This window comes from Gobio gobio, assembly GCF_949357685.1.
Source record: "Gobio gobio genome assembly, chromosome: 3".
In the NCBI taxonomy this organism is placed as follows: Eukaryota; Metazoa; Chordata; class Actinopteri; order Cypriniformes; family Gobionidae; genus Gobio; species Gobio gobio.
Genome location: NC_137099.1, coordinates 42,908,043 through 42,980,131, shown reverse-complemented (window position 1 = coordinate 42,980,131; position 72,089 = coordinate 42,908,043). Strand labels below are relative to the sequence as shown.

Below are 72,089 nucleotides of genomic sequence, written 5' to 3'. Positions count from 1 at the left end.
GTCCTTTTCTTTGAAAGTTAGCTCTCTTCTTCTTTTGTTGTAACTTCTGAGTTGTCTTAACTGGGCTTTCTTACAGGATTCTTTTGCTCTTGATTTCAAGTGACTTAAGTGTTTTACCAGGTCATATGCAGGTTCGATGGGACTGACATCAGAACTTTGTAGTAGCTTATCCATGGGTCCATGTAACTTTCTTCCTAGATGGAGTTCAGCTGGCGACATTCCAATGGATTCTTGGACAGCGGAATTAATAGCAAACCTCAACTCTGGTAAGTATTGGTCCCATCTTTTGTGGTTATCGTCGACGTATGCTGAAATCATCTGCTTGAGAGTTCGGTTCACACGTTCGGTCATGTTGGTTTGAGGGTGATAAGCAGTAGTCATCTTCTGTGTTACACTCCATTTTTCACACATCTCTTTAAAGACGGCTGACATAAATTGAGTGCCACGATCAGATAAAAGGAAATCAGGTACGCCCCATCTGGTCAAAACTTCTTTTCGAAGAAGGTCTGCAACAGTTTGTGCTGTGGCGTTTCGCATAGGAAACATCTCAACCCATCTGGAGTAGTAATCCACGAAGACAAGGAGATATTCGTGCTGGTGAGTACTTCGAGGTAAGGGTCCCATAATGTCAACTCCGATCATGTGATTTGAATGTGTGGTTGTGACTTGTTGGATTTTTCCGGCGGGTTTTCTGTTCTCATGTTTGATGGTTTGACATTTTACACAATTCTTGACATGCTTTTTTACGTCTGTCCACATTCCGGGCCAGTAAGCAACATGGTGAATTCTCTTGTATGTCTTGTAGATTCCCATGTGACCACTTAGTGGATGCGAATGATAGTACTGGAGAACAACCTGAACCAAGCTTCGAGGGACGTACACTCGGTAATGGGTCTGGCTGTCAGAGAGGTGAGTGATGTGATACACTTTGTCTTCTACTACTTCATACTTGTCTTTCAGGGCGTAATCAGTCTCGGCCATTGACTGAAAAATTTGCGTGATCTCAGGATCCTTGTGCTGCTCTTCCCAGAGGACATCAAGAGAAATGGGCAGTGCAAGATCCTCTTGGTGAGTAGTGACCATGCAACATTCTGGTTTGACATGCATACGAGATAAAGCATCTGGAGCAACATTGAGTTTGCCTTTTCGATATTCGATCACAAAATCAAATTTTTGTAGGCGGAGAGCCCAACGAATCAGACGACTTGTGGTCCTAGTGGAATTCATCACCCACTGCAATGCTGAATGGTCAGTAACAATGGTGAACAATTTTGATTCAAGATAGTGTTGCCATCTCTCTAATGCCCAAACCACGGCAAGGCATTCCTTTTCAGTGGTGGAATAATGAGTTTCAGCCTTGTTCAATGCTCTACTAGCATAAGCGATGACTACTTCTTGACTCAATTCTTTTCTTTGAGTTAGTACAGCTCCTAGACCAGTACCACTGGCATCTGTGTAGACAACAAATGGATATTTGAGATCTGGATGACCCAGGATAGGTGGAGATATAAGACAAGCTTTTAACTGATCGAAAGCTTGCTGGCACTGAAGTGTCCATTCAAATTTCCGTCCTTTTTTCTTCAGAGCATTGATAGGTTCTGCAAGTTGGGAAAAATGAGGTACAAAGCGATGATACCACCCTGCTAGCCCAAGGAAACGTTGAACTTCTTTCAGATTCTTTGGTACCGGGTAGGTTCTGATAGCTTCAACTTTGCTGGGGTCTGCTGAGATACCTTTGAGACTAACCACATGTCCAAGAAAGGTCAATTCCTGAAGACAGAATTTACTCTTCTTCAGATTGATGGTCAAGCCTGCAGACTGTAATCGAGAAAGGACAATTTGGAGGTCATTGAAATGCTGTGTCAAGGAAGGTGAGTATATAATGATGTCGTCAATGTACACGAAACATATGGTTCCTCTTAATTCTCCTAAAACAGTTTCCATTAGCCTCTGGAATGTTGCTGGGGCGTTTTTTAATCCAAAAGGCATGACGTTGAACTCATATAGCCCAGAGGAAGTAACGAAAGCGGTCTTTGACTTACTTGCTGGATCCATCTTGACTTGCCAGTAGCCACTATTTAAATCTATGGTGGAGAATATGGCTGCACCTGAGAGAGATTCAAGAATTTCAGTTATGTTTGGTAACGGATAGGCATCTCTTTCTGTGATGGCATTCACTTTTCTGTAGTCTACACAAAATCTGGTGCTTCCATCTTTTTTGGGGACCAGCACGACAGGTGATGCCCAAGCAGAGTGTGACGGTTCTACAATACCCTTTTCTAACATTTCCTTTACCTGTTCTCTCACAATTTCCTGTTTTTCTGGAGTTACTCTGTATGCTCGTTGTTTAATAGGTACAGGATGGGTGGTGTAAAGAACATGTTGAAGAACAGTAGTCATTCCAAGCTGGTTGGTACAGACATTGGGATTAGATGATAAAAGGTGAAGTAGGTTCTCTTTCTCTTCTGATGATAAGTGTGCCTTGGATACCGCATCAGATATGAGGACTTGATCATCCATATCATCAGGTTGTACAGATGGGAACAAAGGTGGAGGATTAGAACTAAGTAAGGCAAATGTCTGATGTGAACTTCTGTTGTGCTGTCTTTTTGTCAGTTTCTTGGGTTTCCCAACAGGAACACTAGCTTGTCCAGGTTGAAAAAGATACTCTTCATCAGGAGTCAACTTGAATGAGTATTTTCGGTCAGCTACATTGATCTGTAGGCCACTGGAAAAAATAAAGTCTAAGCCTAAGACTAGAGAATATGCCAAGGCTCTAGAAGTAAGAATAACGGCCTGCATTGGGAAAACTTTGTTGTGGAGACTGATCGGTACATTTGTCCAACCTATGGGTACTTCTGCTTCACCATTTGCCAAGTAGAGTGGACCAAGGGTCCATGGATGAAGACTTTCACAAGGTTTAAGCTCCCTCCATAAATCCTCATGGAGAAGAGTGTAGCTTGCTCCTGTATCTACTATAGCCTTTCCTTTCCAAGCTTCAACATCAATGGGGACAACTAACTGTTGTGGCAAGGAAATCCATTGATTAAAGGAAGTGGGAGTAGAAGTGTCGAACTTAGTGGATGTCTGTGAGGGAACTGTTATGGACATGGCACTGTTAGAAGGTACGACAGGAGGTCCTGACTTTTGTGGTTGGGAGTAACGCTTGTTTCCAGATGGGTGCTGACTGGAAGAATGCATAGGCTGAAGGGTGGAATAGAGTGGACAGTTTCCAGGCGGATGTTGTCCCTTGCATCTCCAACACTGAACTGGAGGGTTTTCAGCAGGTCGATTTGAGGTAGGTCTTTGTGGGGTAGAGTGAGTTAAGCGTCCTTCGTAATGTATCTGTTGTGCATGATCTCTTTCCAGCTGAATGCCCAACTTCACTAACTCATCTACTGTGTTTACCCGACTACGTAGTTGACTTGCGAGGTAAGGTTTAATGTTCTTGAGAATCATTTTTACCAGCTCACTCTCTATTAGAGTAGGCTTCCAACGTTTACATAAGGCTCTATAAGTGAAAGCAAAATCCCTGATGGATTCTTTTTCTCCCTGTATTTTTGTTCTGACTCGCTCGGCTAGCTCATCTTCATAGTCTTCTGAAAGAAAAGCTGAGAGGAAAGCAGCTTCGAATTCACTCCATGATGTGATAGAAGTTCGGGCAACCTCCCACCAATCACGAGCAGTACCATAAAGAACTGTGCGAAATGTGGCCAAAATATCAACATCAGTTAAAGGATGTAAGGAAAAAAAATCTTGACAACGTGTTAAGTATAACAATGGGTCAGTGTCATCCAATGGTCTGCCAAATGTTGGAAATGTTAACTTCAAATGGTCACTTTTAACAACAGGGGTCTGGTGCACTACGTTTGGAATCACTGATAGGGGAAGTGAAGATGGAGGAATGGTTGTACATTGAGTGGCACTGTCAATTCTCTGATCGACTAATGATGATAATTGGAAGTACCTACTCATTTCCAGTTGCATTTCTTTGAAGTGAGTACTCAGGGCTTTCAGGTGAGTGTTGCAGTCTTTAATCTCTTTGGAGAGCTGTTGACATTCTTTCTGTGAGCGGTCTTGTGTCCCTTGAATGTCCTTCTGTAGCTCAAATTGGGCTTGTTCAATCATAAAACGAATTTCTGAAATTAAAGTACCTTCAATTTTCTGAAGTTCTCCCGTCATCATAGTATTCATGGCTTTAGTCAATTGGTCTGTGCTTTCTCCCTCATCACGTTTGTATGAAGTTATTGTGTTCAGTAGATGCTGATGGTGGGACTCCATTTTTGCATTCAGGGTTATCAACTGAGCATCATGCAAGGAAGTGGTTTTTGTAACTTCCAGGGTAAGGTCTGTCACAATTTTATCCTGCCGTTTCAAGCAATCAAACAAATAATCCCAATTACCTTGTGCATGTGCAGTGAGCTGATAAATTTCTCTTCCAGGTGTGGGAAGATATCCAGGTAGCCCATGTTGTGACACGAAGGAAGGTGGTGTGGTTTCAGAAGATGTGCAGATTTGCATAGGGTCTGGATGGAACGGAGCAGTGACACCTGGAGGCATGGTGGCAAAGTGCACCTGAGCCCTTGGTTGGGGACTGCTGAACTGAGTGGGGTTAGCTTGGAAAGTGGGAACATGAGGTGGTAATCGTGGTTGTGGTGGCCATATTGGGGTTGCTATGTCGGGAGGGTCAATGACTACAGAAGCTGAGGGTGAACTAGGGGTAGTGGCCATTTTGGGGTGTATGTCAAAGTCAATAAATGACATGAATTGTAAGGCAAAAAATGAAAATCAGTGAATGTCTGGTATGTATGGTCAATGTGAAAAAAAAACAGAGCACAAAAACAATGAAACATCCATTACAACATCAACAAACATTAACAGAAAATCATTAATTCAAAAAAAAAGAATTGCGTTTCAAGATTCCCGTTCAGTTTCAAAATCTTTCAAGCAATCAGGGTCTCAAGTATTTCAAAATTCAAACTTCAAGTTTCAAATCTCAAAAAACGTCCCTGTTCGGGCGCCACTCATGTAACGGTGGCACACCCGCTGACAAAATTATTTGTCTTTTTTTTTTTTTTTTTTTGTTCGGGCGCCAGACAGTAAAAAACTGTCAAATTTAAATAGTTCCCAGATAGCTCTAAAAGCCACCAGTTACATATGAACAGAGAAAACAAAAACATCTACACAGGTAGGAAACCAGATAACTGCTCAAATTAATTTAATGAATGAAACTAAATGAAATGAAAAACAGAACAAGTTTGCATAGGTAAAAGAAACAACACAAAAAAAACAACTTTAAATAATAAAAAAAACCCTCTCAATTTCAAGTTGAAAAAGTTTGTTTTTCACAGTTCACAATGTTACACGACTATAGGGCTATTCCCATCGGAATAGAAAGCTCCAGTGTCGTCAGCGGAAACTGTGGACGTCTTTCCTTAGACCCAGTACAAACAGCACCTTTTTTAACAAGAAAACAAAACAATAAAATCAATAAATCAAACGTCATATCGATACACATACATATAACTTCAAAACTGATGTATATGAAAAGAAAAAAGGTTTTCAAACGTGAGAATGGATGCGTATGTTAATGTGTGTGCGTATGTATGAATGGTATAAATTTGTGCGTGAGAATGTGTGTGCGTATGCGATATCTAAAGGGTGTGAGAATGGAGAGCACAGGTGTGACAGAGTGTGGATGGCAAACGGGAAAATCACTGACCAGTTTGGTGCATATCACGGGTGCAACGTTGAGTGTTTTAAAACGAGAATGAGGAAGCGTTTTTGACGGGAACTCTCTCTCAATCCGCCATTGTGCCAGCACGCCTCGTCTCAGAACTGGAGCGCAAACGAAGGCAACAGACAGGATCCGCCATTCATTCAACTTCCTCACGTCATCACATCAAATCTGCCTCAGGAACAGCGTGCCAGATACTCAAGATCCTCCCTTTTTATATGCGGCTTCACCTCAATTACCACACCTTCTTATGACGTTCACATAATAATAAATAAAAATAAATAAATAAACAGTTTTCCAGCTGCTCTGCTACAATTTGTTGATACATTTTTTGTGATATACATGTATGTTTAGATGCAATGTATGCAGTAAATCATGGTAATTCTGTAAAATGTACTGTTCAATAGGCTTTTTTTTTTGTTTTAATGAAAACTTACACGTTTTGAGTTTTACACAAATGAAGATGTGTAGGAGGAGTGCCTGTAGAGGATAGCATTATACATTTTTTTTATCTCCCCCTAGTGGTCAGGAGGACACACTCTTGTTCGATCACTGCTGCTGTTATTTAAAAAAGACTGATTCCTCTCATGAGTGATGTTAGAGGACATTTACCTTCACGTTTGATCTAGTTACGTTTTTTGTGTTGTTCAAGGTATGGAATTGTATTTAAAAAAGCAAAAGAGCATCTTGCACAAAGTGTTTCCTGATGCCACTGACATTTACCCATGACAGTTAAATGACACACCCCAACACACGTCAACAAAAAAATCTGCTTTCTGTTTTATATTCAGTCTGAAATGTTTTGCATTACTTTATGCAGAATCTCAGACAGTCTGTAATGCCGAAGTGCAGGTTACACCTCAGAAATACGTTCACTGAATTTCCTCATGCTTGTGAACGTACATCTGCTTATGAGATGAGCATATGAAGTATCTGCATGCTGAGTACTGTACAAAAGAGTGATCTGTACATATCAATGCATGACAATAGGCGGAAGCTGTCTAGCGCATTAAAACTTCCCTTCATACCTGCATCAGAAGTGAAGTTGTATCAAGGTGTTTTGTCTCATTCGGATCTGAATTCAGATGAGATATGGATGCAATAAGTGCTCTTGCTTTAAGCAGAAAGTTATATTTCTTATAGTTTGGTGAGTGAAATGTTAAAATTAAAGAACTTGTTAGGTTCTTGAAAAGTACATTTTCTAATACTAATCTGTGAAGTATAGTAAAATTCAGAAAGCTGATAATGAAATATCTAATTGATTTATAATTGTCCATGCACAAAACTGATCGTGTGTAATATATACAGCACAGACATTCAGAACTTGCCTTCTTTGTGTCAGTGATGAAGTGATGTTATAGCGGATGGGGCTTGAATGGATTTGTTACTGTATAAAGATTTGTTTCTTTCTAAGAGAGAACCTCTTTCTCTGAAAACAAAGCACTTATCACTATGATTACTGTTATTAGTTCTTGGGAACAGCAGCTTTAATAAATGTCAATGAGTTGTTATTTATGAAAATGTCATGAAATAAAAAACTTTGAATGTAGAAACTGTAATTTTTTTACATTAACCCATAAGAACCCAGACCAATTTATCCTTATAGGAAAATTATGGGGCATATAAAACAGGCTTAATGGCCCACTTGTAACATGTTTCTGCAGTTGTTTTTGAAATACAACCCCTCCTTGTGAAACATCTGTAATGTTACATATATGTGACATTGGGTGTTTATGATACAATTTTTATGTTACATTGGGCATTTATTTCTCAGTTTAAAAACTGATCTGAAATGTTGACAGAAATGTTTATAGCTACAGAGCTGAATCATAAAACTGACAAGCATTGTGAAGAACCGAGTGGACAATGCTCTTCATAACCCACAGAAGAGCTGTTGTGTTTATAGGAACTGCATATTATCCCATTCCCACTCTCTCGCTATAGTGTCAGCAAAATGATCAGATGGGAACAAGACTGACAGTAATATTTTGAACAGTAAAATTTTTTTAATATGATAGACACACTTCTGTACATCTTCAAATGTTACAAAACAAACTAGAATATATCAGCCTCGATAAAAGTCAAGTCTGAAAAGCCAAAGTAATAGGCAATACCACTGTTAAAATAGAACTTTTAATGTCTTGCCATTTACATTGCTCTCCTTAAGTGAACAATGCGATGGTATAATGTATTTACACAATAATCTTTCAATGCATTCTTTTATTTTTGAATTTTCTTGTGTGAATCTTTCTAATTTATCAACTAACAACTAAAAAGCATGCGGACAAGTGGCAGAATGAAATAAGCAGAATTTCCTTCTCTACCTCTTCGCTTGTGGAAAAGATCAGGAGTGTCAGTAACTGAAATTTTCCTTCCATTATTGATCCCCTATTGAGTCTTGTGTTCTAATCTGCTAGTAAGTATATAATTGCACAGTGTGTATTAACATATAATTGTGAAATTCTAAATAATAATAAATAAAAAAATAGTCAAATTCTTGTCTGATTGAGCATAAATTATTGAATTACTATTATTATTAAAATGCTGAATCCTGACTGCGTACTCTTAAAGTCTTGCTGTGATAACAGAAATGATACTGTAGGGCCATTCATGCAAGGCAGTACTTTTTCATGGTTCAATAATTTCTGAATTTTATTATTAAATTCACAGATTTTAAAGATATAACATAATATTTGTAAAGTGTTGTGAAGAAAACTAAACATGGGGTGGATTTTAAATAATAAAATAATAACTGCTTTTTAATAGACGCTATGCACTAACTTCCAAAACAAAATTTTATATACAAAATAATAAAAAAAAAAAAAAATAAAAAAATATATATATATATATATATATACATATATCAACAGTTTGATCTTCGACTGACCAATCAGCAGAAAGGGGCGTATAATTTTCCGTCCACGTCTAGAAATCGACTATTCAAGCCGTTTATGCATTCATGCATTTTCTACCTCTGAACGAAAAACGAAAGCTGAATTCAAGCTGAATTCTTGTTTTTCATTTTGTTTAAAAAATGACACATGCTTCAGAGCTTTGGTTTCACTGTTAACATCACTACAGGCCAGGCCAGGCCCACTTTGTTTTGCATTTTGTTTTGCATTGTTTGGATGTATGTTAATTAAATAAGCTGCCCTTGGGTTCTGAAAGCTTGCCTGCAGTCGACTATTGTCACAATATATTTATATACAAAATTCACAAATAACTTATAGTCTTAATAACTTATAGATTAAACTTGACTTTTTATATATTTACAAAGGTTTTTTTTTTTCAAAGGTGTACAGTTCTGGCTATTGATATTTCAAAACAATTGTCTTTACATGGGTTTTGGTTGAAAATGTAAATGAAAGTTAATTTCAAACTAAAGATCCCTAATTACGTAATTGGACTAGATGTTGCAATCCCAAATGATTCAGTCTGATGCTTGCCTTGAGTGGGTTTTGAGGCATAATCTAAGTTGGAGGGTTTCATTGGTGACCACTTATTGCTGTTTTTTCCTATACGACACATCTTCAGTTGTGCACTTTGGCTTCTTTGGGTGTTTCGGCCATTTACCACATGACACCCTCCGCCGAGGCAGGCCGACCACAGGTTGATCAGAGCTGGGTGTGTGTCGTAAGGGGACCAATAGTCATTCGATTCCCCATGCTATCTCCTTTCTCAACCACAGTCAGTCACTGCTTCTTTCAGGAAATGTGCCAAGTTCTTTGATGGTCTTCCTCTGGGCCTGCTCTCTAATGCCCATTTCATTTAGAAGCCTTGTAGTAGTATTAAATAAAGCACCTGCAGCCTACCTCCACTGGATACACTTTCACGCTCCTGCCCCTTTCCTCTCCTTCAGCTACCAAGGTTGCATAGCGCAGTTTTTTCCTTCATCGATGGCATCTTCCCAGCAGACCATTAGCTCAACAGTGAGAACACGATGGCAGGAGATGGACCACAGCACTAGGCTGGGCACAGGGTGGTCACAGCGGTCGCGAGATTGTGAGTCTCTGGTCTAAGTCGGCTCACATATACAGCTCTGGAAAAAAATAAGAGACCACATTGATTTCTCAATGTTAAGTGGTCTCTTCATTTTTTCCAGAGCTATATGTGAATTTTGGTAAATATTAATATAAAAGGCCATAAAAAATGCTGGAATGAATCCTGAAATAATTATTTTCTTATAGGTTGAATTTCTAATGTTGTCTTCTGTGTTTAAAAGATCTTTTGGATAATGTAAATCAATTTAACATTGGACTTTTCTCTCTCGGTCGTATGCAAAATCATTCTAGAAAATTTTCATAAACAAAGACGAGAACTCGTCCTAGAAAAATTTGATTCAATGCAATGAATTGTTGGTCCTAAATGGCATTCTCTCATATTTAGCTTTTGAAAGCTTTTGAAGATTCATTCTGAATCAGTTCATCCTTAGCAGACACCTCCCTCATAGGCTGCATCCGAGATCGCATACTTCCCTACTATATAGTAGCCGAAAAACAGTATATTGCAAAAGTAGTATGTCCAAACACTAGCTCCTTTTAACTGAGAATTTTCTCCATCTCACAATAATTGTGAATACAGATGTAATAATATCCTTGTCCTTTAACAGTACAGAGAAATCTGAAGAGCAGTGATGAAATAAGAATACGTTTGATGAGGAAACTGATGGTGTCCTTGTCTAAAACTTGGAGGTCGGAGAAGGTTGGGTGGATGGCTGGGTTGAATTTGGAATTGGTTGTGATTTCAGAAACTCTGAGGAACCTGAAAAACATAAACATAAACATAGCATCCAGAGTTCTTGCTGTATCAGGGGGCAAATGACCGGAACGGAGAAAGGTCAGGCATTTAGCTAAAAGATCAATGGTTAAGGTTTGGTTTTTTGAATTCCTTTGATTAGGAGTGTAGTCTGAGGGTTTGTTATAGCGGGACATAGATGACCGTAATTTAAAGAGAAATTGAATGCCGGTAAGATAAACTTTGATGGTAGGCCTACTGAATTGGATGGACTTAACATGGTTGAGATAGAAGACATTGAAAGGATGGAAATGTTGGGAAAAGGCTGGTTATGATTAATGGAATTGTTTAAAAGCTCTCCATGCTGTCCAGTAGGATTGTAATGTTCTGGGTGAGACACTGTGGAATATTGAATCCAGAGATAAGCTGTGGAGATGTTTTAGTGTGTGTGAGTTACAGGAATAAAAAGTCTGAATTGGGTAAAAAACCCAATAGGATTTTTCCAATAGGCTTTTGGATTATTGCACAAAAACAAGCTCAATAAAAGTTTGATATTTACACGTTTTGTCCATCAAGATAATTGTCACAGATGAACACAACTTTTATGAATTTTGAAGCTGAAAATGCAGAAATAAAAAACTAAAGGCTATGAACGAATTACCACGGTCCCACAAATTCAACATCAATATCACTAAGCTTCCGACAACTCTTTCAGTTTTTATCTAAAAACGTTTTCCCAGAAAGTTTGAGTTTATAAGTGAATAGTTTATAATATAGTCTATAATAAAAGTTTATAAGTGCACAATTGTAACCATAATGAGGCTGTAAATGAGGCTGTATAATTACTTTGTAAAATTGATCATTTTTGTAATTTGATGCAAACATAATACAAAGTATAGTGTTACAAATGTACCAACATTTTTTCAAAAATGAAAATACAAAAAACTTTGCAGGATTTGATAAATGTTAATTTTTTTTTACATCTTTGATACTGAAAAGATACTTTCTGCCTACTCTTTTACTGTGAATTCGGACACATAAAGTAAGTCTTAACTTTGAATTTTGTCACGCGGGGCACAACGTAACATGGGTTAGTTGTAGCCTAACACACATGGTTTAAAACTTTCCACACATGCCAGGATGACGAAATTTAGTGTATTTACTAGTTGCCATATCAAGATTATTTAGAGAAAAAATTGCGCCAGAATTTTATCACTGAAAATTTAAATTAAAGTAGTATAGTACATTTGTTACTTAAGTTTATTTTTTGTCTCTTTTTTGTGTTTATTTAAAATTAGACAAATCTGATATTATTTTAATCTTATATCTGTTATTTAACAGTTGAGATCGTTCTTTAATGCTGATTGTGGCAAGGCGGGCGTGGTTTCGCGAGGTCTGTAGCGGGAGAGAGAGGGCGGAGCCGAGCGGTCGGTAAGTAGGTCAAGTGCAAATGACGAACACCTGTCTCTGATTGCAGTAATTGGCGTGGAGAGACCGTATATAAGCCGCTGCCGGGAGAGAGATGGGAGAGAGAGTTGGACTGGGACTTGACGCACGCTGCTGGCTGTGAGAGAGAGCAGTTTGAACCTGAGTGATCAACGTGAAGTCAAGAGTGAATATTTATGAGTTTGATGCGCCCTCGTGCGCCGTTTATGTTTGTATCTGAGAAGCTGTTGCTTAATGAAGTCGCAAGTCCCAGTCACGCCGACCCCGCCTTCTTCCTTCCTGCCCAACACAACAACGAACTGAGTTACACTGGTACCGAAACCCGGGAAGGAAGAAGTTGCCGCCGCCATGCAAACTCCGCCAAGATCGCCACTTGCGGACATCGTTCAATCGCTCGCCGGTCTTCACCAGGAGCACCACCAAGACCTGCTGGCCGTGAGGGAGGAGCAGCAGAAACGCTTCGAGGTTCTCCTTCGCGCCCAGCATGAAGACCGCGAGCTGTTCCGGAGCTGGATGGCGGTTGGCGGTTGAGTCCCCACTACAGACTCAACCGCCACTGTGCCTCTCAGCAAAATGGGTCCTCACGATGACCCAGAGGCGTTCATCGACCTTTTTGAGAGGTCCGCCGAGGTCCGGGGATGGCCCCAGACGGACAGGTCAATGCGGCTTTTGCCGCTGTTGTCCGGAGAGGCGCAGATAGCCGCACACCAACTGCCAGTCCAGAACCTCCTGGTCTACAAGGACCTGAAGAATGCCATCCTTCAGCGGGTCGGCCGGACCCCCGAACAACATCGCCAACGCTTCTGGACCCTGGCACTCGACGAGTCCGGCCGGCCCTTTGCGTTCGCGCAACAGCTCCGGGACTCCTGCCGCAAGTGGCTGATGGCCGACGGAGGCGTCGAGGGAGTCATCGACCGTGTGGTGCTGGAACAATTCGTTGCGCGGCTCCCAAGGAAGGCCGCGCAGTGGGTCCAATGCCACCGCCCGACGTCGCTGACCCAGGCCATCCAGTTGGCGGAGGACCAGATGGTGGCGTGCCACGGGGTCGGCGAGCCCCTTCCTTCGGCTTCTCTCTCTCTCTCTCTCTTCTCCTCCCCCGTTTGTTTTCTCCAAACCTGTCCCTCTTCCCAGGTCTCGCAGCGGGCTCCTGCCCAGGCCAGCACCGAGATGGAGGACAGGGCTGCCCGCAGAGGTTCCGGCAGCCCCCAGACTCGCACCTAGGGGAGGGGGAGTGACCAGTGACCCGTTCCCCTCCTCATCCGCACCGGCGCTCTCTCCGCGCCAATTCGGGGACCCGCTGCCAGCCACTAGAGTGGCGGGGAAGTCTGGGCCGGCTTGTTAGCGTTGTGGGGACCCCGGGCATTTTATCGATCGTGTCCGGTGATGGAGGTGGGGACATTGATCCGGGTCCCCGACGCGCCACAAGCTGCCCCCGATCAAGCTGGCCTGTACCAGATACCCGTGAGTATCAAGGGGGGTACTTATCAAGCTTTGGTGGATTCAGGTTGTAACCAGACCTCCATCCATCAAAGTTTGATTCAACCTAGGGCATTGGTTAATGGCCGCATGGTAAAGGTACGGTGTGTGCACGGGGAAGTGGTGAACTATCCGTTGTTGCCCGTGGATATTCAATTTCGGGGTAAAACGCATAGTGTTGAGGTTGCAGTTAACCCGCACCTCAGGCATCCTCTAATTATGGGTACTAATTGGCCAGCATTTAATAAACTATTGGGGTACTTGTGTGCAAATGCCTCTTGGGGAAAATGTGTAAAAAGGAAAGAGACGCTTGCTCAGTTGGGAGAGGTGGATTCGGGACCTCTGGGTGCTCTTCCGGGGGAACAGAGCGGTCTGGAGGTACCCACTCTCACAGACCGCGATGACTTTCCCCTGGAGCAGTCCCAGGATGAATCGCTTAAACACGCATTTAATCAGGTCCGTTCTATCGACGGCCACCTCCTCCACCCTGACCAGCCGCTCTCTTATCCGTATTTTTCTGTTATAAAAGTTGGGTTGTATCGGGTGACCCAAGACGCCCAGACAAAACAAGATACAACCCAGTTGTTAGTGCCTAAAAGCCGCCGGGAAATGCTTTTCCAGGCGGCTCATGCGAATCCAATGGCCGGGCATTTAGGACAAACGGCTACACTTAACCGTCTAATGGCCCGGTTCTTCTGGCCGGGCATTCACGAGAATGTACGCAGGTGGTGTGCGTCTTGTCGTGAATGTCAGTTGGTGAATCCACCGGCCACCCCAAAAGCACCATTGTGCCCCCTTCCGCTGATGCAGGTCCCCTTCGAGCGAATTGGCATGGACCTCATCGGGCCATTAGAACGGTCAGCACGTGGGCATCGCTTTGCATTGGTTCTGGTGGACTATGCAACGCGATACCCGGAGGCAGTTCCGCTCCGTACTATTTCGGCGAAAAGTGTGGCGAGCGCACTGTTTTCGTTAATCTCCCGGGTGGGAATCCCGAAAGAGATTCTCACCGATCAGGGCACGGCGTTCATGTCACGGACGATTCGCGAACTTTATGAATTATTGGGCATTAAGTCGGTTCGCACCAGCGTCTATCACCCACAAACAGATGGTCTGGTGGAACGATTTAATCGCACGTTGAAATCCATGATTCGTAAGTTCGTTCACGAGGACGCCAAAAATTGGGATAAGTGGCTGGAGCCTCTGTTGTTCGCTGTTCGCGAGGTCCCGCAAGCCTCCACGGGGTTTTCCCCCTTCGAGCTTCTCTATGGGCGCCAGCCTCGGGGGGTGCTGGATGTCCTTAGGGAGGCTTGGGAGGACGGACCTTCCGCGAGCAAAAATGAAATTCAGTATGTCCTGGACCTGAGAACAAACTCCACACTTTGGGGCGGCTGTCAATGGAGAATTTGTTACAGGCTCAGGACAAACAACGACAGCTCTACAACAGGGGCACTAGACTTCGTCAATTTTCACCGGGAGATAAAGTCCTTGTATTACTCCCTACTTCTGGTTCTAAGTTACTCGCAAAGTGGCAAGGGCCCTTTGAGGTCACACGGCGAGTTGGCGAGCTCAACTATGAGGTCGTGCGGTCAGATAGGGACGGGGCACGTCAAATTTACCACCTCAACCTCCTTAAAAAATGGTCTGAGGCGGAGTCAGTGATGCTAGCGACGGTAGTGAGTGGAGAGGAGGATCTCGGGCCGGAGGCGGTCCAAAAGCCTCAATCTATCGCTCTGGCCTCGGGGGGAGACCACCTCTCACCCTCGCAGCTCACTGACGTAAAACGTTTACAAGCAGAGTTTGCTGACGTGTTCTCGCCCCTACCTGGCCGGACCGACCTCATTCAACACCACGTTGACACGGAGCCGGGCGTGGTTGTTCGCAGCCGGCCTTATCGCTTGCCTGAACACAAGAAAAAAGTAGTTCAGGCGGAATTAGAAGCGATGCTAGACATGGGGGTAATAGAAGAGTCCAACAGTGACTGGGCGAGCCGGATTGTTTTAGTCCCTAAACCTGACGGCTCGGTCCGCTTCTGTGTGGACTACCGTAAGGTAAACGCGGTGTCAAAGTTCGATGCTTATCCAATGCCAAGGGTTGACGAATTGCTTGATCGGCTAGGGAGTGCTCGCTTTTACTCGACACTGGACTTAACAAAGGGATATTGGCAGATCCCCTTGTCTCCCATGTCCAAAGAAAAAACAGCTTTCACCACACGTTCGGATTACACCAATTTATCACCCTTCCTTTCGGCTTGTTCGGGGCTCCTGCGACCTTCCAGCGTCTGATGGACAGAATTCTCCGGCCGCATGCTGCATATGCCGCTGCCTATCTAGATGATATCATCATCTACAGTGCGGACTGGCAGCGTCATATGCAGCACTTGCGAGCTGTCCTGAAGTCGCTGAGAAGGGCGGGGCTCACGGCCAACCCAAAGAAGTGTGCGATTGGGTGGGTGGAAGTAAGATATCTGGGCTTCCACTTGGGTCATGGGCAGGTGCGTCCCCAAATTGATAAGACCGCAGCTGTTGCGACCTGTCCGAGGCCCAAGACCAAAAAGGAGGTTAGACAGTTCCTGGGGCTAGCGGGATATTACAGGAGGTTTGTGCCTAATTATTCGGACCTCGCTAGCCCGCTGACTGATCTAACTAAAAAGGAAGTACCAGATACAGTTCAGTGGACGGAGCGGTGCCAGCAGGCTTTTACCCAGATAAAGGCTGCTCTGTGTGGTGGACCGCTCCTGCAGGCTCCTAACTTTTCTCTCCCTTTTTCCCCACAGACTGACGGATGGCTCCCCGGCCTGAGACGGGCGGTGGGGGTATGTGGCAAGGCGGGCGTGGTTTCGCGAGGTCTGTAGCGGGAGAGAGAGGGCGGAGCCGAGCGGTCGGTAAGTAGGTCAAGTGCAAATGACGAACCCCTTTCTCTGATTGCAGTAATTGGTGTGGAGAGACCGTATATAAGCCGCTGCCGGGAGAGAGATGGGAGAGAGAGTTGGACTGGGACTTGACGCACGCTGCTGGCTGTGAGAGAGAGCAGTTTGAACCTGAGTGATCAACGTGAAGTCAAGAGTGAATATTTATGAGTTTGATGCGCCCTCGTGCGCCGTTTGTTTGTATCTGAGAAGCTGTTGCTTAATAAAGTTGCAAGTCCCAGTCACGCTGACCCCGCCTTCTTCCTTCCTGCTCAACACAACAACGAACCGAGTTACACTGTTCTAACCAGCCGAAGACATGAGCCGGGTTTAAATCCCAGTTGTGCAGATGGGGTGCGTTGTAACCCTGCGTTACAATGAGCCCCTATTAGAACTATGCTATATTATATTCTATATGCTATTTTAATCTATACTTTTATGAATTCTTCTGAGAAACCATGAGAAAAGGGTGAATAATGACTGAGAGTCAATGTTCAGAAATGATTCATTATTATTATGTTTTTAACTGTGCTGTATAACTGTATTTAGCAATGTGTTTGTTTTCAAACTCAAAAATGTGTATATTTTTAATGATTAAAAAATGCCATTATTTTATTTTCAAAAGTTAATAATTGTATTTTATTGACAAAATATTTTAGTTAGTCTTGTATATTTTTTCTATTATATCAGATAACATTTTAAGGTGTCATTTGTTCATGTTACAATGTACCCCACGGGGCATGTTGTCACATTTCACTTCCATTCTTTCGGGGTAAATCAAGAAAAAAGTATACACTGTATTAATGAAACAAAACCACATAATTGTACTAGACGTGTGAAATTAATGTGGGAAAAAATAAATACTCTGAACCCCAAGAGGATTAGGTTTAGGTTGTGCCCTGCTCTCCTCTATAGTAGGAAGTATGTGATTACAGATAGACAGTGTGTCATTAATGTTTTTCAAACAACAAAAGATGTTAAATTAATGTATATATATATACAGTATATATTAAATAAACCTACTGTACCTGAAAAACTTTTTAATTTGCATATCTATCATATTTGTCCTATTGTTTGTAATTTGCTTCTTTGTTCTTTTTTTAAATAACAAAAATAAAAAACTAGCCTATATGGTATCATCATTAAGTTTTTGGTCATATTACCAAATATGATAATATATGATAATATTAAATTAATATTTAATATATTAATACAATAATATATTTATTGCCTAAATAACCTAGTGGTTTTTGCATGCTTTTGCATGTGTGTTCAATTTTTGCATGTGTGTTGGATTTTTCCATATTCTAAAATGACCCTAAACTGAAAGGCAACCTATGTCCTGTGTAGCGTATTAGGGTTACATATATATTTAAATTAAAAATTAGCTCAATAGGGAATTGTGGGTATTAATATTTAGGGATTTATGATTAATCATAACGGGTTATAATCTAATCACCAATCTCCAAAAATCACCCAAAATGGGAATACCTCACCTCGGTATTTATGCAATATATAATATAAATATGGTTAACAACAATTTATTGTAATTAACTACAGATATATCTATATTAAATAATCACAGAATAACCTCAAGGGAGTTGATTCAAAATTCCTCTCCGTTCCGTTTAAAGGACGAGCGGAGATTCCTTATCCACTCACCAGGTCTATTCTTCCTACCCAATTTTCGGGAAGTTTATCCCTCTGGCCACAAAGGACAAACTTTCCGAGTTATGGTATTAATTAAAGCATTCAACGATGCTTATAAGAGCTCGTAGCTTAGATCTGACATTAAAGGGACTCGTGTTCCGTGAGCAAACAATGACAATCAAAACGTGAATATCATGGTTTTAATAAAGATTACTACGATTACAGATGACTACATAAGAATACATGTATTTACAGAATAGTGGAAAGTAAAGAGGAGGATGAGGGGAAGGGAAAGGAAAGGAAGGAGGGTAAGATCGTGTCCGATCCGACACCTTCCCAGACAAAACCATTGGAGCCAGCAAGAAATATCACCTTAAACAGGGGTACAATCTTTAAAACGCATCTAAATTTCGGTAGAATTGATACTTGCATGGTTTCTTGGTGTTGTGTAAAGCAAGATGCGTGCGTTGGCGTTTCTCAGAGAGTTTGCGCGCTGAAGCGTTCTCTCCGTTTGGTTCTTCCAGAGCTTCGTTGGTCCGCGGGACTTTTAAAGGTGTCGTCTTGGAAGGGAAGTTCATCTCGTCCAGCTAAGTGCGTCCGCTGACTGCGTCGCGGAGCGCGTCGATCTTCAAAGGAAACATCAGCTTGGCTGGACCGCGCCGGCTCGCAGGTCGAAACCCGCGAGCCGCGCTGATGAGATGGGAGGAAAAAGGGAATTTGTCTCGTCGGGGTCCTTGTAAGATGACTGCGCCCCAATGTGTAGGTGTTTCTGTCCTTTAACGTCCATTAACTACGCCCACTTTCCCTGCGGCCACCAATCGTTGGTGTGAATTTCAGGCGGGAGAGAGTTTCTTTGTTCGGACTTTATTACTCAATGGAATGTTGTTGCTGGGAGCCAGAATTAGTAAAGTTTCACTCCAAAGACCTAACCATACTAGTGGTACATCTCATAATCATATACTTTGTACCATTGACTGAGACAGAGAAAGAGGAGCATTTAGACATCAGACATGCCTGGGTTTACAGACATGAAGGCAGTGCATCTTTTATACAGAGCAATTTGGAGCGTTTAAGATCGCTCTTGCATCACACAAGCATAAGAAATATAGGGAGCATGCATACACTTAAGAAATCATCATATATGTAATTTCTGGGCTAGTTTAATTAAAGGCTAAATAGAGGGGAATGCTTATGTGTGTGTGTGTGTTTGTGTTAGAGTCACCCCCCCCCCCCCCCCCCCCCCCCCCCCCCATGGCCCCTCCAGACTGAAGGATGTGAGGGAACTGTTCTGGCTGATTAAGATCTGATTGAAGTTCAGAAAGGGCCATCAAGTCTCTCCTGGTCACATTCGAACTGGTCGTTAAACAGTCGGAGGCGCAATTTGTCCCAGCCTTTCTGGAGCCAGTGGGGCAGAAATTTAATTTATATACAGAGCTGTTTGGAGGAAAGCATCTCTGATCACTTTGATCCTAGTTGAGAGACACCCCAGACGCTACAGTCCCCCTTTGTCATGTGACGAGGTCCGGGTGATCTCGTCGGATGACAGTTGTCATTTCGGTCGGATGGCAGGTGGATCTTGGAGGTCGAGCGGCAGGTGGATCATGATGGTCGGGTGGCAGGTGGATCATGGTAGTCGAGTGGCAGGTGGATCTCTACTTGTTCTCAGCCTTTGGTTCCTCAGGCTGAGAGTCCATCTCGATGAGAGTTGGCATTGTCTCTGTCTTGGTACCTCCCTTCCGTGGGTTTCGTTTGAATCCTAGGGGGAGAGAGGCCTTGTTCCTGGTCATGGACTCTCGCATCTCGTGGACTCTCTTGAATAGGATGAAAGCCAGGCCCAGTGTTAGCGTGTAGCCCAGTGCCGTAGAGAGGCAGAGAGCTGTGTCAGCAGCGGTCCAGGCTTGGGCCACGGGAGAGTTGGTCAAGATGGGCAGCCGGGACAGTGTTTGGAGGGCCGTGTCGATGGGAGTGATGTCAATCAGCTGGGGCCCCCTTTCCTCAATCTTCAGTTCCAGTTCTGGATCTAGGGTGAAGTTATAATTCTTGAAGAAGGATGGGATTTCCAGCTCTGACCAATACTCTTCACTAGGGAGGTGGTACAACGCCAAATCATCGAGGTGGAGGATGGCACCCTTTGGTACGTGAATCCACACACTCTGGTCGTTTGTGTCCCCTGGAGTGATGGTCACTCCACGGCAGATAAGGCAGGCAGTAGCCAAGTTCAGGTCTCTGACCTTGTGCAACAGGTGTCGAGGCAGCAGGTGCCATGACGGTGCGTCACCTGTCATCCTGAAGTCCGTCTGTGTGGCGCAGGTTTCTGCTTGTGGTCTCAGGAAATGGTAAGGGGTCTGTGTGGCCTGAAGAGGGTTTCAGACTGACCTAGTGCTGGTGACAGGAGGGAAGCAGGTAGTTGTTAGCCTCTCAGTCACGAGAAGTCAGAAGGATCGGAGTTCTGCTCTGCTTCTTGTGGCAGTGCTGTTGTGAGCTTGCCTGAGCTGTGTGTGGCAAGGAGTTGGAAGCTTGTCCTTTGCAGTCCTCATCTGGTGAGTCCTGTTCAGGGGCTATTTTGCTGGTGTCAGCAGCTCCTGTGACCCTGAGATAGTAGTGTCCAGCTGTCCCTGTGCAGCCTCCGCTTGACACCTGCGTGAAGGGTTTGGCAGAGGGCGTTGTTGTCGATGGCTGTGGGACATCCTGTGGTGTGCGCAGGGTGGACGCGCTGTCTTCCGTGGCTCCGCCCAGTGGCTTGTCTGGTACTTGGCGTTTGCCATAGTGACAGTTCTGCATGTGTTTAATCTGTCCAGCTGCTCTCATGGTTCAACAGCTGTCTGAGCCACTTCAGGTGTAGTTTGTCAATGTGCTGGTGAGCAGTGTAAGTTCTGACAAAACTAGAGTCTCTTGTTTGATGCAGCAGGGTCGTCTGACACCCAGTCACAAGTTCAAAAGTAGACACATGAGTTGATTCATGCGGGGTGGCTCTGATGGTCATGAGCACCAATGGACGTTTCACATCCCAGTCTTTCTGGTTGGCAGAAACATACTTTCTCAGCATGCTGGCCCCAGCTCAATTGGTTCGTTCAACTTGGTGTCGTTGGGTGCTCAAAGACATTCTACTCACTTGGAGAACTGGCATACAACTGTGAGGAAGTACTTGTGGTCCCTCGTCGATCTGGGAAGGGATCCCGCCCAGTCTATTTGGAGGTATGACCACGGGACTGTGACTCTTCTGCGTTGCAGGGGCTCTGGGGTTTGGGTTTGCCGGTTAGAATTGTCAGCACCTGACACTTCTCTGACATACTCTGACAAGACTTGCTGCATGCCAGGCCAATATTCCGCTTGCTTCTGTGTCTTGTGGCTCTGGTATCGTGGTGCCCGGCACATGGTGCGTTGTGGGCATACATTTAGCATTACCCCCCTTTTGACACTGTGGCATCACAAGCTTTAGCTCTGTGAAGGCGTCAGAGGCATACCACAGAATGTTTGTTTTCTCACGCAGCATGTGTTTGCTGTCATGCTGTCGTTTGAGGCCTGTGGTAGCAGTGAAGCCAGACGTTGTGACAGGGTGGTTGGAGGGGTCTGAGAGGTGGTTACTCATATCTTGTATGGCAGTGTCAGAGGCTTGCATGTCAGCTGTGTCAATGATGGAAATTGTAGAGCCAGCGTAAGCGGCTGTGATGTTGGAATCGTCGCAGGAATAGTCAGTATGCTGCGGGTTATCGCAGCGCCATCACGGGTGGTTGCGTGGGTGGGAGGTGACCATAGATTGCCGTGAAGTGTGCCAGTCTTGGCCAGGGAATCAGTTTGGTCATTCAAGTCTTTGTCAAGGCCGGGTTGCCTTGAGTGTCTTGTTACCTTTTCCCGGTGGACAGTCATGTCGTGTGTTCTTGTGATGTCATCACACGCTTCGAACAGGTGTTGGGCATGCTTCATTTCGGAAGATGTTAAACTCGGCTGGTGAGTTGGCATAGCCGATTGGGCACCTTGTGAAAGTACGCTGTCGGTTGCAGAAGGTGAAAGACAGCTGGTGCTGCAGTATCCTGTTCGTTGATTAAAGTACAGACTCTTAGGATGGTCTGGCCTGGCAGGAGGTTTTCAGGCTTGGCAGGAACCACAGGGGGCTGTGATGTCAGTGGGGCTCACACTACCTCATTGGTAAAGTCCACATGAGCCTTGAGGCGAATCAAGGGGTCTGCTTCTATGTAGACGTTATGCAGTGGATCTTGAAGGACCAGGATGTGGTGTGTGAGGCACTGATCGTTCCATTTCAAGTTCAAAGTGCAGGTGCCCTTGACAGTTACCATGGTTGTTAGGCAGGAGTCCAACGGGCAGTGGGTGCACTTGCTTGCTGATGGAAGGTTGGATGTGTCTTTCATGAGGGTTTTGAACAGTGCTAGACTGATGGCTGAGTTGTCTGCCCATAGTGAGAGTATGATGTCTGTAGTTGTTACATCATTCAGCTGGAGGTCGGTCATGACCTTGGGGCAGTGAAAGTCAGAGTCTATGGTGAGTTGAAAAGTGCAGAGTAGCGAGCTTGAACTTTGCTCTGGTGCTGAGACAGTGTTCTCGCGGCGGGTTGCAAGATTTCTCGTGACCTCTGTGACCTGACAGTCTGGCTCAGGTGATCTGGGTGGCTGGAGAGGCAGAGGTTCTCGTACTTGAGCCCAAATCTTTAGCTGTTTGAAGTCTAGTAGGGGCTCAAAACGATCTAGCAGATCTTTGCCGACGAGAAAGGGGTATGTGTCCATTGGTTAGATGTACACTGGGTGTACCAGACTCATTAGGCCCATCGTTAGCTGGATCGGAGCTATCTGTTCAAGTTGGATCTCATTTTGGCTGTATGACTGCACATTCAACTCACATTTTGGGATTTCAGAGTTCGATTGTTCAGGAAGTGCAGCTGTCAGCTAAGGGAGTTGAGCGACGCTGTCACTTGGTGATGAAGTCTCTGGATCTTTGGACTGTGGTTTGTGCGGTGCTTGGTTCCGTCGGAGAGCAGTCAGGAAGGACGTTGGGTGCCGGTCTTGGTCACAGTCGTAAGCTGTCTGGCCTGTCCTTCTTGTCTCCCTTGCGAGAAGTTCTTTCAGAATCCTCAGGATCTCTGCTGACTCAGATGAAGCTGCACCGTCTGGCTCTGGTGAGTGCTCAGACTTGGGTTCGTTTGGGGCGAGCCGTTCCGCCGTTGGCTGTTTGGGCTAGGGGTGCTGCCATTTCTGGGCTGTCGGCTGGCATCTCACGGGGATCCACCTTTGGGTGGTTAGACAGACGTGGCTTGTCTCAGAGTCTTTCAGAGTGCTCGGACAGGTGCTTAAGACGGGCACCGTGCCAGTTGCGCTGCTCTCTGCTGGCTTGGAACGGTCTCGACGGTTACAAAGTCTGTCACTGCGTTGTTGCAGGGCGCCCCCTGGAGCCAGCTCTGAACGGTGATCAGAGACAGGGTAAACCATTGGATTTCTCGCAGTCTTTTCAGAAACAGTCTTTTTGGTCGGCAGTCCCGTAGCTGTTGGTAGTCCAGCTTTACGGTCTCATGTTGTAAGTGAAAGTTCATACCCTGCAGGGTTTGGGGTGAAAGTTGGGATGTTTCTGGCCAGCTTGTAGAGTTCTTGGGAAGCCATGATGTGCCTGAGCATGATTCTCTGGATTGGCTCCCACCCCCTTTGCTGCTGGTGGGGGCTCGTGGCTGCTGGCTGGTGACAACTTGGGCAGTGGGCTTTCACCCCCCTTTTGAGCTTGGAACTCTTGGCTGGGGGTTTCTTGTCCCACTTGTCAGGGGAAACTGTGTGGTGCGTGTTTCCCCTTGCTGTTCACTATGCGATGTACATGTGAACTTCAGTTCTCTGTGAACAGTTTCAAGTTCTTTGTCTTGAATAGTCTTTTTTTTTTTTTTTTTTTTTGAACCAAATCTTGGACCTTGGCATGGGCGTTTGCAAGTGGGTTTCACAAGCTTTGGCCTTGCTGTTTCTTTCTTTCAGTTCAATCTTTGCTCTTGTTAGGAGAGCTTCACCTCGTTGGAGTTTTTCTTTTGGTTCCTCTTCGGATTCTTTCTCCAACTGCTCTCTGTGCTTGTCTCTACACGAAGTTCTGCCGGGGCATTTTGGAGTCTCTCAACTTCCTCCCGAAGTCCGTCCTTCCGTCCGCGTCGGTCCTGGGTCTCGAGGAGTAGCTGATCTAATCGACTCTGCGCGTGGTCCTGGTTCCAACGGGCCTCCTCGGCATGGAGCTTCAACGCTGCCGTTCTTGGCTCAGGGGCTGCAGGTCACCGTGGCTTTAGGCAGGAACGCAGTCGTCCTGGTGCTCGATCAGGTCTCGACGTGATCCCAGTGGCGGTGGGGCTGGATGAACGGGACACACCGCTTACTGTGGGCAAGAGAGAGACAACACAAAAGAGGCCAATGCAAGTCCGTATAGGGTGTAGTGCTTATAGCCATATGTGACTATTTAATTGTGTGTGCAATTTTGGACTAACTGGTGCAGACAGTTAGGGGAATCTAGGCCGTGCACCTGTTGTCTTGGCCGTGAGCGGCCAGGTGGGGCCGATTTGTGTGGGTGAGTGCCGGATTTAAATAACAATTTTGACAGTGCGGTAGCCTAGTGGGTCATTACTGACACTGGCTGCTGATCGTCAATCTATTATTCAGCTTTCCTTGATGGCTCTCATAGGTTCTGTCTTTAGGTGAACTGGAAGAAACTAAACAACAGAATAGTAGAGTAGAAAAGAAAAGAAAAGGGCGAAATATCCAAGACTACTAAGAATGCACGAAATAAAACAGAATGAGAACATGAGAAGAGATAGATATGGGAAGGCTCTAAGCTTAATACCAATGCTAGGGTTTATGACAGGGCCAACGAGTGAGGGGGCGCTGTTGAGCTATAAAGCCTAGGGGAAAGGTATGGCTTACAAAAAAAAAGAAAGGTGTGGCCAAACACTTAAGTGACCGGGAATATGTATATTCTAGGGCTTGCAATAAGTGAATGGGCTTATTTAACTTACTATGCCTGGGGTGAATTGGGGTCGCTTCAGGTGAGAACCGATGGTGAGGTCAATCTCGCCGGCGGTCCCTGGACACTCGACCGCGGTGTTCCCAGATCCTCGTCCCTTGGTACCACGGTGCACCCACTCAAACAGCGTGTGACTTTTAGCATGACTGGGCAGCACTCAGGTAAGTTTGGTCAACGGCCAGACTGAAGGGTTGAAATTGGGTTTCCTCTGAAATCCCTTTGGAGTCCAAACGGAGGATCAGAGTAATTAACCAAGATGCCCTTGAGCGGTTCAGTTGGACTCGTTGACTTCTCCCTGGAGTGCCCGAAATGCTTAGTCTGCTGCGTGCCGCCGCCAATGGTACGGAGACAGGTGTCTGCGATTCACACACAACCGGTGTCAGTTACGCAGGCCAGGTGACTCCACTCACCGGAACCCAGCCAGAAGACAACCGGAAATTCACCACAAGCACTAGGGGAGGTACTACCTGTAAATATATAAACGGCTAACAAGGAAAACGTGACATCACCTTAGATTAAACTTGTTTGAACCAAATTCAAATAATTCTGTAAAGTGAGTGAGGTAAAAGACTATTCAATAAATAGTACTAAAACATAAAATGATGATAATGTTGGTAATTATCAGAACAACCTTGAAAAAGGGAGAAATAGAATTAATTAAATTAATCTATTCAGAAATGGAGCCAAAGGAGAAGAGAGAGAGGAGAGCCAACTTATGAGAGTGCCCAACAGGGGGCGTGCTACTGATAAGTGGCTGCCGCAGGCTGAAAAGAGAAGGCTTAATTTAAATTCAGGTTCAAACTTGCTTAAACCAAAATTTAAATAAGTGCAGGGTATCAGACTGGTATGAAATGGAAGAAACCAATTGATAAACAAAGAACAATAAAAAGGAAAGAAAAGAACAGACTAGCAAAAATAACTCAAATTGAAACAATGAGAAAGAACAACACAGTCTCACTCCCACTCGTCACATATTGACGCTTGGTCAGGACCCCTCGTCGTCACTTTTTTACGTCCAGGGTACCCCTTGAAAGGCATTTTTCGACGTTAAGGGTAATGCAGTGATTCCAATGAGACACCTTTGGCGTCATACACAGACGTGTTGGGCATGTGAATGTTATCACGATGTAACTATTTATTGGGTTATACTTTTTCCATTATGACATGTTGGAGTATGATTCTCAATTTAATCAGCCAGCATTATTTTATTTACATTTATTGATTTGTATTTACGCTATTCAGACACGTTTGAAAGTAGCCCAACCCCGCCCCTTAACCTACCCATTTGCGTTATATGATATAAAACACAGAATATAACAGACAACATGCACACTTTATTGAAAAATGTCAAGTATTCCAACTGTTCCGAGGCCAAACGATTGATTTATGTGAAGAAAAGACCCAAAAGCGATCTGCGTTTCCATCCGCCCCGCGGCGTCATAGTGAAGACGAACTGGGAACTCCATTGCTTTCAATGGGAAACCTTTGCCGGTATTCTATCGGTATGAAATCTCGCTGAAGAAGTCTCATTCAGAATACATCGCGATGTTTGGCATCAGTGCACCTGGGCCACATGTTGGTGAGTACACTCAAAAAAATGATTCTTTAAACTTACTTAATTTAATTAAGGACAGTGGTTCCACACAAGCAAATTGCTTTTTATTAACATTAATGGAATTTTTATAATCTATGTAAACTCCTTGTGTTGGGACAACACGACTGAATGGGGAAGAATCTATGTGAAATAGTAATGTTGAACTAAATCAGTGGAATTGCTTCCCTATAAATAAAATCGGTTAAGTTAAATGAACATGCACACTCAAAAAAATAACTCATTGGACAAACTCAGTTTACCTGAGGGGAGGTTTTCCATCCAATAAATATGTGTAACCCCCAACTCATAAAAAACTAATTCATACAATGAAATGTAATTGAGTTGGTTCAACTCAATTTTATCTAATAGTTTAATTGATATTTATATATGTATAACATTACTTTTTTTTCTTGTCAAACTTAAATTTTAAAAAATAATTGGAAAACCAATTATAAGCAATTTAATTCATCATCATATACATTGTATATAATGAATATATAAGAAAAGAGGTTTGACATTAGCATAGATCACTGGCGCCACTCTTCAGCATAACGGTAACCACAAAATTAAAAAAACATTACAGAAACCTCTCTAAATGTCCAACATAACTGAACATTAAACACTAACATTACTAACAACATCATTCCCTTTACAGAAAAACATATAAAATAACACTTTAATCGCTAAATTTACTCTCCTAATGGAGTCCCTTGCAAAGCATGCTGGGAACTGCCCAGTTAGTTATGTCAACACAAATATTTAATGTAGTTTTAACACAACTGAATTAAGTACACTTCAGTTTTAAATATATTAGGTTGATTGAACACAATTAAATTAAGTTGTGACAAAATTAGATATGTTTAAGTAAAGTGAACATAATTTAAATGTGTCACATCTATGAAGGGCTTGAATCATTTTTTTGAGTGTAGCCATGAATGTTTGATATAAAGTATTTTCTGTCGTTATTGATCAGATTATGTTCAGTCACTGCATTATATCTTTCATTTCCACTCAGGCTTCGCTTTTCTTTGCTTTCTAAATCAACACACCTTGCTAATAGGGCGATTAAACACTGTCACGTGACGTGCTATAGACCTTTTAAACAGTTATTCATATTTAATAATAACAACTAGTGTAGTTCCAACGTGGCATTTGTAGTAGAAGCACAATAAAAACAACCTTAGTTGTAATGTGATGTTTGTTGTAAATAGACAGGAACCACAACACTTACCATGCTTTTAATGCCTTTTAATGTAAAATCCAAATATTGTGATGTAAATAGTACTTTGTCCTGTATATAATGTATCTGTTATATATTATGACTTTTTCTCTTTTTTTTTTTTAACCTGAAACGACCAAAAGGGCCTTTCGGACTCCGTCAGCCCATTCTTGTTCATGGAAAAGTAATGGAGAAGACCGAAAGCAGCAACAGCAAATATTTGCAATGGTAAGTATGTGTTGGTTTGAACTCTTTATCAAGCATTTGTTGTTTCTTAAACATATTCTTACAAACCCCATGGCTCAATCAGTGAGAACATGTTCTCAAAGTCTTAATAATTCACAAGATTTAACAAGCTGTCAAATTCATATGATACTCGTACATATTTGTACAAATACTCATACATAATCCTGCAGATTTTACTCCGACTCCTGCCATTGGCTACAGCCTCAATTCCTGTACATATTTATCATGATTTTTGTAAATCAGTTGCGCCCCTTCTTGGAAAGCAGTCCCAGAAAGAAAAGTTTATATTAGGTCCAATGTATTCTTTAAAATGATTACAAATTGGGCCATTGGGGAGGTCTCTTCACACCTCATGACCTACCTCTGTTTGCAAGAGTGGAAATGCTCACATAACATCAGATATTCAATTATTTTGTCATCAGTTGCACTGCTGATAACGTCCCGTTTGCATGTAAATAATTTACGTGATCAAAAGATCAAGTAAATAATCAACATTTTTAAACAAATTCATATGTGCTACTAAAAATATACTTTTAATAATGGAAATGCACACCTATCAGTGAACTTGTTACATAAATGTATTTAACATTTAATTATGCAACACTTTTTACAGAAGGAAATCCTACAGTTATGTAAAGGGACAACATCATCATCATCATGTCCTGTCCTGTCCTGGGCACACTGGGCAACATGTGTCCTCCAACATATTCGATCTGTGGCCACGTTCTTCACATCTTCTCATGGAACACCTGCATTCTTCAGGTCTTCACGAAACATCTGTCTCATGTCTTCCCTGTCTCCTGCGTCTTCCTGGTGGTGTCCACTTCATAACTGTTTTGGGGTGTTGTTGTTTGGGCATGCGTAGGATATGTCCAGTGAGGTGCACCCTTTGCTATGTCACAGTTTCTCAAAGTCTTCACGTGGAGTACCACTCCTCCTCATGATCTCTTCGATATATGCAGAATCAATATTCATAAACTGTACTTGATGTCTGCTTATGCCTTTATCAAAAAAGCATCAGTGCTCATCAGGAGTTTTAGTAAAGGACATATTTATTGCCATCGACTTCATGATGCTATATTCCAATGTATATATCTGCATTTGTATATTTGCATATATATGCATTTGTATAACAGTGTTTGTTTGAACAAATGAAGATAGTGAGAGTGAACACCTTTTGAAATCAATATGTATTCATTAAACCTTTTATTACAGTGGTATAGTATTCACTATAGTTAATGTCCACCATAACTAAATATATGGTCTCATTATATCACTACCTTGCTAATGGAAATGTAACATGAATGTATTTTATTAAAGCATTTTCTTACTGAAAATGGTTAACATTTATAATAATCATTAACTATTTGAATTGGCCTTTCATTTAGTTACAATAGAAGGGAACAATAATCACAAGGATATAGTTTATATAGTTTTAAAGTTGAGAATGTAAAATGTTCTTAATGTTTTTGCCTATTTATTTCTTAAAGGCAAGAAACCAATATATTTTCAGATAAAGTTGAACCTCATTTCTTTTATTTGTACCGCAGCATGGTTATTTTATACTGTTGTGCAGTAGTTTGGCCGCTACATTTGTATTTAAACTGTTTGACATTAAATATTGGAATATGCTTACAAAATTGTGTGCATTCATTATGCTTTTGTTACATTTATTTTAATTCCAAGAGTTCAGATGGTGAACAGTGGCATAAAGAAGTGATCTAATATATATACACACACACACACACACACACACACACACACACACACACACACACACACACACACACACACACACACACACACACACACACACACACACACACACACACACACACACACCACACACCACACACACACACACCACACACACACACACACACACACACACACAAACACACACACACACACACACACACACACACACACACACACATATATATATATATATATATATATATATATATATATATATATATATATATATATATATATATATATATATATATATATATAGAGAGAGAGAGAGAGAGAGAGAGAGAGAGAGAGAGAGAGAGAGAGAGAGAGAAAGTTTTCTCTTTCATATATATCTATGCATCAGTTTAACCACACAAAGGAGATTTTTGTTTTAAAATGTGAGTTGTATTAATTAATTAGAAGAAATAAATATTTAGCAGCCTAAATATTAAATATTTAAGGATATCCCTTCAGTTGGAACCGGATGAGATCTGTCATCATTTTCCATAAATGGACAAGTAAGTGTGACGCCTCTGTTCTGCTGCCTTGTCATTGGCTAGGACTTTATCGCAGAACTCGCTGTGATTGGACTATCTTTTAACCGATATAAAACGGCGTTTCATGTTACAAAGTATGTTTTGGTGTTTTTGTTACGTTAGTAATACGTTAAGTTAACTATAAAGTGTCGCTATGTTGTGAGAAATTACTCCTTTACCGAGATCCCAACCCTAACCCTAAGCATTTCTGCACACTTCAATGAACTACAGCGCCATGCAGGGACGGACTGGGGCTAAAAAACAGCCCTGGACTTTCTCCCAAATAGGCCCATCATCCGGCCGTTCGCCCCTAGCCGTGCGCAACAGAAACTAGCAAGGATGTACTATGCCATAATACTTTCAGACTATCAGACAAGGTATTCACAACAAGTGACATCTCAAAACCTATGGCTAGGCCCTATTAATTTTGTCTGTGACGCTTTCACAAACAACCACCAGGTCTTTGCCAATTCCACAATAATAAACAGAGAGATTTTGGTTAGATGACAGTTGTAGGTTACAGTTTGACAAAAGCACAATGTTTTGTTTTATTGCGAGTGTACACAAATATAAGCAAACACTTTGCAGTTTGAATGATGTCCTGTATGAACAAAATGACAAAATGAAGCATGTATTGTTTTTATGTTTCCACTGTTCGATCGCGGCATCGCGTCCGGGCCTCTCTCTCACACTCTCTCACACACACACACACACACACACACACACACACACACACACACACACACACACACACACACACACACACACACACACACACACACACACACATCACGTCTCTCTCTAACAGTAGTTCAGCATTGCATTCATTTTCGCGCAAGTTTTATTTATTTTTATATTGTGTATTCTCCGTGTAAATTCATGCACCGAGCCGTGACACCCGTATCAATTCGGTTAAAACGATTAGGTTTTTTTGCACATAGCAGCATATAAGTGATCGTATTAGTGCCCCTGCTGTTGGCTGTTCATATTTCGTTATTAGACTTTTTTTTTTTTTTTTTTTGCCGACGGCCGGGTGACGGCCCTCGGTTGGACGGCCGTTCAGGACTTTTCCAGAACGCACAGATTGTCAATCCGTCCCTGGCGCCATGTTTCCCATTGCATTGATACACTGACAAAGGTATATGGGTAATGTAGTTTAAAACGTTTAATAATGAGACAATAAATGTTAAGTAGATGACATCTTTAATGGACAACTGGATATCTAATTATGTTCATTGTGTAAACCTTTATGACATATATGAGGGGCAGGCTGAAATTTGATATTTTACTGTGAGCACTTTTAGAAAACCTTTATGCCAGCTCTCCATATCTGTCTGAAAACTGTGCCCAACATTATTTAGTAAACATAGCATAAGCAGTTGTCCTGCCAATTTTCCCTGTGATACGCTAACCAGACTTTGAGTAACAGCCATTTGAAATGTGCTTTTTTTTGCTCTTCCAGGGGCCTCCATTGGGTCCCTGAGGGCGGAAGGGCAGTACAACATACACAGATCTATTTTCCTCATCATGGACAACAAACTTTGAGTCACATTTAAATATCAGAGTATTTTCTCTTTTCTATTCTAACATCATGCTTGTATTAGGTTTTGATGGGTATTGTGAGACCATCTGATGAAATACAGAAATATTTGTAAGAAATGTAATATAATTATTAATATTTATTTTATTTTATGGATAAACACCCATAAATATCATGGATGAACCCACAACTTGCCATTATCCAGTTTCCAGTGTAAACAAAAACTATTTAGATTTACACTTCACTATTATTATTAAATATAGGACAATGCACCATTAAGTAAAATAACAAAAGAGACATTGCCAAAATTGTATGTATTTTCACGTACCTGACATCGGTAATGTGCATGCTTTAATTTTTATTGCAGTAGTAGATGTACCTGATTTATCAACATGGATCATCGTCAGTTAAGCTTGAAGTGTTTGAAATCCTTCCCTTTATTTCACTGAAAAGTGGCATATTGTCACAGCATGCAAATGCAACTTTTTGGTGCATTGTTGTACCAAATATAATATAACCAGATGAAAAATGTTTATGTTTCAAGTAAAATAATATTGTTAATTACTTAGATAACCTAAATCAACTCATAAAATGTGTATTTACTTTAAAAACGCCACACACAATATTCACCATACTTTATCACTCAACTCTTTATTGGAGGATACAGTATACAGTTGATAAAGTAGCACAAAGAAAAATTAGATTCAAGATAAATAAAAATGGGTCTTCAAAAATACATTAAGATCATATTAATCCATTCACAGCTGCTGAAGCCACACAAATGAGTGCCACAAAATCCAATACAGTCAACTATGATACAGAAAACGTCTCGGTTACGTATGTAACCCTCGTTCCCTGAAGGAGGGAACGGAGACGTACGTCGGAACTGACCGACGAATTGGGATCCGTTTCAGAGACCAATCTACTTCGAGTGTATTAAAAACGAGCCAATGGACATTGGCATGCGGTGCACGCATTCCACGCGCCGCCCCGCATTGCGGGTATAAATACGGAAGTGGAAGTACCGCATATTGTTTTCAACTGAGGAGCCGAGAAGAGTGGCTCGGGCCTTCAGCTGAAGCACAGCACCTGGCGACGGGACGTACGTCTCCGTTCCCTCCTTCAGGGAACGAGGGTTACATACGTAACCGAGACGTTCCCTTTCAGTCGGTCACGTTCGACGTACGTCGGAACTGACCGACGAATTGGGATCCCTACCAAAACGCCAGGGATGCTGGCCCTTCCAGCGCCCTGCCTGAGCTCGCTGGACCACTCCTAAGTTGGAGTGGGAGTCAGGGCTCCCGGCAGGGAAGGACAGTCACTGCTGTTCCTGCAAGACCCACTCAGCGTGACTATAGGATAACGCTGGGAAAGCGTGCCCGTCTCGGGAGATGGCACGCTGCGGAGCCACATCCTTCAATGGAAGGAGAGGTGGAAATACGCATCAGGACTAACCTAACCTAGGGTAGTGCAACTATGGAAAATCTCTGGGGTGGACCCAACCTGATCCCAGGGGGGGAAGAACACATCCCAGAGATGACAGAGCGGGCTCTGTCGAGGGAAAGACACGGGGCTAACCGAGCAGGGTAGCAGATACCGTGGAGAATACACATATGGGGTAGCCGTGAGGGGACCGCAACATATGGAACCCAGCCTACACACACGTTCCACAAGCATACGGGTGCAGGCCTGGCGCCAGACGGCCGCAACGTCTGGCACTGCAGGGGTGACGGAGGAGCTCGACAGGGTTAGCCGTTTCCGGGGAACACAACTGGAGAAGATAGACGCACGTATCCGGCCCAGAGGGCGGGAGTGGCGTTGCAAGCCGACACTTAGAACGGGCACTTAGCGCTACTGGCCACTGGGGGCGAGGATGCGGGAAGATACCGGCTCTACACGGAGGCTATAGAATCTAGCGAACGTGTTAGGTGTCGCCCAGCCCGCAGCTCTACAAATGTCTGTCAGCGAGGCACCTTGAGCCAGCGGCCAGGATGAAGCAACACTCCTTGTTGAGTGTGCTCGCACCCCGAACGGGCAAGGTACGTCTTGGGACTGGTAAGCCAAGACAATGGCATCCACTATCCAGTGGGCCAACCTCTGCTTGGAGACAGCCTTTCCCTTCTGCTGACCTCCGTAACAGACGAAGAGCTGCTGTGAGGATCTGAAGCTTTGAGTCCGGTCAACGTAAGCGCGAAGAGCGCGGACGGGACATAAAGCTAGGGCTGGGTCTGCCTCCTCCGAAGGCAGCGCTTGCAGGTTCACTACCTGGTCCCGGAAGGGAGTGGTAGGAACCTTGGGCACATATCCAGGCCGGGGTCTCAGGACAACGTGAGAGTTGGCCGGCCCGAATTCTAGGCACGATTCGTCGACCGAGAGTGCATGCAGGTCCCCTACCCTCTTGAAGCCAATGCAATCAGGAGAACTGTCTTCATGGACAGGATTTTTATCTCAACAGACTGCAAAGGCTCAAATGGGGGACCCTGAAGTGCTCTGAGCACCAGGGCTAAGTCCCAAGAGGGTATCGAGGTAGAACGAGGAGGATTTAGTCTCCTCGCACCTCTGAGGAACCTGACGATTAAGTCGTGCTTACCTAAGGATTTACCGTCTACTGCATCATGATACGCCGCTATTGCTGCGACGTACACTTTGAGGGTGGAGGGAGACAGCCTTCGATCCAACCCATCCTGCAGGAAGGAAAGCACAACGTTAATCGAACACTTTCGGGGGTCTTCCCGGCGGGAAGAGCACCACTCGACGAACAGGTTCCACTTCAGAGAGTAGAGGCGCCTCGTAGAGGGGGCTCTAGCTGAAGCGATGGTGTCTACCACTGCTTGTGGTAGGCCACCTAGAACCTCCGCGTCCCGTCCAGGGACCAGACATGGAGATTCCAGAGGTCTGGATGCGGGTGCCATAGAGTGCCCCGCCCCTGAGAAAGCAGGTCCTTCCTCAGGGGGATCGGCCAGGGAGGGGCTGTCGCGAGGAGTGTGAGTTCTGAGAACCAGGTCCGGTTGGGCCAGTAGGGCGCAACTAACAAGACCTGCTCCTCGTCCTCCCTGACCTTGCACAGTGTCTGTGCGAGAAGGCTCACTGGGGGGGAACGCATACTTGCGTAGGTCCCGGGGCCAGCTGTGCGCCAGTGCATCTATGCCTAAGGTACCTCCGGTCAGGGAGTAGTACCACTGGCAATGGGTCGAGTCCGGAGAAGCGAACAGGTCTACCTGTGCAACTCCGAAGTGGTCCCATATCAGCTGGACGCTCCGGGGGTGGAGTCGCCATTCGCCCGGAGGTGTCGACTGACGAGAGAGCTCGTCGGCTGTCTGGTTCAGCGCACCTGGGATGTGAATGGCACGAAGTGACCTCACAAACTTCTGACTCCACAGGAGGAGATGGCGGGCGAGCCGGAGCATGCAACGGGAGCGTAGACCACCCTGACGGTTGATGTACGCAACGGCCGCAGTGCTGTCCGAACGGACCAGTACGTGCTTGCCCCGAAGCGGTTTCTTGAACCGGGCCAGGGCAAGACGTACCGCCAGTAACTCTAGGCAATTGATATGCCAACGCAGTTGGGGCCCCGTCCACAGACCCGAAACTGCGTGCCCGTTGTACGTGGCCCCCCAGCCCGTGGATGAGGCATCCGTGAAGGCCACAGCATGCCTCGACACCTGTTCTAGGGACACTCCGGCCCGGAGAAACGAGGGGTCTGACCACGGACTGAAGGTTTGGCGACAGTAAGGAGTAACTAGGACCCGGTACTGACCGCTCTGCCACGCCCATCTCGGGACTCGGTCGTGCAACCAGCGTTGAAGCGGTCTCATATGAAGCAATCCGAGCGGCGTTACCGCGGCTGCAGATGCCATATGCCCCAGGAGCCTCTGAAATAATTTCAGTGGGACCGCTGTCCTGCCTTTGAACGTATTCAAGCAGTTCAACACTGACCGGACGCGCTCCGGAGTGAGGCGCGCCGTCCGGCTGACCGAATCCAGCTCCATACCGAGACAAGAGATCCTCTGCGTGGGACAGAGTTTGCTCTTCTCTCGGTTGACCCGAAGTCCCAACAGGCTGAGGTGACTGAGCACCATGTCCCTGTGTTCGCACAACTGCTCCCGAGACTGGGCGAGAATAAGCCAGTCGTCAAGATAGTTGAGTAAGCGAACGCCGCGTTCTCTGAGCGGAACAATGGCTGCCTCTACGCCTTTCGTGGAGACGCGAGGCGACAGGGACAGCCCGAAGGGCTTCAGGTCGATCGCTGCGAACCAATCTTGGGGACGGATGCACTGAAAATTGCGTTTCTGCATTAACATCTTGAACGGGAGCTTGTGCAGGGCCCGATTCAAAATGTGCAGGTCCAAGATTGGCCTTAACCCACCCCCTTTCTTGGGTACAATGAAGTAGGGGCTGTAGAACCCCGACCTCATATCGGCAGGAGGAACCGGCTCGACCGCGCCCTTCGCCAGCAGGACATCGATCTCAGACCGCAAGACATGGGCATCGCTGCTCCGCACGGAGGTGAAGAGGATGCCCCTGTACTTGGGAGGCCGGCGTGCGAATTGAATCGCATAGCCGAGTCTGATGGTACGGATGAGCCAGCGAGACGGCCTGGGGAGACCTAGCCAGGCCCCCAGAGACCGAACTAGCGGGATCAACGGCACCACAGACGTACCCGGGGTGAGGCAGCGAGGTGGAGTATTCAGACCCGACTCGGGAGGCCCGGAGGCGGCCCGGAGTGTTGCCTGAATACTCCAGGTGGGGCAGAGAGTGGGTGAGAAGGCCCGGGGGCGTCCTCGGTGCCCAATCTGCTGCCCCCTGGCGAGGGGTGAGAGGGGAGGAAAGGAGTGGCAAGGCCCGGGGGCGTCGCACACTGCCAACCTGTCCCTCTCTGGGCTCAGGGAGGGAAGAACTGCTCTGAGAATGTGGGTACCGCTGGACTCCGGGGAGCCAGCGGCAGGACCGAAACCAAAAAAAAATATTCTCCCCCCCGGTCCTCCTCCGGGGGAGGGAGGGGTGCGGACACCGTCTCCCCGAGCAATTCCTCTCTCGCTGGGCTGCCCGTTTCAGGGTCGCTTGCCCTTGTGCTTGCTAGCAGGCTCGCGGGACCCTGGACGGGTTGGGCACCTCCCTTGCGCCCGGCCACCTGCTGCCTGGGTGGAGGCGGACGCAGGGTGGCGCCCTCGGCGACAAGCAGATGGAGGTGCTGCGGCCGACGACTGGGTGTAGGCAGCAGCTGGTCGTCGGGGCAGATTTTTTTATTTTATTTTTATTATTATTATTATTATTATTTTTTTTTTTTTTTAGCCACCTCTGTCTGCTTCTGGGCCACCAAGAACTGCTGGGCGAAGTTCTCGTTGGCGTCGCCGAAGAGGCCAGCCTGACAGATAGGGGCAATGAGGAACCGAACTTCGTCGGGCTCACGCATATCTGCCAGGTTTAGCCCCAGCTTCCTGGACCACTGGTGTGGACATCGCCTGACCCAGGGAGCGTGCAGTGACTTTCGTCACTCCGGAGAGCGAGGTCCATCACCGCACGCAGTTCCTGCATAACCCCTGGGTCGGGACTACCCTCATGCATGCAGGACAGAGGGCAGTGAGAGAGGGAAAAACTTATACAGGTTATGGCCCTTTTGGTGTTCCATATTTTGACACCAAATAGTTCCATGCTGTTAAATTTTTCCAATGCACATCCGGGCAGCCACCCCGGAAAGCATTGCTGTCAACTCTGAATCTGATTCAGCATGAGCACACACCATTATAGTGGGAAACTCAGCATTATCATTTCCAGCGCATAACAGCCCTCTCTCCGATGCAGCAATTGACATCTGTCCTCCGCCAGAGCGCCAAATGAAACGCTAGATCCCCTTTTTTTTTTTTTTTTTTTTTGTCTTTTTTTTTTTTTTTAAAGGACCAGCAATCCCATCTGTAAGCTACCAGCAGGCATGTGAGACAATGAGCGTGGCCGTCAGACTTGACGGCACACGGCGCGCTGAACAATCCAGCCCATATGAAAGAGCAAGGTGAACAACGCGCCGACGTGGTCATGTTCTCGTGAGAGAACATGAACCACCCACAAACAAAGTCTCAGCACGCTCGTGATGCGATAGAGGAGTGGGGGCCCGAAGAGATGTACTCGGCGGGGAAGCCCCACTGTAATCCTCAGGTCACCAGCGCTTATTAGCCAAAGTAATCCTTTTCTGGAGCCCCAGAAAAGAAACTAGATCGGGGAATAAGTGAAGGGACTCAACCCCGTTTGAGGTTTCATAGTCTCGACCGCGCATCAGAGCGCCGAGTGACGCGCTGGGTTGCCGTGACAACCCCCGCTATCAGCCGGCGCGAGACGGCACACGGCGCGCTGAACGCTCAAGCCCTTACGAGAAAGGTGAGACGAACAAAGCGCCGACGTGACCATGCTCTCCTGAGAGAGCATGGATCACCCACGAACGCAATCACACATGTTTATATGTGAGAGAGATCGTGGCCGTCAAATGAGGACAGGAAACAACCGCATCCAGAAACACACGGTTTGAATGACATCTTGAAAAAGACGCAGGGTCAAACCGTGTTGCTCTTTTAGTGACAGAGAGAAGAGAAAACCGCTCCGAACGTGCCGAGGCACACAGGGGAATAGCCGCGGCTTACAGCGGTTTAAAGGTGCAAGCCCGCTGTAAGCACTCAGAGGGAAACGCCCAGCGAACCAACAGTTTCACTTCTGGTCGCGACCACCGCTGTACAGCACCGTCACACCGACACAGGAACAGGTAAGCTGATCTTCTCTCGTAATGTCTTGAAACTCGTTCGTAGAACACACTCTTCGCAGGAAGCATGAAAGCTCGGCTCCGAAGTTGAAAGCAATATGCGGTACTTCCACTTCCGTATTTATACCCGCAATGCGGGGCGGCGCGTGGAATGCGTGCACCGCATGCCAATGTCCATTGGCTCGTTTTTAATACACTCGAAGTAGATTGGTCTCTGAAACGGATCCCAATTCGTCGGTCAGTTCCGACGTACGTCGAACGTGACCGACTGAAAGGGAACAGATTTGATATTGTGTTGAAAAATAATGATTCATTATCACAGCTAGACTGGTTTCTTGTTCTTCCCTCTATCATGTTCATGTTCTATCCTGTTCTTCTTCTTCTAAACAGTTTGCCCACTTGTACCCTATAGTGCAGTGGTTCCCAACCACGTTCCTGGAGGACCCCCAACAGTGCACATTTTGCATGTCTCCTCAATCAAACACACCTGATTCAGGTTATCAGCTCATTAGTAGCTACTCCAAGACCTGATGTGGGTGTGTCAGACAAAGGACACATCCAAAATGTGCACTGTTGGGGGTCCTCCAGGAACGTGGTTGGGAACCACTGATATAGTGTATAATTGATAAACAGATGATGTGGTCACTGATGTGGTGTAGCCTTTTCTCAACCAGAGGAAGAAGTTGTAACATCCCATTGTCAGGCATTCTCCAGTCCTGGTCTAAAAGTAAAAGAAAAAACACAATTCAAATTAAATTTAATGTAGTCAGGTTAGCATATGTTCTGCATGATTTAAGCAGTGGTTGGCTACTCTGGGCCTCAGCATCCATTGTCCTGCAGATTTAGCTCCAACCTCAAACCCACCTGCCTATAATTATCTATAAGTAAACCTGAAGACTTTAGTTACAAATTCCAGGCATGCTCGATTAGTCTTGGAGGTAAACTCTCCATTTCAAAAGGCCCAGAGTTGCCCATTCCTAATTTAAATTTACAAAGCCGCAGTCAGTACATTATATAATATACACATTGGAGCATTATGTATATAATATTGCAGCACATAATATTAGCCAAGTACTGACAAAAAATATTTTACCCATATCAACAGCAACCTTTTAAACAGCAGATCTTTAAAAATATATTTTAGAAAGGCATGGTCTCTTTTTTAGCCTTTGCCAGTGATGCTAGATTTCTTTTAAGACAACATACTGTTCTGTCACTTGTTTCAAGAGCAATACATCAATACAAGACATACCAATGGACTTGCGCACTTTTCTGCCGTCTTTGGGCAGAAGATGGCCATGTTCCTTCCTCACCCTAAACAAAGGACTTATTCGATTAGCTTGCTTCGATATAAGGGTCTGGTCTTTTTTCTCTGCTGTAAAACAAGAAAGTCTCACTTACTCTATTTGCAATTACTATTGTTTTTGAAACATATAAATTAAGACAGTTACAATAAAATGAATTTACATACGATTCAGGGGAGCATTTCATGAGTAAATACTGATATACTAAAAATATTATTTACCTGATTACGGCAAGATTCACTACAACTAAGTAGTAGCTCTTGTGAGGGTTGGCTCATAAAAGTAATCTGCAAGTAATCCTGCAAAACAGAAAGAAAGGAAATTTCATTACATTGCATGCAAGTTGTGATTTCATACATAACTGTTTCTTTCTTTAAAAAGTGTTGCATAATTAAATGTTAAATACATTTATGAAACAAGTTCACTGATAGGTGTGCATTTCCATTATTAAAAGTATATTTTTAGTAGCACATATGAATTTGTTTAAAAATGTTGATTATTTACTTGATCTTTTGATCACGTAAATTATTTACATGCAAACGGGACGTTATCAGCAGTGCAACTGATGAAAAAATAATAGAATATCTGATGTTATGTGAGCATTTCCACTCTTGCAAACAGAGGTAGGTCATGAGGTGAGGTCCCAATGGCCCAATTTGTAATCATTTTAAAGAATACATTGGACCTAATATAAACTTTTCTTTCTGGGACTGCTTTCCAAGAAGGGGCGCAACTGATTTACAAAAATCATGATAAATATGTACAGGAATTGAGGCTGTAGCCAATGGCAGGAGTCGGAGTAAAAGCTGCAGGATTATGTACGAGTATTTGTACAAATATGTACGAGTATCATATGAATTTGACAGCTTGTTAAATCTTGTGAATTATTAAGAATATGTTCTCACTGATTGAGCCATGGGGTTTGTAAGAATATGTTTAAGAAACAACAAATGCTTGATAAAGAGTTCAAACAAACACATACCATTGCAAATATTTGCTGTTGCTGCTTTCGGTCTTCTCCATTACTTTTCCATGAACAAGAATGGGCTGACGGAGTCCGAAAGGCCCTTTTGGTCTTTTCAGGTTCAAAAAAAAAAAAAAGAGAAAAAGTCATAATATATAACACATACATTATATACAGTACAAGGTACTATTTACATCACAATATTTGGATTTTACATTAAAAGGCATTAAAAGCATGGTAAGTGTTGTGGTTACTGTCTATTTACAAAAAAAATCACATTAAAACTACCAATACTGTGGTAAAAGCATGGTAAGTGTTGTGGTAACTGTCTATTTACAACAAACATCACATTACAACTAAGGTTGTTTTTATTGTGCTTCTACTACAAATGCCACGTTGGAACTACACTAGTTGTTATTATTAAATATGAATAACTGTTTAAAAGGTCTATAGCACGTCACGTGACAGTGTTTAATCGCCCTATTAGCAAGGTGTGTTGATTTAGAAAGCAAAGAAAAGCGAAGCCTGAGTGGAAATGAAAGATATAATGCAGTGACTGAACATAATCTGATCAATAACGACAGAAAATACTTTATATCAAACATTCATGGCTACTCACCAACATGTGGCCCAGGTGCACTGATGCCAAACATCGCGATGTATTCTGAATGAGACTTCTTCAGCGAGATTTCATACCGATAGAATACCGGCAAAGGTTTCCCATTGAAAGCAATGGAGTTCCCAGTTCGTCTTCACTATGACGCCGCGGGGCGGATGGAAACGCAGATCGCTTTTGGGTCTTTTCTTCACATAAATCAATCGTTTGGCCTCGGAACAGTTGGAATACTTGACATTTTTCAATAAAGTGTGCATGTTGTCTGTTATATTCTGTGTTTTATATCATATAACGCAAATGGGTAGGTTAAGGGGCGGGGTTGGGCTACTTTCAAACGTGTCTGAATAGCGTAAATACAAATCAATAAATGTAAATAAAATAATGCTGGCTGATTAAATTGAGAATCATACTCCAACATGTCATAATGGAAAAAGTATAACCCAATAAATAATTACATCGTGATAACATTCACATGCCCAACACGTCTGTGTATGACGCCAAAGGTGTCTCATTGGAATCACTGCAGTACCCTTAATGTCGAAAAATGCCTTTCAAGGGGTACCCTGGACGTAAAAAAGTGACGACGAGGGGTCCTGACCAAGCGTCAATATGTGACGAGTGGGAGTGAGACTGTGTTGGAAAGAAAGGGAAACTGACTTAGCAGGAGATGTCACAAAAGGGGCCCATTCCCCTTAGGTAGCATCACTGGCTGAAAGGAGAACTTAATTTAAATTCAAATTCAAACTTTGTTTAAACCAAATTTCAATAAGTGTGAGAAGTCATTGAACCCGAAAGATTGAATGATACCAAACAATAGCAATAACAGGAAATAAATGAAAATAATTATAATAGTAAACAAATAAAATAACGAGAGTTCGCTTGAGAGAGTTTAATAAGGCAAACATCTGCAGACGTCCACAAGATGGCGTAGTGGAGTCAGGCGTGGGTAATTTGAGAGGTGCAGCACACCTAGCGGGCTGCCCCCTTGTGTTACTCGGAGGTATTACACTACCCAAAATTAGGTGATTATGAAGCTTGAGCGTCCAACAATGGGGAGGGTCCAGCTTCCTAACGCAGCAATTTAACTGCAATCACAAGTGTGAAGAGAATTTGTTTTCAAATTTCCTTTGTGCCAATTTTGAAGCACAGAGTGTGTGGACGGATTTATTTACCGCATATACACACAAATGTAGAACAGAGCATTTTCTCTGCAACAAATTTTAACGTGATCAAGGTTAAAATAAAATACTCCCATTCACACATCAAGCAGATACTGGCCAGCAGTTTTTTTCTGGTTGATTTGTGCAAGGTGTGCGTTCTGGTTAGCTATGCCAAAACTCCACCTAAGGGGGTGAGATCGCTAGCGATTGATAAGGCCTTTTACAAAACGAATAAGAGGAATACGCTCAAATCGTCATCACGCTGAGAGAAGATTTCTTCGTTCTAACAGGTGGCATCACGCACAGGTGGCATCACGCACAGGTGGCATCACGCTGAAAGAAGATTTCTTCATTCTAACAGGTGGCATCACGCACAGGTGGCATCACGCACAGGTGGCATCACGCTGAAAGAAGATTTCTTCATTCTAACAGGTGGCATCACGCTGAAAGAAGATTTCTTCGTTCTAACAGGTGGAATTGATAATATTAAAATGTTCTGCAAAAGAAGTTTTTTTCCCTTTACAGAGACAGTTTTAATATTATGAACTGCAGTTTCTTTTTAACAATTAACAGTGACCAAAATGTTTGACCAAAATAGACGCTGTTAACATAGGACTAACTGAAATGAGCTTTGGGCTTTTCAGTTACAGATACGTGAGTTTGCGATTGCGACTTGTCTCACTGAAGCGCGCATATAAGACAACAATTAACACAAATGATATACGCATAAAATTGACAAAGTTGCTCACAAAACAGAGTTTAGAATGTGCCCGCATTCTCCACCAAAATATGTAGCGTATTAGGGTTACATATATATTTAAATTAAAAATTAGCTCAATAGGGAATTGTGGGTATTAATATTTAGGGATTTATGATTAATCATAACGGGTTATAATCTAATCACCAATCTCCAAAAATCACCCAAAATGGGAATACCTCACCTCGGTATTTATGCAATATAATATATATAAATATGGTTAACAACAATTTATTGTAATTACCTACAGATATATCTATATTAAATAATCACAGAATAACCTCAAGGGAGTTGATTCAAAATTCCTCTCCGTTCCGTTTAAAGGACGAGCGGAGATTCCTTGTCCACTCACCACACTGTAAGAAATGATTCTGTGGTCATGTAGATTTGAATTAATGTTTTTGGTTAAAATGTATTCAATATAATAGTGTTTATGATTTTGAGGCAAATATTTAATTAAATTTCAAATAAAAATGGTTGGAATAAAATCTACCCATTGTAGTTAAATAAAACTTAAGCATTATATTTACCTAATCCCAAATGGAGAGAATATTGAGTGAATTCAAATTAATGTAATCGGGCAAATTTAAATTGAAAAGCACTTCCTGTGAAAGTGCGCCTTTTTTTTTTAAGTCAGCTGGCCTATCAGACATTTCAAGAGAGTAATGTTAGGCTACAGACAGTGAATGTTCGTTTTCTTCTACATTGCTCATCTTGCTAAATTTAACTGGTTGACTTAGGTAAGAAAACTTATTTTGTTATCACTGGGCTAGTAAGAAGAACGCATGTACCCACTGAGCAAAGGCGTACGTTGAAAAGACGTCCACTGAGGAGCCAGAATGAAAGTTTTTATGACGTCTGTTTTTGACGTGCTCTGCACGTCTGATATAGACGTTCATGGAACCTCAAGGTTAAAAACTAGTTCAAATTATGGACATATTTTCCATTTGTAATTGCAAAGCAACTCACAGACAGTGTGTGTTTGTCCAGAAATCATGAAATAAAAGAAACTTAGCTCACACCTTTAGACACTTTAGACAACTTATCATCTGTAATTCACACATCTTTGGATCGTGAGAGAATCGTGGGATTCAATCCAGAATCTTCTTGCTGTGAGGAGACAGTGTTTCCCACTGAGACACTGGTGCTGCCCTTAATCACACACATAAGACACACTTTGACTATTTCTGTCAGACATCTACAGAAGCTCTTACTGAGAATTAACAGAGGTTTAGATGTTGATGTTTCATTTGAAGTCACCATTGTGGTGGGAAGCGTTTGCTTTAGTTGGGCTCTTGGTCCCCGTATTTGTGATCGCTTTTCTTTGGCTGCTGTAACTGTGTGTGTGAAACACAATAGTTATGGCTGAGAAAGCAAAGATAAAGTGACTTCAGGTGTTGTCAGCTCCTTGATGATGACTAAATCATCAGAAATCTAGAATCTGATGTTGTGCTTTTGAGTTTTATGTTCTTGTTTGGCAAACAATAATTTGTTTATATACAATAACCTTGAGAATCTACTGTATCGGGACTATTAGCAATAAAATAATCACTTATCCAGATGATAAAACAGCAGTTGCACATTGTTTTGAGAAAATATTTTACATAGTCACACACAGAGATCAAGATTTTGCATATGATTCACAACAACGGTGACAATCATAACAAACAAAACTTAATGCTGCAATGCATGATGGGTAGCTTCAAAGTACAAAACTCATGCTTGATTGTCACCGTCACCGTTGTTGTGATTCATATGCAAAATCTTGATGTCTGTGTGTGACTATGAGAAATATTTTCTCAAAACAATGTGCAACTGCTTTTTTTTTCATCTTTGTGATTTTTTATTGCTATTGGTGTCAATACAGCAGATTCACAAGGTCATAGTATATAAACAAATTCTTATTTGCCAAACAAGAACATAAAACTCAAAAGCACAACATCAGATTCTAGACTTCTGATTTAGTCGTCAACAAGGAACTAACAACACCTGAAGTCACTTTATCTTTGCTTTCTAAAATTCTTGAGTATTTAAATTCTGTATTTTCTGGGCCATTTTTATAAGAAATGAATATTTAGATTTAATTAATTGCATTGATTAAATTCAAATCAGTGTGCAGATTAATGTAGATGATGATTACTCAATTATGATATGTAAAATCTAATTAATTTTTATTAGTACTATTTACACATTAGGGAGTTTATCTTTTTCAAATCAACTCAATATTTTTGTTTAGGTTATAATTAATTCTGTACCGTTTTCTATTCAAATCTACTAATATTAAATGTATAACTATTAAGGGTCTCATTTAATTAATATTTACTCAATACCAAACCTTGTGAAATTTAATTAATAATATTGCTTGTAATCTGTTGCCTCATTTTTATTGAGTAGATATGATGTATTTTTTCTTACAGTGCAGGTCTATTCTTCCTACCCAATTTTCGGGAAGTTTATCCCTCTGGCCACAAAGGACAAACTTTCCGAGTTATGGTATTAATTAAAGCATTCAACGATGCTTATAAGAGCTCGTAGCTTAGATCTGACATTAAAGGGACTCGTGTTCCGTGAGCAAACAATGACAATCAAAACGTGAATATCATGGTTTTAATAAAGATTACTACGATTACATATGACTACATAAAGAATACATGTATTTACAGAATAGTGGAAAGTAAAGAGGAGGATGAGGGGAAGGGAAAGGAAAGGAAGGAGGGTAAGATCGTGTCCGATCCGACACCTTCCCAGACAAAACCATTGGAGCCAGCAAGAAATATCACCTTAAACAGGGGTACAATCTTTAAAACGCATCTAAATTTCGGTAGAATTGATACTTGCATGGTTTCTTGGTGTTGTGTAAAGCAAGATGTGTGCGTTGGCGTTTCTCAGAGAGTTTGCGTGCTGAAGCGTTCTCTCCGTTTGGTTCTTCCAGAGCTTCGTTGGTCCGCGGGACTTTTAAAGGTGTCATCTTGGAAGGGAAGTTCATCTCGTCCAGCTAAGTGCGTCCGCTGACTGCGTCGCGGAGCGCGTCGATCTTCAAAGGAAACATCAGCTTGGCTGGACCGCGCCGGCTCGCAGGTCGAAACCCGCGAGCCGCGCTGATGAGATGGGAGGAAAAAGGGAATTTGTCTCGTCGGGTCCTTGTAAGATGACTGCGCCCCAATGTGTAGGTGTTTCTGTCCTTTAACGTCCATTAACTACGCCCACTTTCTCTGCGGCCACCAATCGTTGGTGTGAATTTCAGGCGGGAGAGAGTTTCTTTGTTCGGACTTTATTACTCAATGGAATGTTGTTGCTGGGAGCCAGAATTAGTAAAGTTTCACTCCAAAGACCTAACCATACTAGTGGTACATCTCATAATCATATACTTTGTACCATTGACTGAGACAGAGAAAGAGGAGCATTTAGACATCAGACATGCCTGGGTTTACAGACATGAAGGCAGTGCATCTTCTATATAGAGCAATTTGGAGTGTTTAAGATCGCTCTTACATCACACAAGCATAAGAAATATAGGGAGCATGCATACACTTAAGAAATCATCATATATGTAATTTCTGGGCTAGTTTAATTAAAGGCTAAATAGAGGGGAATGCTTATGTGTGTGTGTGTGTGTGTTTGTGTTAGAGTCACCCCCCCCCCCCCCCATGGCCCCTCCAGACTGAAGGATGTGAGGGAACTGTTCTGGCTGATTAAGATCTGATTGAAGTTCAGAAAGGGCCATCAAGTCTCTCCTGGTCACATTCGAACTGGTCGTTAAACAGTCGGAGGCGCAATTTGTCCCAGCCTTTCTGGAGCCAGTGGGGCAGAAATTTAATTTATATGCAGAGCTGTTTGGAGGAAAGCATCTCTGATCACTTTGATCCTAGTTGAGAGACACCCCAGACGCTACACCTGCATGGAGCATGCAGTTGTAGGGGCTCCTCCCCTTCACATGATACCAAATATAAATAACAGCAAGGACACTAAAACTAAACAAAGCGAAAAATTCTGATCAACACATCTGCAAAGGTAGGATTCAATTTAAAGAATTGCATTTTAGCATGTAAAATACAAAATGCAATTAGCATTTATGTAAAATTACACAGTTTTACAAATAAACTGCAAATATTTACAGCTGTTTACAGCAACATATTTACAGCAACACATCCAAATCTCAAGCTACAGCTACAATGAAACTGATTGTATCCAGAACCTGGTTTCTGTCTTTCTGCAATGCTGTTGCAGTTGGTTTACAGGTAATTATCACTATGAAAATATAATTGCATATGGTTTTGGCTGTTGTTCTATGTTCCGAATAGACTAAAATATATAGGCCTACTGTTTGGACAAGAGTGGCAGTCTTGGAGATGGTCTGGCAGTCTTTTCTGTCGGTATTTAAGGGCCAGATTTACTAAACAGGGCAAATTAGCATGAGAGCGCAATTTCATAAATTGACGCGCAAATTAAAGACGCAGCCGAATCATTTCCATAATGGCCAGCGCAATCTACCCGTTAGCGTCTGGTTTGAGACATGCTTTTTTGGCGGTAAATAATGCAAAACACCAAACATTTTACATTTTAAACACTAAATTTTGCGCTAAAAGGGAAACTCCTACAAATGCATATGTAACAAGGTCATCCGCAAAAACAACCAAAGATATGTATATGCATAATATGAAAAATAATTAGAATATTATTTCCTTTTTAATTATATAAAATTGCCCCAATGCACTAAAATTATAATTCCCGAATTCGACACAGGATCAAATCCGCCTTTTGCAGAGCATATCACATCGGAAAGGCATTTACTTTCAATAAAAAATAAGAAAATGTTCTAAAAGTGGAAATAAAGTGCCTAATGAAATGTTTAATAATAATAAAAGTATTTATTGGGTAGGGTTAGGGGTAGGTGTAGAGAGGGCTTTTATTGTCCCATCAAGGCGGCATCCATTTAATATTTTTAATAAACATAATAATGTTATTATTGCATCCTGTTAATGTACAACAATACTGAGTGCAAATAGTATGTATCTGCCAAGATAAAGTATAAATTACATGTAATTACTATTTACACACATTGCAGTGATGTGCTCTGCATGTTACCCATCCAAGTGCACACACACCCAGAGCAGTGGCCAGCCATATTGCAGCGGCGCCCGGGGAGCAGTTGGGGGTTCGGTGCCTTGCTCAAGGGTCTCACCTCAGTCGTGGTATTGAGGGTGGAGGAGGGCGCTGGTTATTCACTCCCCCCACCGACAATTCCTGCCGGACCTGAGACTCGAACCCGCAACCTTCCAGTTACAGGTCCGACTCTCTTTCCATTAGGACACGACTGCCCCAAGGGAGAGTCGAGTCGAGTCGAGTCGAGTCAGAGAGATATGGGAAAAGTAAAATAAAGAAAAGGAAAAGTGAAGTGAAGGTGCATTTCAAGAGAGAACCTTTCATTATTTTGCACGGCTTCAGCCTAAAGATTTAAACCTTTTTTATGTGATGATCATACAAAAAATATGGTTCTGGTTTGTTGTGGGTGTATGGGATGGCCTGGAAGGGTGTGACATTTCCTGGCCTGAAATTTTGTCCCAGTCTTTTTAGTGCTAATTTATCACTGTCTTTAGTAAATCCTGACAGTGTTTTTTTTTTTAACACCAAAAGAGGGCTTGCACTAGTGCAAGCTGTTAGTAAATCTGGCCCTAAATATGAAAAGCCTTAGGGCAATATTCCTGTCATTCCTGTTAGAAAGTAAGTTTGAGCCAAAAGATATGTTACTTAAAGTTGATCAAAGAAAACAACTAATACAAAACGTGGTTGTTCATGCAAAAAGGGAAATTGTGGATGTTCTACCTCTTTTACCAGGATCAGTTGAAAAAAAAACTATGGACATCAGTTTATTTTTTGTACATTAATTTATTTTGTCAATCAAATTTACTTCTTTAAATTACAACTTAAATTATTTGCATACCATCTTTCTGCCCCTTTCCCCAAATCCAAATCCCCAAATCCATATTTGATTTTAGTGTGTGTGAGTGTGTGTGTGTGTGTGTGCAGTAATTATATATTTGTGGCATTGAGGGTGAATACAGTCAGGTATTAGTGTTTTGAAAACAAAAGTGGATCAGACCTATTTTAGTGATATTTTAATTTCACACATAAATATATTTCAACCTCAATATATTTATTTGCAGATTAGGACGACTGAGACCAAAACTCATCTCAATGGTGATCTTGAAGAAAATGAAACTGGTAAAAATCAGTGTCCTATCCTCAATTGGTGGTTCTTTTTCAAGCTTTTGTGCTTTATATGCATAAACAAAACATAGCATAAATTTAAAATGAAATTATTTTATCTGTCATGTAAATTACTGAATAACAGAAAACAGAAGATCAATAATAAGCCTTGAATGTAATGATTTGTGTTATTTAACAGAACCAAAAGGTGAGCTCCGGATTGTCCTGGTTGGAAAGACGGGGGTTGGGAAAAGTGCTACAGGAAACACCATCCTGGGAGAAGAAGTCTTCAAATCCAATCTTTCACCTTCATCTGTAACCCGAGAATGTAAAAAGAAATCTAGGATTATTAATGGAAGAAAAATTTCAATTATTGACACTCCTGGTCTTTTTGACACAAGTTTAAGAAAAAAACGGGCAGAGAAAGAAATTAAGAAGTGTATTATTCTGCTCCTGGTCCGCATGCCTTTCTAATTGTTCTGAAATTGGAAAGGTACACAGAAGAAAATGCAAGAACACTAGAATACATTGAAAGGTTATTTGGTAAAAATGCATTAAATTACACCATAGCAGTGTTCACTCATGGAGATCAACTTAAAGGGCAGGACATTAAAACATTTGTGCACAGTAATCCAGAACTACGAGAATTTGTCAGGAGATGCAGGGGACAATATTTTGGGATTGATAATATGAAGCAGGACTCAGAACAGGTTATGCAGCTCCTACACAATATTGATGAAATGGTTAGTGATAATGGTGGTGAATAGTACACTAATGACATGCTTCAGAAGGCAGAGAGAGCAATCGAAAAAGAGAAACAACGAATCCTGAAAGAGAGTGAAGAAGAACAAAAGAGCGAGATGGAGGCTCTAAATGTTCAATATCAAGGGGAACAACTACAGGAAATGCAAAAGGTATTGGCAAAGCATCGAGTTGAAATGGCAAGAATTCAAGCTGAGAGGAACAATGATTTCCTTCAGAGTATAATACAGTTGGCTAAAGACATTTACAATTTTTTTTCATAATAAATGTTTTGTTTCATTTTATTATACCACTTGTCTCCTTTTAAATTTAGAGAAAGAAAGACTTTGCTTGTTCAAATGCAATTATAATATGGCTCCTATTTTGTTGTTGTTGTAATGCAACTGTTATCTGTTTTTCAACTGAGGTTTTACACTGTTTATAAACATTAGACTCTTTATTCGCTTTGTTACTATACCATATGTTCATGTAAACAATCATGCTGTGATAGTGGGTGTCATTTTCATTTACTGTTTTTCTTTTTCTTTTAGTCTGAATATTGAATACGATTTTAACGCAACATATGCAAGTTATAGGCTATATATATATATATATATATATATATATATATATATATATATATATATATATATATATATATATATATATATATATATTAAATCCACAGTTACATATCTTGTGCTCTCAATCATTTTCTCATCTTTTCTTGACAATTTTGCTACTGCTCCAGTGGTTATCTAAAGACACAGTCTGTAGTGCTGAACTGGTGGATCTAATGAATGGCTCTGAGTCAAGTTGAGAATAGAATAGCTAGTTGTGATATTTGCAACCTGCAGCTCTTCTGTAATATCATTCAGCTCTGTGCATAGCTCTAAACATTTCTATTGACAAATTATTGTCAAATTAGTTTTAAATGTAGAAATTACAGATGTTTACGCTTTACAATAACAGGACATCAATAATCATGTATTAATAGCCTACCTGAATTATAAGTACGATATGAACTAATAATGAACCAAAGAAGAGCTATCCTTTGTTGTTTTTTTAAAAAAAAATGTTGTCAATGTTACAGCCCGGTTGAATTTAATAAAGAATTTTGCTCATGCACTGATGTTGTACTGTCCTTTGTCTTTTTATTGCCCTTGTTGACTTCACAACAATGTAAGAGCTAGAAAAGATAAATAATTTTTTTTTGGAATTTGTAAATAATACACGTTTTTATAAATGAAACAAAACAATTGACTATAACAACACATTTAGAAATTAATACTAACATTTATCCAAAAAACATAAAATGACTCTTAAAACCCATTTAAGCCCACCGGCAACTAGTTGCCGCAGTGTATAGTTGTCATTTTCCTTTTGTAAGTATTTTTCTAAATAGTATCCATGTTTTATATCTCAATGACACGCAAGAAAACCACCCAATAAAGGATTTCAAGAGAAAAAAAAGGTATTAACTTCCTTCCTGTCACATGAGGCTGCCAACTTCCTACTCCTACTTCCAGGAAGCATAACGAAGGCAAACCCTCCTAAAGAAAGGTTATTTTCATGTTACTAATAAGAATTTTTTGTTGATATATATATATCTACATAATCGTGAAGATCTCTAATGTAGCAATTATGGGCGCAGACATTTAGATGAATGAATCTTCCAAATGATTCGATCAAATGAACATCCCCTTCACAAAGCCCAATTCAGCTCCAGACCCCAGGAAATCGACCATCGATCACAAGAGAGATGGAGGCTCGATTCTGCCCGGAGCTACCAGTTGTAGAAAATAATTAACCGACTTCCTATGGACTTTTGTCCAAAACTTAGTTAAAGAGGACAGAGGACTCGTTGTGATCACAAGACAAAGAAACAAACCAGATCTCTGTCTTTTCAATGACTGGTAAATTAACTCCACGTGACACAGCTAAAACTCCAAGCAAACTTACAGAAACTGTTACATATTGAGTGCATCAAATCACTGATTATTGGACTTTCATTCAAATAGCCTTCGACATAGCTTGTTAGTGTGTTACAACTGATACACGTGACTATTGTGCATGTATATTACTCCCAATTCATGCAATTATGTAATTATTGAATGAGTGGATGAAAAGGCATCGTGTTTGATATTTTTGTGTTCGTATGGATATAATCCAACAGATGAGCTGAATGAAATCTTTATAGAATTGATCATGTCCTTATAGTAAGAAATTAGGTCTAAATTTACTCCCTGCTTAAGAGCAGGAAACTAAATTACTATAGATAACCCAATTTTATTGGAGGGGTGTAGACAGGGCTGGACTGGTAATCTGGCATACCGGGCATTTTCCCGGTGGGCTGACGCACTTTGGGGCCGATACAAGGTTATTACATTTTTTGCCACGGACTGGCCCATCATGCAGGGACAGCGGCCCATTGGTTTGTCTTCTGAAATAACAGGCCAAAGCGAGAGAGACCTTCCCTCCTCCATAGACTGTGTCCATATTAGGCGCTGTTTAAAAATTTGGGCACATGAAACTGCAAAAGGCGAATATCCGCGCAACAGCACTGCCGCCGACGAACGTGCGCTGCGTTTCTGCTGCTTTATGAAGTGATGAACTGGCACTTTGACTCCGAATGTTGTTTTATACAATCGTGTGATATGGGAACATTAAAGGTTCTGTGGTGAATCAGCTGAAAACAGCCGCGACCATGTAAATACATCACGAGGTAAATTGGAAAACAGCAATACACACAACTAACAAACTTGTCACTCTAGCACAACCAAATTCAATAGTTTATTATTATTTATTTATTTATTTTCGAAACCATATACCTATGGTAATGAGGAGCATGATTTTACCTGTGACTACCATGCCCATACAGTTAAATGCAGGGCCGTGCAGAGAGTTCTTCAGGGGCAGGGGCTCAAATGTAAAAAAGGGGCAATATGTAAATATATATATATATATATATATATATATATATATATATATATATATATATATATATATATTATATATATATATATATATATATAATATATATATATATATATATATATATATCTTTATGCTCATCAAGCCTGCATTTATTTAATCAAAAATACAGAAAAAAACAGTAGCCTAATATTATAAAATTTTATTACATTATGTTCTTTTTAACTTTTTATTAATAAAAGAATCTTGAAAATAGTATCACAGTTTCCATCATTGACATTAAATCCTCATATTAGAATGATTTCTGAATGATCATGTGACACTGAAGAGTGGAGTAATGATGCTGAAAATACAGCTGTGATCACAGGAATAAATTATATTTTAAATTGTTTTAAAATAGAAAACCATTATTTTAATAATATTTCACAATATTGTTGTTTTTTATCGAATAAATGCAGGCTTGATGAACATAAGAGACTTTCATAATGCTGCATAATATTCAAAAATGGTAATATAATAAAGTCCTTTCACGTAACCATTTCGCCGGCCTACACTTCACATAATAGGCCTGTAGGTGCCGGTGGCACGTGGGGTTTGTTAACTTTGATAGTTTTATGAAATAGTAAACGGTGTATCAATATACATAAATACAAGTGAATTTAACACTTACCATTAATGCGACTTTTGCTGCTGCTGCATGGTTTTGTGCAGGGATTTGTTTGTTAAAATCCATTTTGTCAGTGATGCAATTTATAAAATGAGACAAACCGCAGGAAATCGTTCCACAAACGTTAGTTCGTCTGTCCATGTCATTTTCAACCGATTTCTGAATAAGAACAGAAAATTACCGCTTCACATCGCCCAATGGAATTTGAACTTGCTTTGCCAGATCACGATTGGTTGGTGTATATACATGACAAACGGGCATTGGTGAATTGTGTAATACTTTAAAATATATAATATATAGATTTGTAATTAAATCAACACATTAGCTTTGATTATGGATGAAAAAAAAATATTGGTTTACTTATTTCCCGTAAGGCCACACACTCTCTGAAAGGACCATATTTGGCTCGAGAGCCGCTTCCGAACAGAGAAAAATCAGCTGTCAATCAAAACGCTCGCAACCCATAGCAACGCGTTACGGCAACGCCGCAACAGAAATTGTCCGACTTTTGAGCCGTTCGTTACCATTATATACATTGTCATGTTATAATAATCACATTTATTTAGTTTTATTGACCACGATATTATCATTGATATTTGTCTGAGAGGGGCACTTTTGATACATTTTGAAAAAGGGCAGGGGCTCGAGCACCCAAAGCCCCCCCCTCTGCACGTGCCTGGTTAAATGAAACTGACCTACAGTTAAACTCAGTTAAAATGTCATTACACTGGTGCTATATAGCACTAAAAAAAGGTTCCTCTATCATTACGACACAATAACCATTTTTGGTGCCATATAGAACATTTTTTTTTAGAGTGTAGGGTAATTAAATTATAATTCAACAAAACAGCTTTAAAGCCTGGATCCAATGCATTAAAGGGATAGTTCACCCAAAAATGAAAATTATGTCATCATTTACTCACCCTCAAGTTGTTCCAAACCTGTATGAGTTTCTTTGTTCTGCTGAACACAAAAGAAGATATTTTGAAGAATGTTTGTAACCAAGCAGAGAGAGCAAAAGAGAGAGTATTTTTTTTAGGAAAAAAAATACTATGGTAGTCAATAGTTGCTCTATCTGCTTTGTTACAAACATTCTTCAAAATATCTTCTTTTGTGTTCAGCAGAACAAAGAAACTCATACAGGTTTGGAACAACTTGAGGGTGAGTAAATGATGACACAATATTCATTTTTGGGTGAACTATCCCTTTAAGGACAAAGCTTTTTTCTCTGTAAATGTTTTATGAACTTTTTAATAGATCTAATGAAATTTAACAAAATGTTATTTCAATGAGAACCTCATGAAAGATATATCAGTGTGTTACATAAATTAGGTGTTAACTCGAACATTTTTTATTGTTTTTAAAGGGGTAGTTCAAACAAAACATGTGAACGTTTACTCACCCTAATGTCATTCCAAACCTCAATGAATTTCTGTCTGTGTAACATAAAAGAAAATCATTTGAGTCTTTTTTTGTCCATACAATAGGCTATTCAATGGTATAGCCTATGGTTTGGTTGCCAACATTCTTCAACATATCTTCTTTTATGCTTCACGGAAGAGAGAAAGTCATACAGGTTTGGAACGACATGAGAGTGAGTAAATGATGACAGATTTTAAAAGCAGTAAATTCACTTTAATGTATCCTAGCTCAAAATCAGTGGTTTACTGTCAAGTGCATTTCTGTGTGACAAAAGTGCAATATTACGTTTGCTATCTGCATTTGCAGTAAATTCGATAATATCCATCATTAGTTGTCCCTGTCCTAGATTTATTTATTTACTCCAATTTAAGGCCCTAACCCCAGTTAAAACATTCAAGAGGAACTCATGGGCCCGATGGGCTGGATTTGCCAGGGCCGAATTTTAGCCCCAGTCCAGCCCTGGGTGTAGACACAGTCACCCCTGAAGCCTAATTGGCCAGAACCCATCCAGGGGATGGGCAAATATTTGAGTTTAATCTCAGAACACGACGAAATATCCAGTTCACGTCACAGCTAGTGCGCGGCCTGGTCAGAGCCAGCCAGTGGCGGATGCTAGACTTTAAAAACAGGGGTGGCAAAGGGGTGGCAAGGTGTTATTTTGGGGGGTCAATATACAAAGTGTTCAATTACACTAAAAATAAATTATTTTCCACAAAATGTATGTAGATTAAATTAAAGTTGTTTATTTTCTAAAATGTACACAATTATATATGTATTAAGTATACAGCAAAATAGAACAACAAGTATTAAAGTGCTCCTTGGACTAATCAAGTCCAAGAGAAAAAACTGAGGTAAACTTGGACCTATCAAAACAAGGCAGGACTAGGCAGTTGTACACATTCAAACATGTACCACAAGAATAATAGTAGATATATATTATATATATTATATTTTATTTATATATATATATATATATATATATATATATATATATATATATATATATATATATATATATATATATATATAAAATATATATATATATATTTTTAAAAAAATATATATATTATATATATAAATATATATATATATATATATATATATATATATATATATTATATATATATATATAATATATAAAATAAATATAATATATATAAATATATATAATATATATAATTCAAGGTCTTTGAATTATAGGTTCAAGTCTTATCTCTCAGGTAGGTCCTTCAGGCTGTCATGGAGAGGTGAAGTGTCTGAGTCACATCATCTAGCTATGGAGTTCCCCAGGGCTCAGTGCTTGGACCACTTCTCTTCTCCATCTACAGCCGCGTTTCCACCGAAATTACCCGGAACTATTTGTACCAGGAACTTTTTTCCCAGGAACTTTTTCTCCCCCAGACCTGCTACTTTCTGCGTTCCACCGCGGTCTAAAGTACCGGGAAGATTAGGGCAAATTAGCCGGTGACGTGAGAATGCGCGCGGCTGCTCCTCCCAGTCCACCGACGGACATGAATCACTTTTGCGCGATACTGTCTGCAACAATTACAAGTGGAGAAGATGCAAGCAGCGCTGCTTTTGCATACACATTACCAACACAGCTTATTTAAACTTGCACTTTCACCTGGTTTGACCATTTTAATGCAAAATGGGATGATGGGCAATCCAAAATCTGAATGTGTTGCAATAGCTCAATTCCAAAATATTTTCTATAAAAGGATAATGAGGTCAGTCATTCATGACAGATGTGTGAAAAGTTAATTGAATGAAAACAATAGACTGAATTAAGCGGTTGAAAGATTAGGTACTAGACTGCAAGTATTATTTATCACAATAACATCTCTTAGCATTCACTAAAAAAAAAAAAATCACATGACTAGTATTACAATATGCTTCATTAAATGCATAATTTTAGAGACTTCTTCCTCAAATTTGAAATGAAGCAGGACCACACGTAGGGCTTCACTTAATTTGTGGTTATAAGTTATTATACTACATTCACATAGTTATACATTTCAAAATATAATATTTGGGTTTTCAAGATATGTTTATGTGCATATTCAGAAAGACTTGGGAGCAGCAGCCCTTTTATTTGCTTCCAACACTACAATTAGAAAGTGGTTATATAGAATGTGGAAATTAAAAAGACACAGTGATTAGTTCTTACAAAAATTAAAATAAGTGTGCAAAGACAAATAAATTACTAGAATAAAATGAAAATATAAAATGTGAAAACAACAATATAAAAAAGTGTATTTTTCAGTAACCTGTCCAAGAGCTGTGCCAACACATACAATATATAAAGTACAAATGTGGTAGTGCAAATGCTTCATTCAAGTGGCTGGTCGTTGTGGCTACTCCTTGAACGACTGGACAAACGGTCCAAGAACAGACCAAAACCCGGTCTGAAAGTCCCTCTGCTGCCGTCTGCTTTCTTCCGCTTCTGACTGGTGGAATGCCAACTCTTGCCTCCTCATCTCTCCTCGGCCTGGCTCTCCAGTAACAGCTGCATATATTGGTCAGTTCTTGTCCATGCTGCAGGACGGCCCGGTTAGCATCCTCCATGTCCCTCAGTGCATCAAGAAAAGTCAGTCCCTTTTCCTTTTCCCTAAGTAGAAAAATTGCACAGAAACACATGGAAATTAATACACAAGGCAACCATGAAACAATAGAAACCATCAATTAATTATTTAGTGTTTTCACTACAAATAATGAACAATTGCTTGCCCAGCTTGAACAATGCCCAGTGTGCAATTTCTATCATTGGCAATTTAAGTTTACAATTAAAAACAACAAAACTACTCAAAACCATTATGGATTACACATCAGTTTTTAAATATATACACATTTTGTCAGCTTTATACCTCTGGCATGTGTGTTTCGGCAGGAGACACGGGACGAGGGCTAACGTACTGGTGACCGCGGGGGAAAACACGCTGGTCTCCGTTGCCTGCAATTCATCAGGGCCACCCGTTACGTCTGGAAAAGCACGTTGAAAAAAGTTACTGCAACGTTACACTGCAACGAGTTTAATAGATGATACCAAGATGAGATATTTACCTTCAACCCACTTGGATTCCGGGATGGTTTCCAACAACGCACTAGCCGAGTCTTTCGTTACCGCTGCACCAGGAAATGACGGTCTGTGTTCCAACAACGCGTCCAGGCGGTCATACCACTTGTTGATACGCCGGTCGGAACCGCTCCGGTTGTTATGATCCTTTAATTTCTTGTAATCTTGTCTTAATTTCTTTAACTTCTCTCTGCACTGTTTTCCAGTGTGACTGGAACCGAGTCGATATCTTCAGGTAACATTATACCTTTTCATTGCGGGTCGCCGTTTCCAGTTCCCGCTGGATGTCCTCCTCCGCATATATGCTCAAAGCCTGAACCTCGTCGTCGGTCGAATTTTTTTGTTGAACTCCATTGTTGCAAAGAAAATATTTACTGAACGCAGAACCGACCTCGCAAAAAACTTGTAAAAATGGCGGTGGGGGAAAAAATGCTGGGAGAGCTCAACCAATCAGCATGTTCAGCGCCCAAGTCCCACCCCCGAAAGTTCCCGACCATTTCAAAAGTACCACCTCGCAAGCAGGGCCGTTTGGAGGGGGAAATATTTTCCCGGAACTTCATTTAGACCCTAGTTCCTGCGGTCGAAACACACCGAGTTCCCCCCCAAAGTTCCTGGTTCCGGGGGAAAGTTCCTGCGGTGGAAACGCGGCTTACATGTCATCACTGGGATCTGTCATTCAGAAACATGGCTTTTCCTATCACTGCTATGCCGACGACACTCAACTCTACTTCTCATTTCAACCAGATGATCCATCGGTTGGTGTTCGTATCGCTGCCTGCCTAACAGACATTTCTGCCTGATGAAGGAACATCACCTTCAACTCAACCTTGCAAAGACAGAACTGCTTGTTGTCTTCTGCCAACCCAGCACTTCACCACAATCTCTCCATTCAGCTAGGTTCATCAACCATAACTCCGTCCAGGACAGCCAGGAACCTTGGAGTTGTGATTGATGATCAGCTAAAATTCACTGACCACATTACTGCAACAACCCGGTCCTGTAGATTTGCATTATACAACATTAGGAAGATTAGACCCTTCCTATCAGAGCATGCCACACAACTACTGGTCTAAGCTCTTGTTCTCTCCAGACTGGACTACTGTAATGCTCTTCTATCGGGCCTTCCGGCATACACTATCAAACCCCTGCAACTGATCCAGAATGCAGCGGCGAGGTTGGTCTTTAACGAGCCGAAGAGAGCACACGTCACGCCTCTCTTCATCAGTCTGCACTGGCTGCCAATAGCCGCTCGCATCAAATTCAAGGCACTGGTGCTCGCCTTCAAAGCAACCACTGGCTCTGCACCAATATACCTAAACTCGCTTGTTCAGACTTACACACCCTCCAGGAACTTACGTTCTGCTAGTGAACGACGCCTTGTGGTGCCATCCCAGAGAGGCATGAAATCGCTCTCACATACCTTTTCCTCGATTCACTTGGTGGAATGACCTGCCTATCTCAATTCGTGCGGCCGAGTCTGTAGCCATTTTCAAAAAACACCTAAAGACACATCTCTTCCAGCAGCACCTGACCAATCAAGAATAGCACTTATCATTCTATTCATTTTCTGTCTGTCTAATTTATTTATAAAAAAAAAAAAAACACACACACTGTCCTGTGTGTTCTGTGCTAGATTAACTGAGACTTGCTACAGCACTTGCATACTGTTGCCCTTGACTGTTAGTTGCTACTTTTGAGAGCAACCCCCCCCCCCCCCCCCCACCGGCACAAAATATTTGTTATATTGCAAGTGACCTGGACATTGTCTCTGCCCCTCCTGCAGTCTCATATTGGAACAACCTTCTTGATCATTTAAATGGGAAAATGATATGGTCCATGCAACAAAGATTTTTCCTCACCAACAAAGTAAAAGAAATAACTTTTAATTGGATCAAATTTTGACACTAAATGTTCCTTTTGTCAAAATGACACTGAAACTCTTCTTCGTTTGTTTTGGTCATGCAGTTATACTTTTCAGCTCTAGAAAGATATAGTTTGTTTATCTCAAGTACTATCTTACAACGTTTTTAAATGAATCTCAAGTCAGAAGGTGTTTCTCAATGTCAAGGATACTTCCTCTGCAGGACTGGTCCTTCCAAGTCACTTCCTTCAGAGGCTAGACGAGGCTCCTCTTTAGTATTCGGAGAACACGTAAATGGAACAGGCTTGCAAGTGCACGTCATTGCGTCATTAAGTCAGTAAAAAGGTCCGTTAGCCATCAATAACGTAATTTGTATAATATCAATACGGTAGTAATTTGTACTGGCATTTAAACGTTAACTTTACTTATATTTACTACAGTTATAACAAATGTTTGGTAACGTAAATACTTACACTTGAAAGCATATTGCCCCGTTGACGCTCCGACTCCGCCAACGTTCGATATTTTTTATTTTTTGAACAAGATAGCAAAGCTGCGTGGTGCGCGCATAGGATTGTGGGTGATTTGAGTGCGCAAAGTCTACTCGTATGCATCCTTTCCTGTATATGGCATATTTTTCGAACGAAGGACTCAGACCTTGGTTGAAATTCCAAGGATCCTCGACATTGGAACAGTCCTTCGACGGATGTCGATGACGTAGCATCCTCGGAAATCTGGCTTCCGAGGATCCTTCCTTGACATTGAGAAATGCCTAGAGATTAAACTCATTAAACTTTATCCCGATTTCTTTGATTACTTTTAATAAATATTAAGTTAGTAAAAAAAAATGTCTCTTTAATTGACGCAAAAATTAAATGACTTACATTTAAATGAAGAGCACATCCTGCGAGCATAGATGTGTTTCGTTTTTCTTTCCTTTAAGGACAGTTAGTTTCGTTTACTCTTAATAAACTTGCTTCACCGGGAAGGTTATCTGGTGTAGACTGCCATCTACAGGAGACAAGACGCCACTGCAAGAACAGTCAAGCAGCTGCTCAATGCAGAGATAATGGGTGGAGCTTGACGTCCAGCTGGCAGCTCCCCATCTCTAGATGCAATGGGTGGAGCTTTAGTTACACCCTAAAATCAGAGCCATGGAGAATAGTTCCATAATCTTACCTAGTAAGAATGTTTTTTTAAGTATTTAAAACAGTTTTCATAATACAAAGATTTATTACGGTGTACAATAAAATCATTATTCCAAACTTCTAAACCACCCACTTTCTCTAGCACTGAAGAAGAGAGTGTAAACCAAAAGATATTTGTATTATGAAGACATTATCTCAGCCATTAGGTTTAGGAGACTTAAGACACTGTTCATTATTTCTAAGTCAATGACATTTTATAATTAGTAAAAAAAAACATACATAAAATTCAGAAGTGATGCCCATCAGGGTCTGGATAATTTGGCCTATGACTTTATCAAATTCCTCAGTTTTTATGTCAGCCTCACACAAGTCTCTAAATCTGTGATCTATCTACGGTATGCTGGCGTGAATTCTTTAAAAAAAAACATGGCAGTCTGATGCATGTAACAGCAGGTGTCTATATTTTAGGTTAGCTCCATGATTAGTTACTGCCTTCACTAATCATTAGTTCATGTTGAGGTAATTAATTCAGGTATTAGCACATGATTATTGTAACAGTAATGATTCAATCAGTCGTCTGGCAGGAAGGCCAAAGTCTGAACACCTCACAGCCCTCATGTGACTTTTCTAATCAAATCATACTTAAATAAAGGGCCTGTGTGTTACGCTGATTAGATCCGAGGCATCATCGTGTAGCCGCAAGAGATTGGAGCGTTGAACTCTTTGGGCGTCAGCCTTCCCCTCTATAAAAACTGCAACCGACCATCAACTCTTTGCATTTTCGCCACCACAAGGAACGGACCTCTTGGCATTTCGCCATGAAGGGGCAGACCAACCCTGGTCTTCCCAATCCTGAGAGAAGGCCTCCCCGCACGGAGAGAGAAATCGGCAGACTTCTGGAGCGACTTTCCTAAACTTCAAAGAAGCTCACCTGGGACTCGCAAATCCTTAGCGAACTTCCCCGACGATTCAAACTCAGACACTTACACGAGAAGCCGTAGTAATGCAAGTATTCTATTTCACAATCAAACTGCTTGTAAGAGGTTGTCTGAATTATTTTTGATTCACGAAATCATAAATTTCTTGAGGGCTCTTGCGAAAGGACTGTGAAGTGGTCTCTCTCTCTCTCTCTCTCTCTCTCTCTCTCTCTCTCTCTCTCTCTCTCTCTCTCTCTCTCTCTCTCCCTCTCTCTCTCTCTCTCTCTCTCTCTCTCCCTTGTTAATTCTTCTTCCCTTTTTATTATTCGTTAAGTTTCATGTTTCCTTGTTTGTACCATATTGTTTGTTTTCTCCTACATATATATGCATATTTCCCCCATATGAATCGTAGCTTTGTAAACTGTAGTTGTTTTATTAAAACCCAATGATTGCATTAAATTGAATCCGTATTGTTTTGCTCACAAATATCGAAGTCCATGAGACATAAGATTTTAGCTACCCATTTAAGCTTGATTTTCCTGTATTACTACTTCAGTAATACAAATTGTACAAACATAAGAAACATTATTTGTCCTGATCAAACAGATCAATGTTTCTTAAGGTTTGTAAGATTGATAATTGATGAAGAAATCAATTTGGATAAAGGTTACTTTTAAATGATTAAAGGTTCCGTTATACGTAATATTGTCTGTACAACAAGCAAATCATATTCATAGACTCATGAATATTAATACCATTTGAATTAATTATTCCCCCAAACTCTTTGTTGCTACATTATTCATGTACCATTATTATAAAGTGTTACCCAAATGTGTCATTATGTCTTCATCAATGGGTGGTAGATTGTTCTGAACTCCGGAACTTCCTCTAACTCTTTGTGACAACTCTAGTATGTCCTTATTCAAGTCAAAATTAAAATCTTTTCTCACAGTATTTTCAGCACTTCCATCTGTTTTACTGTGTTTTGTTACTGTATATATATATATATATATATATACACCGACAGGCATAACATTAGACCACCTTCCTAATATGTGTTGGTCCCCCCTTTGCTGCCAAAACAGCCCTGACCCGTCAAGGCATGGACTCAAGAAGGTGTGCTGTGGTATGTCCTGGCACCAAGATGTTAGCAGCAGATTCTTTAAGTCCTGTAAGTTGTTAGGTGGGGCCTCCATGGATCAGACTTGTTTGTTCAGCACATCCCACAGATGCTCCATTGGATGCTCCCCACATGCATCAATGAGCCTTGCACTGTAAACATTTTTAAGGTTGTACAACAAAAAAAAAATCTTAGTACCAATTTCCCCTAGTTTTTTTGTTGTTGTTGACTCAACTTTTGTAAATAACAGTTATACAAACTGAATATAAGTTGTCTGTGACAAAAAATGTTTAGTTGAGGCAACTTGACATTATTTGTCTTCTGGAGATATGCAACTATTTTGTAACAAATCTTTTGTAGTTGAGCCAATTCAAGAAATGTTGTCCATTGGAAACAGAAGTTCTTAAGAATTAACAGGTTTAGATGTTGAATTTTTTTTATTGAAAATCATTTGGTCATCACCATTTTGGTGATGAATGTTTCCTTTGGTTGGGTAGTTTGACTCTTTGTGTGAGATTATGGCCTTTGCAACAGTGTTTAGCAAAACACGTTATTTGTGGCTAAGAAAGAAACCAAGATGATCAAGTTTACACCCTCATAAACTCTAATAAATCAGTAATCTCATTTCTGACCAATATTTTACAATATTTATTTACCAGCAAAACTTTGTTGCAGCAGATCAGACATTCTGAATTTAAAATACATTACGGGGGAAAAAGTACTTAGCCACACACAGACATCAAGAATCAGCATATGAATCTCAACAATGGTGACATGCTTCATGCAGCAATGCATGCTGAGAGCCAACAAAGTATTCAAATTATGGCTCCCAGCATGCATTGTGGCATGAAACATGTCACCATTGTTGAGATTCATATGCTGATTCTTGATGTCTGTGTGTGTATGTCTAAAAAAGTATTTAAAAATCAAAATTCAGAATGACTGATCTGCTGCATAACTTTTTTAAGTAAATATAATATATTACTCATAAATTATCACTTTCGGTCAGGAATAAAGTATAAACTACTCCACTTTATAATACTGTTATCAGATCACCTGATTATTGGTTACGGTTTTGTTAAACACTGTTACAAAAACCACAAACTCACATAAAACAAAGTCAAACTGCCCAACTCAAGGAAACACTCATCACCAAAATGGTGACCAAACATTTTCAATAAAATATTCTACATCTGAACCTGTTCATTCTTAATAAGAGTTCTTAATTCAAAATGTAGAATTGGCTCAACTACAAAAGATTTGTTAGTTGCATATCTCCAGAAAACAAATAAAATCTAGTTAACTCAACTAAAAAATTATTTTGTGTCACAGAAAACTTATTTTCAGTTCATATAACTGTTATTTACAAAAGTTGAGTCAATAAGAAAAAGCTAGGGGAAATTACGATTACGAAACTACGATTTTTTTTTTGTACGAGATTTTTACAGTGTCGGTTCTGATCTGAAAAATGACAATTCGTACAAATAAAAATATATTTAATTCAACATTTATATGTGTGTGTGTGTGTGTGTGTGTGGACTGGTAATCCCTACGTTATGAGGACAAAATATCCCCACAAAGATAGCAATATCCGAAATCCTCATCCTTGTGGGGACATTTTTAGGTCCCCATGAGGAAAACATCTTATAAATCAGACTAAGTGATGTTTTTTGAAAATGTAAAAATGCAGAATGTCTCCTGTGATGGGTAGGTTTAGGGGCAGGGGCAGTGTAGGGGGATAGAATATACAGTATGTACGGTATAAAAACCATTACGCCTATGGAAAGTCCCCATAAAACATGAAAACCCAACGTGTGTGTGTGTGTGTGAGAGAAATGTGAAAACCTTTGGCCTAGGCTATTTCATTATATTTTATCCAGACAATGCATAGTAGACAATTATTGCATTTGTCTATTTCAAAGATGTACGAGAGGAGGCAAATTAATATTTCATAATAATTTTGAATATAAATTTTTTTCTTTCCTTTTGAATCAGAACTAAACAAGTGTCAGAATAGCTGCTGAAATTCACATACTCTGGTCAAACTGTTAGCTAACCTACCAGCAGCGCAGCCTGGACAAATATATTCCCCAGCAAATATATGATAAATAGTTCCCTTTCGAACGGTCAGTTCGTACTGCATCGAAGACGCTATATGGGTAGGTTCTCCTACTCTCGAATATAATGAAGTAATTGTAAAATCACGCAGTGCTACTGCCCAGTCAAAACAGTGTCGATACATCTCGCACGCTATTGGCTGGCCAGTGGGAACTGCATGAACCAATGGTAGAACAGCGTAATCTGAGCGAACCAATGGGCACAAAGCCCGTGAAGCAGAGCGCAAGAGCCCGCGAAAGGGGCATATAAAATACGCTGTAACTGTCAAAAACGTCAGATTAATCTCCTTCAGCGACGATCTACGGTCTTCGCTGATAAATTCGAACTACACCACCTTCACCGTGAATTGACGAGCCTGCAGCGGAATAGCGAGCTAGCCAGCCCGGACGTCCTGCGAGAGTCAGCAGCCTGCTGTATTTCAGCGCGCTCAAATCGCCAGCGATCCCGCGAGCTGTCACGTCATTCCCCTGCGCTCTTTGGTGAAACACTACGTTGTATCCTTTCTGTACAATACTGAGAAAAACATATCGCTTGTGTGCAGTACTTACCTGCACTAGGAGGATAACCACGACGGGTGCGTGATCTGTCTGGGCAAGGCCCTAGTGGACGCTGCTCTCGCCGGGTCCGGCTGCTCTCACTGCGAGGGTATGTCCATTTCCTCCCTCCGTTCGCGGATAGCGCTCTTTTTAGAGCGCGACCCCGGCCCTCGCGCTCTCCCGTTCCCCTTTCCGTCCAAGCCTCGGCAGGAAAGAACAGCGGAGCCAGAGGGCTGAGTATACCGAGGCTAGCGGGTTCACGTCGGCCCAGTGCCCGCATGCCTCGTCGAGAGCCCCGCTCTCACAGGTTTCTCAGTGAGTCTCAATTTAGTGAATGGCGGCCAAGCCCTCCACCACTTCTCTCAGTCCCCTATTCAGGCGACTGGAGAGGTTCAACAGTGTAGTAAACGAGCCTGTTATAAAACATGCACGCCTGTACACAAAACTCTGTATTAACGGCGATCCTAATAAACAAATTAAGAGTTCTTTCCTCTGTTATGACTGCAGGCAGTGTGTCCCCTACATAGGGTGTACCCCTATATATAAGCTCTGTTAATTCAGCGCTATAGAACCACTCAAAAGTCCTGCTATGGCTGGATTACCACTACAGACTTACTTTACATTCTCTCAATCCCCTCGGTTCAGGCGACTGGAGATGTAAATATTGCAGTCATCTAGCCTGTTGTCAAACACGCTCGCCTGCACACCAACGCTGTTTTTAACAACGACCTTACTAAAATACGTGCACCTTGCACATAAGCACTGTTCTCACAGATTATCGCTCGCGCTGAGAGCGTTCTATATGTAGAGCGCGCGCCCACTACAAGTGTGCGCCGCTACACATAAGTGCGGTCCGCACAGTGTCACAAACCAACCGGCGGACATCTGAACAGGGCCCTTATCAAACGGCTTTCAGAATGCTGACAAAACTGAACACAGGAAGCAGCCCTGACAGGCTGATCAGGAAGAGAGTAGGGTTGAGTCCCGCCCAGGCCGGTCCGCCTCCCAAAAGACTCCGAGTTCTCTCCCCACGGCCCGTTTTTGTTCCGGTCAGGGAGAAAAATACTGTTCTGAATGTTTTTCATGCAATGAATGTAAACTACGAGTCTGCTTTAATGTGTGCTCCCCTGCATTCTACCGCCATAAAGGCGAGTTCAATATATATATATATATTTTAAAAAAAAAACCATTTGGGACCGTTTTTGAGATTTGCGTTCGATGGAAGGCTTATCAGTACACAGTCCTGCCATTTGGACTTTCTCTGGCCCCCCGCACTTTCACAAAGTACATGGATGCAGCTCTCTCCCCCTTAAGACAAGCGGGAATGTGCATTCTGAACTACCTCGACGACTGGCTCATACTGGCCCAGTCAGAGGAAGAAATAAAATCTCACAAATCTGTGCTTCTCAGCCATCTAGAATGCCTGGGTCTCAGAATAAATAGAGCCAAGAGCTCATTGCTTCCCAGGCAGAGAACCTCCTTCCTGGGAACGATTTTAGACTCAGCCCAAATGAGGGCGTGGCTATCGGACGAATGCGCTCTGACTACACAGCAGCTTGCATGTTCATTCAAAATGGAACCAACAGACCCATAAAAAATGTCAGAGAATGCTAGGCCTAATGGCAAAAGCTTCTCCAGTACTTCCGCTGGGTATGATGCACATGTGCCCCCTGCAGTACTGGCTGAAATCACAGGTTCCTTCCCAAGCGTGGCATTCAGGCCAGCTTTGGATCAAAGTGGGCCGCGGCTGTGTCAAAGCCCTGGCCCCGTGGTCACTTGGGAACAGTTTCCAGACGGATGGTGGTCACCACAGGATGGTGGTCACCACAGGCTCCAACTCGGGTTGGGGCGCTCTGTACGAGGGCGAACCGGCCGGTCATGGTCGAGCACGGAGTCACGGTTGCACATAAACTGCATAGAAATGCTGGCAGTAATGTTAGCCCCCGAGACTTTTTTACCACGTCTCTCAGATCACCATGTTCTAGTCCGCACGGATAACACGACTGTGGTCTCCTACATAAACCGCCAAGGCGGGCTCAGGTCGAGATGTCTCAACCAACAGGTCAGACACCTCCTCCTATGGGCAAAAGGCAAATTACATTCACTGAAAGCAGTGCATGTGCCAGGCAGACTGAACCAGGGAGCAGACATGATCTCCAGGGGCCTCGTGTCCCCGGGGGAATGGGCCCTCCGTTCCTAAACGGTTTAAATGATATGGAGTGTTTTTGGGAGGGCAGAGGTCGACCTCTTCGCCTCCGAAGACAACTGTCATTGCCCAATCTATTTTTCAAAGAGCAAGGATGCGCTGGCCCACGAATGGCCCAGCTGCATACTTTATGCTTTTCCACCAGTACTGCTCATTCCCCAGATTTTAAAAAGGATCAGGGAATGCGAGCACACAGTGCTGCTAGTGGCTCCACTCTGGCGAACCCACATCAGGTTTCCCAAGTTGATTCAGCTACTATCAGCAGCCCCATGGCCAGTTCCCCTGAGGAAAGATCTCTTTTCTCAGGCGAACAGGACAATCCAGCACCCCCACCCCAAAATTGTGGGTGTTACATGTTTGGCCACTCAAGGAGGGCTCGAGAACCTCCCAGTGAGTGTCTTGAGCACCATCAGTGAAGCTAGAGCTCCGTCTACTAGACGTCTCTATGCCCTTAAATGGTCAGTGTTCTCTGACTGGTGTTCAGTCAAGAACTATAACCCAGTGTCATGCGAGATATCACAAATTCCCGTTTTTCTACAAGAGATGTTGGATGCAGGACACACTCCATCCACACTCAAAGTCTACACGGCAGCTTTCGCCACATCTCATACGCCTATAGCTGGCCAATCAGTAGGCAGACACGACATGGTCATAAAATTCTTAAAAGGAGCCAGGAGGCTTAACCCCCTTCTCCCTCCTACGGTGCCATCCTGGGACCTTCATTGGTCCTAAGAGCACTAAAAAGACCTCCCTTCGAGCCATTGCAGATTGCTGAATTAAAGCCGCTTTCGCCGAAAACTGCCCTGCTATTAGCACTGGCATCTGTTAAGCGTGTCACTAGCCGCAATTTCGCAAAAACTCCCATATATCGCATGGTTATCGTGGTTTTTCAGGCAATTCGAAAAAGGAAATTTTCGCAAAACTGCAATGGAAACAGTTTTTTCGCATTTACAGGTCACCTGGCTGGTCCGGTCACGCATTGCTCTCACATAAGGCCTACATATAATTTTTTTCCACTCAAGTATGTCTAATAACGATATCTTATGTCGTTAAAATGACATATATTTCCTCCTAATAAGGAAAGTGGCGTAACTTTATAATGACGGACCCCGGTGCAACCACAAATACCATAACTATCTATAGGCCAACTGTAATAAAGACATATATTCAAGAAATGTATTAAAACAGAAATACGGTCATTCCCGACGATCTTGGTTTGCTTCTTATTTATTAAATATACAGCCAAATAGTTGATTAAATATTGATCAAAATTAAAAAACAATTTATACAAAACAAAATTAATTTTAAAGAAAGAACTTTCTAGAAAACACAATTCACAAAATGTCTCCAGACATATGCGCATCTGATTATGTGCCTTACTCATGCTGCTCACTTTTCATAATCAACATATGAAGTTAAAAGATTATAATATTTAGACATAGCCTAACTATATGAAACTAAATAGGCTACGTTTTCTTTAACACTCTGTCCAACAAAGTCGTCGGCACCTTTTGATGGATTTTTTTCCTTATTCCATTTCCAGCGGAAACTCACAATACTCCATCATTTTTAGCCATACATTGCAAGACATAATTATAAACAGTAAACTGTCTACTTTTATTTGTGTACACTCAATAACAGCAAAGGCCGTGGACTCAGGGAACAGATTATTTTGCACTCCACTCCAAACGCTGTCTTCATTTCAAAAGCATTTCTAAATTTACAGTTTATACAGTTTATATTTCCAACAAACGAAATTCCAAGCCAAAATAACGAAGTGGTAAAAAAAAACCTTTGGGTTACCACCATGAAGATTCAAACTTTTCGCTCGTCTCTGTATGTGGCAACGCGCCTGGCGTATGTAAAAGTCGATCATTCGATGATGGTATGTTTGGACAGAAGACGAGTTCTTTATTAAACTCATAAAAAACAATAGAATATAAAATGCCACAATTGATCATAACACCTCATATGTGCCACTCAAGTTTAAGGTGCTTTCCTTGCCCTCAGTGCTTGGATAACACGCACGTCTCTTTACATTAAAAATAATGGCGTGCGGTGGCTGGGATATACATAAACCTAACAACCTATATGGCATAATTTTTGGAATGATTTATCAGGAGAGGAAAAAAATTGTTTTAGTCGCATATCAGTTAATGGAAACGCTGTCATTTCGCAATATTTTTTTATCGACTTTTAGAAAATATCGCAAAAGTTTTGCGTAAATCTGTAATGGAAACGCGGCTAGTGACATTCAAGCGTTATCTGTGAACGCGTCATGTTTAGAATTGGCCCAGGCGATTCTAAAGTCATCCTCAAACCAGGGCATGGTTATGTACCTAAAGTGCTTTCAACACCATTCAAAGCACAGGTAATCACTCTCTCTGCCCTCCCCACTTCGGAGGATGAGAGACAGTTACACCTGCTCGGCCCTGTTAGGGCGCTTAGAGCATATTGAGCGGCCCTCCCACTTTAGACAGTCGGAGCAGCTCTTTGTAAGTTTTGGTGACCGAACTAAGGGACTTCCGGTCACCAAACAAAACTTAGCCAGATGGCTAGTGGACACGATAGCGTTAGCATATGACACTATGGGCCTCCAATGCCCCATAGGTGTCAAAGCTCACTCCACCAGAGGCATGGCCTCCTCCTGGGCGTGGTCTAGGGGAGTTTCTATGGGTAACATTTGTAGATCGGCAGGTTGGTCCTCACCATCTACTTTAACCAGATTCTACAGTCTGGATGTCCCTGCACTGCAGGCACAAGTCCTTGCTGTATAAAAATACTAAGATAACGAATATTAGACGGCCTTGTAAGCCCGTCCCCGTCATGAGTTGGCATTTGGGGCCTTCATATGCTTCAATGCTTACACATTCCTTATAGTTGCTGGCCTCTATGAGCCCAGTAGTATAAGACTTATATGTGTGAACATATATATATTATATATATAAATGATGTGTCAGTAACTCTAGTCTTGAGCCCTTTCTAATAAGTGTTCAAACTTGAGGGAGTACATGTCACTGCGCTTATCATAGCACGGCGGGATTTTACAGGTTCCCATACAGCGTCTTCAACGCAGTACGAACTGACCGTTCGAAAGGGAATATACTCGTTTACTTAACGTAACCTCGGTTCCCTGAGATAAGGGAAGGAGTACTGCGTAGACGGCCGTGCTATGGCGCTGACTCGGGTGATCGTCGCTTCAGTCGATTTAACCTGACGTTTTTGACAGTTACAGCGTATTTTATATGCCCCTTTCGCGGGCTCTTGCGCTCAGCTTCGCGGGCTTTGTGCCCATTGGTTCGCTCAGATTACGCTGTTCTGCCATTGGTTCATGCAGTTCCCACTGGCCAGCCAATAGCGTGCGAGATGTCTCGACACTGTTTTGACTGGACAGTAGCACTGCATGATTTTACAATTACTTCAGTATATTCGAGAGTAGGAGAACCTACCCATATAGCGTCTTCGACGCAGTACTCCTTCCCTTATCTCAGGGAACCGAGGTTACGTTAAGTAACCAAGTACGTTTTCTGGGTGAGAAATACAATGTGTGGCAGGAGTGCGTGACAAAAGACCGAAATGAGTGACTGTCACGCTCAATGCGTGACACTTGAGAGCCCTGTATCTAAGTCCCTCTCATGTGCAATGATTAATAGCTAAACATAACTGTATACATCACATAATTAATCATGTTAAAATACTTGAAAGGAACACTCCACCGTTTTTAGAAATAGGGCTTATTCAACATCTTTCCTACATTTAGATATGTGGGCAAATGCATTT

The 72,089-nt window shown here is 42.0% G+C and overlaps 1 pseudogene across 1 annotated transcript; it reads left to right on the top strand.

Moving 5' to 3' along the window:
- The first annotated feature begins 22,013 nt into the window (after nt 1-22,013).
- Nucleotides 22,014-51,127, top strand: LOC307124168 (GTPase IMAP family member 7-like; annotated as a pseudogene). Its single transcript has 5 exons — nt 22,014-22,097; nt 22,819-23,079; nt 49,524-49,581; nt 49,766-50,480; nt 51,059-51,127. The product of its transcript is annotated as a GTPase IMAP family member 7-like (transcript).
- The last annotated feature ends 20,962 nt before the right edge of the window (nt 51,128-72,089 follow it).